This window comes from Castor canadensis, chromosome 9 (genome assembly GCF_047511655.1).
Source record: "Castor canadensis chromosome 9, mCasCan1.hap1v2, whole genome shotgun sequence".
Taxonomy (NCBI): domain Eukaryota; kingdom Metazoa; phylum Chordata; class Mammalia; order Rodentia; family Castoridae; genus Castor; species Castor canadensis.
In genome coordinates, this window is record NC_133394.1 from 79,870,081 (window position 1) to 79,942,169 (window position 72,089).

The window sequence follows — 72,089 nt, forward strand, 5'->3', positions numbered from 1 at the left end:
AATTGAAGTGAAAACTGTTCTAATGATACTCACAAGAGTATTTGTCATATAAGTTTTTCTGGAAGGCATTTGTGGCAGCAAGTATAATAACATCTATGTACATAAATTTGACCTAGTGATTCTATTTCTAGGGTTTTATTCTAAATTAATAACTGAATGTGTCACACTTAAGAGTACTCATGGAAACTTGAAACAATCTCATAAATCATTAGTAATGATTTTGAAATGTACGTAACTGAATAACCATAGAATGATGGACAATTCATTTGTTGATTAACATGCAAGGACATTCAAGTGGAAAGACCATGTTATAGCATATATGTCTTGTTTGAGTATTTTAAAGTATAGAAAAATGTATGGAAAATAATTCTAGCTATTTGTACTGATCATAGTTGAGTTTTCAGGAGTAGAGGTGGATGGTGGGTGAGCAGTTTATTTCAAGTCTTTAAAAAATATTTTTAAAATCTTTTCTTCTTATACTAAGTTCTCAACTTTCCAACACAAAGAAAAATATGGTTATTCAAAAACCTCTATGAAATGATTTTAAATGTAGCTTGTTTTTCAATGGATCTTTGATCACTTTGATCAAAAGAACATGTCCCAAGAATATTAATGATTACAGACATGCTGTATTCCTAGGTGGCAGACCCTTTGCTGCCATCTTCTGGGACCAGTCACTACTGCTGCCCAGGGAGTTAGTGAATGCAAACCAAACTGAGTTTTCACACATGGTATTGAACAATTTATTTTATTCTAATGAACCTACAGTTGGACTCCGTACTTTACTTGAAAATTCATAAGGGACTGATCTTTTACAAAGAAATTCCTAATATATATTGTCTGGGCTTTCTTCAATGCTGGATTTTAATTCCACAAATATTCATAAGCTTTAAAACACAAATATGATAAAGGGATAAACAGTAATATGTAGATTATCATTCCATGTCCTAAAACCAGATTTGTCTTAAAGGAAAAGTGCACAGACAGAAAGGCACAAGTAATTCCAGAAAGAAGATATGTGGGTATTACACACAGGAGGAATGACATATAAAAGTTCCTTATGTAGTATACTTTCTGATATCAATAAAGAAATAAAATACTACATCAACCTCTTACATAAAAATAATACAGTTTTGCAAATATGAAACTGCATTTAAAAAAAAGTAAAGATCCATGAAACTTCATGACATAAGGAAGTCTATATAATCTCAGTCTTGTCTGGTAAGTTTCCAGGAAAGCGTAATATGTTTTTTTAAACCTGTGTGTGTCTCAAGATGTTACTGAACCTCATTATTTCCCTTCACCACTAACTGCTGGAAAGAATATTGGATTCTCTTGCTCTCACTTCCTTATCCCTCACTCACTGTAGGTTTAATACAATCATGTTTTTCCTTCTCATCCAGTTGAGTGCTGGTAAATGGTTGGGGATGGATGACTTGATTTACAGCATTATAGTATTTGCCAGTTTCAAATAATTCTACTATGGCTGGTTTAAACCTATTATCTTAAGGCAGTGAAAACTGAGTTGGGACTGAAAATGCAGAAGGGACTCTCATGAGCAGGTACAAGCTCAGCCTTCCAACATCTGATCCCTCTACTGAATCCCATCTAGTCATGGCCCAGACGCCAGAGACTGAATGACAAATGTAGTTGCTTCTCTATCTCTTGAGTAGAGGCAACATCAGTTACTGTTTAGTTCTCTTTCTATTTCTTTGGCAGTTACTTGCTCTCATGAGCTAAACACCTCTCCTGACAACACCCAGGTTGATACTTCCCAGGGTTCCCTCTGCTGCTTCCTTCTGTATTCTCTCTCATTATCTCAGCTCACACTTACCCATATGTCACAGACATCTCAAACTCAGCAAACCTGAACTCAGCATGTACTGTTCCTCCTTTTCCTCTCTGTGAAAGAAAGGGGAAGGAGGAACTGTTTACACTAATTTTTATAGATTATTTTCTATTTCCAAGGCCGTGTCTGATTTCATGTCCATATCACATCTCTGCTGAGCAAATGCCATTGCATTCTTCTAGATTCTTCTCCCTGACCCCAACTCATCTGTCTAAATTACCTTTCTTTAGGATGGGCCAGTCACAGCATTTCCTAGAACCACCTCCCTTCCCACCATTTTCTCTGTAGACTAAAATATTGAATGTACATGCTATAATGACCTCTGTTTTCTTGTCATGTGTAGCTGATTCCAACAGCAATAAGATATTAATATAAAGTTACATATCTACTTCCTGATTTCCCCATTTTAAGTACTGGAATCCTGAATGAAATGTCAGATAAATGAAAAGACTATATAGTACAGGGCTTGTATTAATTTATTGCTTCCATAGCAAATCATCACAAACATAGTGGCATACGACACTACACATTTATTCTCTTATAAGCCAGGAGATGAGAAGTTTGCAATAGGTAGACAGGGCTGCACTTCTGGAGGCTACAGGGGAGAAGCCATTTGCAAGTCTTTTCCAGCTTCTAAGAGGCTGACCATTCCCTGGTCATGGCTCCACACGTATGCATCCTCTTCTTTCATTATACTCACATCTCTTCTCTGACGCTTACCTTCCAGCACTCCTCTTCTGAGGATCCCTGGAGTTATGCTGGCCTTCCTGGATCACCCAGGGCATGATCTCCATTTTGAGATCATTAATTTAATCACACCTACAAAGCTCTTTTTGACTTATAAGGTCATCCACAAGTTCTGAGGATTAGGTCATGGACTCGTGGGGTACTTCATGGGTGATAAGAATATCGGCTCTTCTTTTTTTCTATCAAAACAGCTAAAATATCTTGGGAGAAATAAGCTTTCTTGAACCTCCATTTTCACACTTATAAAAAATGGATGTAAAAATTACAGATTTCACAAGGTTTGACAAAGACTAAATTAAATACTATGAATACTGCACCCAGTGCAGTTAGCAATGCACATGTGGTAGAAATATTGTCTACCCCGATGACCTGCCTGTCTAGAATAATGTGCATAGAGGCATCTAACCAAGAACCTTACCCTGATAACGAAGATGAGTTGTTCAAAATGACAACTTCTGATTTAGAATGAGGACTTATGTTTCTGTCTAACAATTCAACTATTTCCACATAGCATCCAAAAAGGCACACTTTTATATCTGAGTTGTCAAAATAAATTTTAAAAAATCAAGAGCGATTCTTCAAAGTATAATATTTGTTGGGGAATAGCAGAACACTGTAATGGAAATATGCATGCTCTTGTAAGCTATGGGAATATTCAGAGAAGTTGAAACAAAAGTTTTTAAAGATAAATACGAAGAGGATTTTGATATTTTGAAACAATGATCAGATATTTTGAAACAATAATCATGGTCACAATGATTAATAACAAGTGTGGTGTCATTCTGAGGCTAAACACATAGTTTTGGGCACAAGCCTCTGTTGGCTTGTGGTTCTGGCAGTCTTTTGTCATAGTTACTATCAGAATCCCTCCTTTCATAACTTCCAAGCTAACTTTTCTCTCCCTTCACCATTTTTTAGGTTAGGCTGAAACAAGAAACTCCATTTTGATTCTGATGCCTCTCAAATTTCTTTCAGACTAATGATGCTGTTTTCCCTCACTTGTAAGAAACTACACTTTTAACCAGATAGTTTATCATGGTTGGCTTTCTCATCCCACAAGCTGGCCAGGGTCAGTGTACTTGTACCTGGACTCTTACCCACATTCTTTTCTAACATGGGTGTTCAATGGTTAATATAATATGGTCTTTGTCAACAGACAGCTTTTAGCAGTGCACTTCTTACAGTGCTAGTTAGCTGCTTTATTTATTCCTCCACTGGGGGCTGTGGGCACAAGATCCTATGTCTCTTTCTAATTACATAAAATCTCTAAGATGTACTGCCAGACACGGGACCATAAATAACTGATCTTCTGAGGTGAGAGTAAAGAACTTTTGAGCAAAAGTCACTCCTCAGTTGATCTGTAACTGTGTCGTCTCACCCCTTCCCTTTCCCAATAGGCAGTACAAATTGAGACCCATCACCATCTCTCTAGCACATTGGTGTAAGGCAGGACCAATGCTCAACCTCTGAAAACCCCTGTGAGATACGCTCCATATTCATAGCCCATTTCTAAAAGTGTACTTCTGAGCCTGTTTTAGCTCCTAAACTCCTTAGACAACTCAAACATACTTTGGTGAAAACTTTCAAATGCCCCCTGGGAGGATTCTTTCTTTGTTCTTGTAGTGGACAATCATCTGAATATGTTGTCATAATGTGATTTACTTAATTTTCTGACCAGCTGTAGCATGCAGGAGTCCTAGGCAAGGATCTACTCTTCTTTACCTTGTACTCTCTCAATCTGACCCAGAATACGTTATGTGTATGAGTGTACTAAAGAAATTAATGAGTGGGAGAAGAAGGCAAGGCTCAGAAATGAACAAGGTATTAAACTTAAAGGATTATGGAATTCTTTTTTCTGGATTTTATACTGTTTTATAAAAATTTAGAGAAAATGTGCTGGGCTCATGCCTGTAATCCTAGCTACTCAGGAGGCAGACATCAGGAAGATTGTGGTTTGAAGCCTGCCCAGGCAAATAGTTTGCAAGACCCTATCTGGAAAAACACATCACAGCAACAGGGCTGGTGGAGTGGCTCAAGGTGTAGGCCCTGTGTTCAAACCCCAGTACCACAAAAAAGAAAGAAAGAAAGAAAGAAAATGTGACATAAGGCACTGAGATTTCATGTGTTGCAGTGTCTTTTTAAAATTTTTAAAAGTGAGTATCTGTGAGCTTCTGTTGGAATGCTTTAAAATTATTTTAAATTTAAGTCACCATTTATTAGTAGTCTATTCAATAATTAAATATCTATTGCCAACTATACATAAGATAAAATGATACCATTAATTCAGGCATTATACAATGTTACCATTAACATATACTGAAACTGCTTGAAAATATTAATATAGTACTTAAGATTGTGCAGTCTAAAGTAAGATAATAGTGGAAAGACACTGGGCTGGGGTCCTGTGGAGAAATTAACCATTTCAGTATTTTTTCTTACTGTAGTTTTATGGTTTTATATAATCTATTCATTATTACCATCTATTAATTACTAAGTTGAGAAGAAAAACTTAGTGTGTTCTATGAAAAAAAAAAAAATAGAAGCTTGGGCTGGCAGTATGGTTCCGAGAGAGAAAGAGAGAGAGAATCTTTTCTCAAGAGCTCTTTCATTGACATTTTTGAGTTTTATTTCTTAACTCATGTCTGCATGAAAACATATTAGCCAAATGGATGATAAAAAACGAACACAGCAGATATTTTTGCATGAATGTCAATAGTTCAGCATGAACACATTGCTACTTCATCTATTAGGAAAATGTAGACGCCTGTCCTCACTATAGTTATGCTACTTATAGTTAAGAAGTATAGTTCTTATAGTATAGTTCTTATAGTTAAGTATAGTTCTTATAGTTAAGAACTATACTTGTTGACTAACAACAGAAAAGTTAAGAGTAACTGGTGAGAATGGAAAAATCTTTCTCTTATGCAGAGATTTGGCCAAACTGAGTTTCCCAAACAAGAACAAGTTGAACAACACAAACTGAACATTTTTAAAAGGCACATTGCAAAAATGGTTAAAGCATTGTTTTTTGTTAAATTTCATATTTCTTATTAGGTATATTTAATTTTATAATATGCTGGCTTGTTAAGTCTATATCTAATTGTGATTTCTTTATAAATGTTGAATAAGTAAAATATTGTAGAGATATGTAAAAATACAAAGTACAATTTACACAATTCAAACAGGATTAAGTTTTTCAAGGAAAAAACTGTTAAAGTCCATGTTATTAAAAAAAACCCTCTAAATACATATTTTAGGGATTTCGTATCAAAGTATTATGTATGCTAATTAAATGAGAATGACTTTGGTTCCTTTAGCAACAAACTGTTCTTCAATTTATTGGATCATTGTTGATTAACCTGATTTTAACCAAATTATCCACTAAGTATACACAGCAGAAACTTTACATGAAAGCAAGCTGTGAAACGGGCCCTCAGCTGCGTGCACAGGGGACTACTTTTGACCAGGTCCTAGGGGACTACTTTTGACCAGGTCCTGGGTGACTTAGTTGCAAAAAGCGTGTCTAATACTGGTCCGGTGCAATTCCAGGTCCTCTTCCAAGTATTCCACCTGTATTATTTTATTCAGTACTCACAGCAGCACTTTAAGGTGCTCATTATTATCGTCTCCTTTTTTTCAGAAAAAAAGAAAGTGAAGCACAGAGATGTTAACTTTCACGACATCATCCACGGGTGAAGGAAAGGGAGCCCAGATTCAAAAGAGCAGTTTGACTCTGGGGTCCGAAAACGTCCTTACAGCGCTGTTCTGTCCCCATCCATTGACATCTACTCTTATTCAGGTACCTTCATGTCCTAACTAGCAAAACGATGAATGTGCAATACTCTCAGTGCCCTGGCGGGAGCTGGGCGGGTCCTGTCTCCTAGACAACAGCAGGAGCACGCAGGCGGCCAATACTGCATTGCTCTCTCTGCACCTCGACGGGTGACGTCACTTCCTTGATCAACGCAGTTGCCCCAGCGATGCGTTGGGCCGAAGGGCGGTGTTGGGTACCCAAGAGACCGGGCAGTAGGAAGTCACTTCCTCCCGGGACGCTGTTGCCTAGCAACCGGCTTCCACCTCCATCTTTGGCCCCGCCCCTCGTCTACTCTGGCGCCGGGTTTCTGAGCGCTGCGGCACCGCGGGCGAGACGAGTTCCTGCCAGAGGCCATTGCTCGGGCGTCTGGGTCGCTGGGGACCCGTCGTAGGACTGGCGGGGCGGGTACGGGAAGCGCGGGCGGCGGGGACCCGGGTGGCTGCCGCGGGGGGTGGGCGCGGGCCTGCGCGTGCGGGGCCCTGGGCACCTAGAAGGGCCGGCGGGACGCCGCACCTGGACGGCCTGCAGTGGCACCTCGGCGGCCTGCGGGGACTCCGGCGTCGAAGCGACGCCTCCTTCTTGGTTGTCTGTTGGCACGTTGTGAAAGCCAGAAGTGGCTTGGAGAAATGTCGCTGGTGGTTCGTGGCCAAGCATTATGGTGGTGTTGGCGCCGAACTACTTAGTCTCTATTACACTTGTTTACTCATTCTTCAAATAGCTGCAACACTTTTAGAATTATTTCCATTTGCATTTTATTTTTATTTCTTTGAAAGCAGGTTTGTTGTGAGAGTTTTAAATTTTTTTTTCAAGAATTCTTACGTTTTTAGCTGAAGGTATAGCTCAGTGTTCATGAGACGCTTCCCTTATTTGGTTGGCTTTGCGGGGGGCACCAACTAGTAATAAATATTCTCGAGCTTGAAACAAAGTTCAGTTTATATTTTGTATATTTCAGCCATCATCAGAGGTTGACTGAATCATCCCAATTTTCTATTAGCTATTTTATAAAGGTCAAGACAGGAAGGATATTATGTCTGAAGAAGTTTTCAGCACAACTTTAGCATATACGAAGAGTCCAAAAGTTACCAAAAGAACTACTTTCCAGGTAAAATATTTCAAAGCATTTTTATTTTGAGTGATTTTACCATATAAACCCTGTCTGAGCACCGTGGTACTTAGTCCTTGTGAAGTGCTGAAGCCCATCCTTCATATTCCCTCTCTGGTATCCTCCTCTGTGGCCTTGTGCTTACCAAAGTAGCCTCAAGAGTAGGTACTTAAAAGTTAAAGAGCAACTTTAATTTTCTCTTTTCATGTAAAAATCTTTTTTTTCTATTGTGACATAACATTTACAATTTTTCTATTAGGTTATTACAGTTTTGAACTCATCATCTACATTTGCAGTATTGAGCATAGCTGTTTCTGGGATATGCTTAAAAAGTACCAGTTTGGGTCTAGGGTGTAGTTCAGTGGTAGATTGTATGCTTAGCATCCCCAAGGCTCTGAGTTCAATCTCCAGTGTGCGCACACACACACACACATAGACAGGTGTACCAGTTTCTTCCAAAACGTCAGTTTCTAATAAATTCTATCTATATTGAGCCCTCTCTTGTTTGTTCCTTTTTAGCTCAAATTATTACTTGCAATTAATTTATTTGATATTGTTCATCTCCTCCATTTTAACTGCAGTTCCTGAGGGAGGGCTCTTGTTTGTATGTTCTTCATTGACTCTGATGACTTGGGTGCATTATACAAAGTAAACTTGGAGTGAATGTTTGTTACATGAATGAAACTTAAGTTTGACAGCAGCTATTCATTATTATTTGTTTAAAGAATTCTAAAAATGACCGTGTCATATTTGAATGGAAATTGATTTTATGCTCTTGTTTCAGGATGAACTAATAAGAGCAATTACAGCTCGCTCGGCCAGACAGAGGAGTTCTGAATACTCAGATGATTTTGACAGTGACGAGATTGGTATGTGAGAGTTTAGAAAACTGAACCATTTTTCAGCTTTTCACTTAGTTAGTTACATTTTTGTTACTCCTCTTCCCATATTTTATGTTGAACTAATACCTATGAATTCACTAGTTGTAGATTTCCAACTTCTGAATGAGTCAGAAAACTACTCTTAATGTTGAAGAAGTTTTATACTTGTCCTTGGTTGTTTCTGAATGTATATTGAAAATAAAAATTAATTGAACCAGATTTGTAGTATAGCAATTGCCATCAGCGGTAAGCTACATTGGAGAGGGCAGGTTTATCTGTTAGGTCAATGCTGGAGCCCTAGTACTAGTTAGTAACTAGTGCCCACAAGGCTAAACTTTGGTGCACATCAGAAGCACTTCTGTAGTGTTTGTTGTACACCAGAAATGGGGCTGTAATAGGGGTCGTTTTGAAAAACACAGGTGCTTCACATTGCATATATTGGTGCTATTTTGATTTAATTTGGCTTCTTTTAATTAGGTAAAATAGGTTTTAGGTGTAAGTAGCTAAAATTCTAAAGTTGAAATGAAGTGTTCTTGTGTTTAGATCAGTGAATAGTTCTTAATGTTCTCTCTAACAATATTTTATATTATAGTTAATCCACTGCTTTAAATTAGTATTCTATATTCTTTATTCTTATTCTTTAGTTTGTTAGTGTGATGCAGTCTTTTGGAGTATATGGCATTTTTGTTCCAAAATTATATGGAAAAATGTAGTTAAATTCTTCTGGTTAGAAATATTTTGACTAACGGTTCCCCAGCTTCCTTGTTTCAACATGAGAAGATTCCAGAAAATCCCTATAAACCTTGGGACACTAATTTTGTACCTGTTCATGGTTGTAAATTTATTTCTAGTCCTTTATAATCTTTAAAGTACTCTTTCTTTTATTAACTTCAAAAAGTTTAAAATGTACTATTGAAAACATTTTTCTTTTCCATTTTTCAGTTTCCTTAGGTGATTTTTCTGATACCTCAATAGATGAAAATTCAGTTAGGAAAAAAATGATAGATTTCCATTTATCAGATGATGAGGTGAATTCTCCAAGATTGTCTTTTTTGAAAACCAAGAAATCAAACAGTGACATAGCCGAAGATGAACCAGAATTTGTGATCAAGAACAATGAAGAAATGATGCCTGATGGTTGTGATGATATGGTTGTAAATTCCTTATCCAAGTCTCCAAGTAAAGATCAAGAAGTTGAAAAACATGGAGTTAAAATTAAACCTAGACCCAGAATTCTACCAATCAAAAGCACACCTTCAGGTAATTCGTTAGATTACTGTAAGTACATTTCTTGAAAATTTATTTTAAGATAATTGGTTGCAAAATACCTGTATATGATAGCTAATATATATTTAACAAAACAAGTCAGGAAAACCTTTTCCATTTTGCAGACATAGGTATAATTGAAGGAAGAGACTTTTGTCATTATTATTGTTTATTGAAGGTTCTGTTTTTTTCCTTAAGAAAATAGAATATCACCCTGGTGTGGTGTTTCACACCTGTAATCCCAGTACTTGAAAGCTGAGGCAGGAGGATGGTGAGTTTGAGGGCAACTCAGCCTATGTAGAGAGTTCAAGGCCAGGTTGGGCTACATAGCAAGAACCTATCTCAAAAAACATAAAACAACAAGAAGAAACAAAAAGAAAGAAAGAAAATAACCTTCTATTTGGTCTCTTTCACGTGGAAAAATTCACTATGATTCAGTTTTTTGGAGGAGGTTGCCACTGTGATCTGTGATTTCAGGAGTTCTCCCCAGACATTGAGGAGCAGGGGTGGAGTAGAGCTGAAGTCCCTTGGAAAACCTGCAGAACCATGGGCAGTCAAGGTTAAGGTTTTGGTGTTTGTCTTCTAGTCTTTCTGTTTTATAAAGGAAATATTAGTTGGTGTTAACTTTCATTAAAATCCTTTCCTTTGTATCATTGATTAATGCAGTTCGGGGACAGATTTCATACTTCGCATGTTAGATATAACTGGTAAATGAGACAAAACTTTATTTTAAGCATGTATCGAGGAACTATGTCCCCTCACCCCCAAACACACGCACGCACGCACGCACGCACAATACCATTAACTTAGAAATGAGGTGAAGGGCAAAAGCTTAGCAAACATCACTAGAATAGTGCCTAAGATACAGAAAAAAAAAGCTACCATGCATTAGTTATGTGTAACTATAGCAAATAGGTTAAGGGTCACTGCCCTCACAAAGAGGAGGAAAATAAAACCTGTTCTTCCTGTCCTACACAATTGTTCTGAGAATCTAGTGAAGTGTATCTCATAAACTAAAATGTTATAAAAATGCAAGCGTGAAGAAAAATGAAACAATGCACTTGCTAACATGTACCTTGCCAGTGTAGTGAGTAGAACCAAAAATGGAGAGAAGGGAAGCATAATTGAACTTGGCTATTAAGAAAATATGAACAGGTGGAAATGCAGAGCTACAAACTTATGGTAGATAATTAGCAAAGCAATGATCCACCTATTTAACATTTTCTTTAAAAAAAAGCTATGGTGAATTAAAATGAATAAGGAAATACTATATTTTCACCACAAGGTGGCATCAGGATTCTAAATACTGTACTTAGGTATCTGCAATATTACACTCAGTAAGTGCAACTACACATAATTACTTAAGTAGATAATCTTACGTACTTGATTACAAAACAAAGCATTTTCTCTTTCTGAGAAATTGACAGAAGTAGAATTTTGGCGTAAAATACACAGAAATCATATTTTCAGATTCTTCAGCTTGACGAATACAAATTGAGACTGGTGGTCTTTATATAGTTAGTGCCTGGCCTGTAAAATTCATTAAGTATCTAAGAAAGATTTTTTCCAGTGGTACTAGGGTTTGAACTCATAGCTTTGCACTTGCGAAGCAGACACTCTACCACTTGAGCCACACCTCTAGTCCATTTAAATGAATGTCTGAATGATTCATTTATTAAAGAAGGAATGTGGTTCATGACCTTAACCTTATCTTTCTCTAAATTCTTAGTCTTCTTTTTTATACAGTGTTTGGAATTCACTGTTTAAAATCAGAGATATTATTAGTAGCAAGAAATATTATGATAATATAAGAGCTAGAGCTGGGGTTGTAGCTCAGTGGTTGAACACTTGCCTAACCTGCATCAGGCCCTCGGTTTGATCCCTAGTACTAGAGAATTAAACACACACACACACACACACACACACACACACACACACTAGTTCTTGAAGATTTTTTCTATTCTTTCTTATTCAATAATCAGACTCTTGTTTAATGGAGCAATGTCACATGGATAGTAATTGTAGAAAGTATTTTTTGCTGGTTTTATTTTACTGCCAAAATGACTAAATTTATGAATTTTGGAGTTGCGATGCTGCCAACTTAATCCCAGACCTATAATTTGATGGCTTTTATGACCTTGGGCATAAGACATTTTGTTCCTGGTTTTATTCATCAGTAAAATGAGGATAATAGTTGAGCCATCTCTAGGAATTTGAAATAAGTAAGTTATATAGAATAGTGCTTAGAATAGTGTTGGCATAAATTATGCACTCTTATTGTTTAGCATTTGTTCCTAAGTAGATTATTTATCCATGTAAGTATTGTGAATATATTATGTTACCAGTCCTGTAATGATAAAAAGGAATAGACATTGAAAAGATTTGGTACCAGTCATTCAAGACTTTGCAATTAAGTAGGTAGGTATACAGAAGGTACAGTGAGAATGCAGGAAAGTGGGCATCTAAGTTATGTAAAGACACCAAGAATGACTTCTTAGTGAGGTGGTGATGTTAGTAGTAACAGTAAAAGTAATAGTACCCTAGTCAGGACTCTTGGTTGTAAGCGCCTCAGCTCAAGCAAACTTCAGTGGAAAAGAGAACCTGTAGCCTTATTGATCATCAATGTCAAAAGGTCTTGCTTTAAGTGTGATTAAGTTTAGGGTCTTAGTACTTATAGAAGGTCATCTAGATTCTTTGTTTTCTGCCTTCCCTCCTCAACTTCCTGACTATCTCATTCTTTTTCTACAGCCCAAATACTCCATCACTTGTCCTTATTTTTCTGTTGTTTGCCTTTCCCCCCCCACCTCAGGCTATCCTTCTTCACATGGCAGGAAAAAAGGCCACTAGTAGTCCCCAGTCCACATCCTTCCAGTGTTGTGACAGTAAAGGCAAATCTTCTAACTCCAAATGGAGAACTAGTGGTACACTTACCTGACCTCTGAACCATCTGCTGTGGACAGAAGAATTGAGGTTTCTGTGATAAGGAAGTAGTGATGGTGGTGGAGGGCATTCATCATGAGCCCACCCTTCTCACTTGGTATGGCAGAGATATTTGTTCATCCACCAGAATGACACAGATGGAGTAGGGGAGAATACCACATATCATGCAGAAGTTATTGACAAACTACTAAAAGAAGAAATGTTTACCACAGCTGTTAATATTCATTCAGCACTTAGCATGTATCAGGAACTGTGCTATGCATTTTATATATCATCTTATTCAGGTCCCACAGGCAATGTAGGAATTTTTAATTTGACCAATAGAAAAATCTCCAAGGTATGTGAAGATTAAATAATAGAGCTAATAAGTATCAGAGCCAAGATTGAAATACATCTAAAGTAGTCAAACTCATTGAAATAGAGAGTAGAACTTGGTTGGGGTGGTTGTTGGGCTGGGAGGAGGGAGAGCAGGGAGTGGAGAATTGCTAATAATGAAGAATAAAGTTTACATTAGGCAAGATAGAATAAGTTCTAGAGATCCTCTGTACCACATCATGCCTATGTTCATAATAAATTGTTACTTAACTGTTTTAAGAAGATAAGTCTTATGACAAGGGTTCTTAGCACAATAACAAAAAATGGACTCAGCACCTTCTTTCAGGAATTGGCCAATATTCTCCTTATGCTGAGGCTTGAAACATACACATTTACCAGGAAAAAAAAAAGAGAAGCGAGTATTCTAGACAGAGGGACTGGCTTAAGTAAAGGTGTGGTATCAGGGGCTGTGGCCTGTCTGCCAAACAACCCTTAGCCCAGCCTCTCAGGAACACAGGGTACAAAATGGGTATCAGGAGATAGGTAACACAGGTAGTCAGTGACAGGACCATGAAGACTTTTGATATTGTTACAGGCTGTTGAGCCTTGTATTGGACTGGGTGATAGGGAGCCCTTGTAGAATTTGGTAGAGAGGCGTGATAGGATGTGGCTTTCATTTCATAGGTGTAAATAACTAAGACAGTGACTAGGAAAGAGCAGATAGGAACTAACAGTGGGAATGAACAGAGTGGAATAAATGAGAGATCTGTAGTAAGGATCAACATAGTGATGCTTTGGTTATAGGGAAGAATAGAAGGGAGAATCTACGGCAACTTGTAGACTTGGGGCTGAATGTTTGGCCAGAGATTAGGAATAGCTGAAATTGGCAAGGGGACATGTACAGCGGAACTATTTGACATGGTTATAGAATCATCTAACAGCTTTCATGTGCTACTTTTAGGTAAAAAGGAAGTAGGTACTAATCAGTCTGGTTGTGAAGTTTTAGAGGAATACATTGGAACAAGAGTAGGAAACTGGTTATCTGTTACAGGTAAAATTTAGACAAAAACTGCATAAATGAAAAACTCCTTTATCAATATTTTGAGAGCTAGACGCATACTGATATTAGATTCTTGTTTTAAACTTAGAAAAACTGGAAATATAACTGAAGTTTTAAGTATTTTTACATTGTTGTTTGCTTTTTGATACCAAGGATCGAACCTAGGGGTTCCTGCCTGCTAAGCACATACTCTACCACTGCGCTACCTCTCAGCCCTAAGTGTGAAGTTTTAATAACTGCTAGGGGAATCTCATGGACTTGAACAATGATAACTCACTTACCTAGTTGTGCATTCCTTTCACCAGTGAGTAGTAGAACTTTATCCCATGGGAGCCATCATCATCGTCTTTTTTACTTGTAACAACACTTACTTTGTCATGTAATTTTATTTGTTTAAAATCTTCTCCCTACCTAATCTATAAGGTCCTTGGACAGGGCCGTTGTCACTGAATGACTGAATGACTGGGGCCAGTGTTGTGTACAGGGCCTGGTTTCAGCTACTCAGCAAAGGTTTGATGGATGAACCTCTTTATTGTACAGAAGCAATGTTTTGTTTTATGTTTTGTAAAAATGTTTTGAGTACATTAGGTAAAATCTGATTGTCACTTATTTCTGTCTCACTGGAGCTTATGGAGAAAGATTGTGGGACTTATCTGGACTTTACAGTGGGCACTGGAGTTATGGTGGCATTTGAGGGGGAGTACTGAAGCCATTGTCATTTTTTTTTTTTTGTAAAACATTTTTTTTCTGTCAGAAGAAAATAGCAGCAGCCTTGAAACAGATGACCACTTTAAACCTTTGCCTCGGCCAAGAAGCATGTTAAAAAAGAATGGCCTCACAGAGGAGAAAGAAAGACTAGGTGAAGATAAAGAAACTGCCCTGAGTGAAAACTTAGATTCTGCACCTCCTTCCCTTGCACGGCTGAATGGCAGACAATTGAAAGCTGAGAAAAGAGCATTAGCTGAACACCTTGACCTCAAGGTTGGTGCTACTGCTGAATTGTTGGATTGTGTTGTTGTATTAGGCTTTGCATCTCATTATTAGAAAGAGAGGAATGAATTTATGTCAGTGGTATGTGTGTCCCATATGTTTTCTTTTGCAGTTAGTAAGTGTATAATTTAAGTTTCTTTTTAATATACTGTGTTCCACTGAATCTAAAACTCCATCAATTATATGATGTAACATTATTTTGCATACCACTAAGAAAGAAGAAAACACTTCCAATTATGCTGTAATACACTAGTGATTATAAGAGGCATCCAGTTTCAGAGAAAGTAAAATGTTAAAATATTTTTTCCCTTTTGAATCTATATGATAGGCTTACCTTAAATTATAAAAGCATGTTAATTTATACATCTTTGAATTATATAACTTGTGGCTAAGGACAGTGTAGTTAGTTGTTGTTTTATTTACTTGGTTTTGTTCACTCCAAAAGTGTGTATTGAGTGCTCTTGGCACTGTTCTGTGCTCTTTGGTTTGAACATGACTCTCCACGTTTCCATCAGAAGGTTTACTGTGTGTTGTCATTAAGGGAGAGCATTTGTCCCCTCCATATGCACTATTGGAAACCAGCGTTACCTCATGGTTTAGAAGGGAAATGTATGGGAAAAACATTCTTCCTTCATAGTCTGCTCGGGCAAATCAGAGAAAGGAATAACATGCTACCTGACCAGGCTTCTTTCTTTCTCTTTCTTATCTTCAGCATTGTTATGTAGAGATCTGCTCCTGGTGAAGAGGTACAGAAGGTACTGAGAGGAGCCTCTCTGTACTCTGACTCCCTGGACAAATTCCTCTAACTTAGAGCTGAAGTGTTAGCAAGCACAGCAGAACATTGATTCACATCTTGTTCTGCAGTTAGTTTTACCAGTACATCTAACAATTTGATATACATCTATCTAAATTTTCTGTTCCGTTTTTTAATTTGTTCTAAAAACCAAGATATGAAACCCAAATAATTATTTTACATTCAATATAACTAACTGGTCATTTGAATATTGTATTAATTTTCTGTAGCTGCTATAACAAATTGACACAAAAGGGAAAAACGAGAAATTTATTCTCTTAGTCTGAAAGCTAAAAGTCTGAAATCAAGTCCTAAATTAACAGGGTCATGTTCCCTCTGAAGGCTTGAGGGAAAAATCTCTGCAGCAGTCCTTGGTCTTCACTGCTCCCAGTCTTCATCTCCACATGGCCTTCTTCCTTGTGTCTCTTTTGTGTTTCTGTCTCCCTCATCTTTTTCTAAAAATGACACAATTTGACTCAGGCCCTACCCTTGTCCAGTGTGCGTTAATCTTAACTAATTATATAAGATCTAAATGGGCCTAAAATTTGGAGGGACACTTGATGCTGTTTTCTAGCATTTTTGTGTATCTTTATTAAAAAAATAAGTATTTCTAAAATTTTTAATGCATCATCATACTGTGACCAAAAACTGAATAGAACCTTAATCCCACCACCTAATAGTAATGAAGTTTACTATTCTTACTCCCTTTCCGTTGTTTCCTGTTTTTGCATCATCATATTTGTCATCTTAGTATTCATGATGTTTTGTGATAGGCTTTTTGTTGGTAGGTTGTTGAGTGTTTCCATGGTGCTAGGTGACCTTGAGACCACATTCACATTCTCATAGTGTGAAAGCCAGGCATTTGAAGTCAAGTCTGTAACATCGCCATGATGAAGCATTGTGGTCTTATTGCCAGATACTTCCATTTTTAACAATCTAAATGTTCCTAAGTGCTCATTATGACAGTCTTCCTGACTGTGCTCTGACTCTTGTCAGTCTACTTCTTTGGGTTTCCCATCTAGGTATGACTTTTGGCTCATCTTAGTCCAGTTACAGTGTTCAACTCTACAATTTCTATTGATGATTTTTGTAGTTCCTAGACTTTTAAGAAAACGCCCATCTGTTCAGCCATCATGCATATACTTTCCTTAAAGTGCTTGGACGTATTTATAATGACCACTTAGAAGTCCTCGTTTACTAACTGCAGCAGTGTGTCATCTCTGGGTGACTTTCCTTTGACTGTTGTTGTTTTCCATGAGTATGTTTCACATATTCTGTTTTTTTCATCACTTAGTGACTTTTGACTGGACATTGGATATTATTAATGATCTATTCTGAAAGCCTAGTGCAATCTGTGTGCTTTTCTCACATAAAATACTTGGAAGTGGCTATCTGCCTGGTTTAATAGATTGTTTTCTTTTGGACAACTATTAATATTTGTTTGATAATAAAACTTTTTAGCTACTATTCTTTAATCTTTCCTTGAATACAGAAATGTCAAAAAAATTAAAATCAAATATTTGTCTTAAATGCTTATAAGAGATTTGTTTTTAGAGCATCAGGAGTGTTTAAAATTCCTAAAAATTAATTTAGAGGTAACAGATAATGAGCAAAATAACTTGTTTAGTGACTGCTCTAATGACCAAAATATCAAAGCTTCAAGTGTACTTGTCTCCAGTGACTTAACACTTTTGGCATTTCACCTGCAGGTTCTAATTATGCAGATTTCAAAATCATGAGATAATTTTAATAATGCTGTTGCCACTGCAGATCTTTAGGGCTAAACTTATATAGTGTATACATTTTGTTTTAAACAGGATCCATTGTTAAAAAGTCTGTCATTATCATCTCTTAAAGAAAGTCTTAGAAATTCCTTTTCACCAGGATCTGGGGAAGAAGCATCCATAAAAGGTAGCTATGTATATGTATTGCATAATATTTGAACTCTGTAGTGCTTAGAACCCTGTTTTTAAGAGAAATAATATTTTGCAGAGTTATAGGGAAAATATGTTTGTGGTTGCCTAAGTTTTAATCCCAACTATGCAGGTGCCAACTATGTGAGTTTAGATACAGAATTTAATCTCTCAGTGTCTCAATTTCCCCAAATTATAATACCATCTGTCTCAAAAGATTATTGTGAGAATTAAGTAACAGAATATATTTTAGTCCCTAACCCAGTGCCCAGTCCAAGTGGGTGGTCACCAAAGGTTAGAACACATAATAGTGTGTTTTACTGCACTTGTGTATAGCGTAGCATGATAGTTAGATGGACTTTCAATTCAGGGACAGCTACATGAGAGAAAAAAAAAAAGCCTATATGCTGATCTTTACAGTGCATTCTATATGAGCAATGTACCTCATCAGGTGAGTATAAGAATTAAATGAATTAAGAATATATGTAAAGCACTTAGAATAGTGCCATGGTAAGCACGTAGTAAATGTGAGGTGTGAGTTGTTACTGTATTTCTAGTGCTATAGCATGTAGCTTAATGAGAGCTACAAGGCAGAAGCATTTCTAGGAATGAGATGTATAATTAACATTTATTAAGTACTTATAGGATAGTGTAGTTTTTGTCATTTTACAGATAAGAAAACTGAAGTGCAGAGGCATTAGGAAATATGCCTGGGGCAGCCAGTAAAGGAGCCATGGTTTGACTCTGAAGTCCTTGCTCTTTCCACTAAGTAGATTCAATCATAGCTCCAAAGAACTGAGAAATCATTTGAGCCATGGGTGCTCATGAAATGTGAATATGCAATTGTAATGATAAAGTGGTTATAAGTTTACTTATCTCCAAACAAATTCCAAAAAGAAAAAAAATGACCATGATGAAAACAGCACAATTAAGACAAGTGACAGTAAAGGTACAGGTTTGCCAGGAGGTGGATCCTGGTAGAAATGAAAAGTTGGCTACATCACAGAAAGCACTGATTTCTTTCTGTTGAACGTTCCAAAATGTGGCAGAATCAGAATACTAGAACAATTCTATAAAAGCAAAAACAGTCTTCTCAGGCCAGAGCTTGAGCCTGTCTTGTCATGCACTGAGAAAATAGAGATAACCCTGTGCAAGAGACAGCGTTGCCTTGTGAGGGGACAAAACTAATTGGCTTTATTCTCTGTGTGAAGTGATGTTAGTTCCTGGTTCTCTCTGCATCTATACCATTCATCTGTACTGCTTGTACCTGCAGTGGCATGGTGCCATCACTCACAGTCTGCTTTAAGTAGAGATTCTGCATCTCAGTTGCTTGGTTTGCACATTGCCGTGTTCTTTTGATGTGTCTTTGTTTTGGTGTGGCTATTCCATTCTGATTATTAATCAGAATTTCTAAGTATTATGTTTATGACATGCTTCTAGATTGAATAGCCATTTTTGCTTTTGTAGATCACTTTTGAAAAAAGTTTACTCAAGTTCAATATGATAGTTTTTGTATTTTATTTTGCAAGAAAAAAAGAAACTTTAGACAGTCTTCATTCAAAGGAAAATAAATGAATATGTTATCCATTTTATTAGTTCAGAAGAAGGTTTTAGTGCTATTACTCTGTCTCAAAACAGATCAGGATGAAGACCTTATTGAGCATTGTAGTTCTTTGAAATCAAATGAAAATGAAGAGAGTTCAGTTTTAACAGACTGTGTTATTCCTGAACTTGAAAAACCCAAGGAAAGTGAAGTGGCTGCTAATGACCTTGAAGAAGAAAAGAAGGCTAGACAGAGGTCAAATGATGATTCATTACTATCAAAATCTCAGAGTATCTTAATACTCACTGATGCAATGGAATCTGCAAAGGTATTTCTTTGAGTTTATACCTTTTGTACTACAGCTTAAAACCTGAAATAGAACTTTAAAACAGTTTATATTCTGTCTTATAACTTCTGTATTACTATGAAAAGTCATCTTTTGACAGTGGTATATTGTCAAGCAAGTGTTACTTAATATAATTTTACTTTAAAGATGCTTTGCAGATAGCATAATAAAAATCTGTGTTTCAATAAAAATGATCAGATGTATCTGAATATAATAGACTCCTAATGCCTCAGAAATATATAACCTTAAGTGTATATTTATGTGTATATTTCTATATACACTTATAAGTATGCTACTGAGGAAACAATTTCTGAGGTTCTGACAAAGTGAAATTTTAATATTTTAAAACACTTTAACAATTTTAATGAAAAATTTTAAGAAATGTTTACCAATATCCATATAAGATCATCATCAGGAACATTATTATTACAATATTGAGAAATGGATTTATAGCATGTGGGATTACTTGTTTTATACTAAATTATACTAGAGTACTATACTTTCAATATTTATGACATAGCATTTTTAGTCTTTATTTCTCCTGAATTTAGTCTTTATCTTTTGCAGCTGCAGACAACTATCAGCTATGTTTACCCTCAGTAGGAAGGAAACCAGCTGAAAACTGGTGTTTGAACAGGACTTTAATAGAACAATATACATCTCTTTACTAAAATGTATAGATAAGACTCATTAAGGCATGCACCAGCTATATCATCGTTTGCCCCTTTCCTTAGAAAACATTAGAGCCAAGTTCACATCTGTGCCCTCACTGTACTGCTTGCACTCACCCACCCATCTGTGTGAAACAGAAAGTTATTCCTTACAAGGAGGAGGGGTGTCCTGAGGCGTACACAGGATCTTAGAACTGTCTAGTAGAGATAGTTCTAAACAATTTACGCATAACAAGTAAGATCATATTTCCATTGACTAGACCTTTAGCTTTGTTCTTACACTCTATTGAGTAAACCTTCTTACATTTCAATCTAATCATCCCCTCTTAAAGTCTCTACTGATTTCTTATCATGAGAATAAAATCCAAACTCCTTAGCACCACTTGATGATTTTGCAAGATTCTTCTCTGACCAGTTCACTATGCTTCAATACCACTGGCCTCTTGGTATCTAAGTACTTATGTTTCTTTCTTTCCATGGACTGTCATGGAGGCCTTTCCACTTACCATTCTGAGCTTTGTACCATCCCCTCAGCAAGGCCTCCCCAGATGAGCTTCACTAATGCAGCCCCTCAGCCCTGTCACTCTCCCAGTTCTGTGTCCTTCCTAAGTCACATTTCATGCCATTTTTGTCAATAACCCCCTCTGAAAAATTTAGTGTCCTTGGGGTCATTTAATTCACTGATCTGTCCCCAGTGCCTGCTGTGCTTGACCAATACACAAGATGCTTAAGAAATACTGATTTCAATCTCTTGGTCTAATCGTGAGAGTCATGGTGAATGATCCATCTATGATTTCTTCTGTTTAATAGAAAACAAATGAAGATAGAGAAATGAAGACTAAAAAGTTGACAAGTAATAGAGTATCCAGTGCATCCGGCAGGTAATAAAGTTATCACCGTCTAAACTCATTTAAGTTTAGGTTCCATAAAGTAAATGTCACTGGGATTTTTTCTTTAATTCTTATATTGTGAAGTGGATGGATATACTTCATGATAAAACTTCTCAGTTGATTGCATTCTATTATAACAAGTAATGAATAAAATGACTTAAGTCTATTACCGAAATTAGTGCCTGGAAAGCCCATGTGATACCTTTGTTCTCCAGGATCTTTCCTTAGGGTGTTTTCCTTCTTCCCTGGTGTCACTGCCCACATCCTGGGATAGAGCTCCTTCTCTTTTTGCTGAGACAATAGATATAAGGTGGTATGAACCTGAAGGCCAGCATTAACATATCTTTGTCTAACACATAACAGACTTTTACTTAAAAGTCTTCAAGTTCAATGGACTAGGTGGGCTTAATAAAATAAGAATCAGTATAGCTTCAATATTGTTACTGATGATAACTGTTGCTAACTCTGAAGTGCTAATCTAAATCTTCTAAATCTTTTAAATTATTGTTAATCAAACCTGGAGGGCCAGCCAAATTTTTCTGTAAATGGCTAGTCAGTACTTATTTTAGGCTTTACAGGGTACTATTTGTTCTTTTTTTTTCTTCTTTCTTTTCTTGACTGGGACAGGGAGCAGGGATTGAACTTAGGGCCTTGTGCTTGCTAGGCAGATGCTCTTCCACTTGAGCCACAACCCCAGCCCTTTTTGCCCTGGCTGTCTTTGAGAGAAGGTCTTGCTTTATACCTGGGCTGTCCTGGACCACGATCTTCTTATTTATTCTTCCCATGTAGGTGAAATGACAGGTGTATGCCACTGTGCCTGGCCTTTGGGTTCTGTTCTTTCTAACTTCATTTTTAGAGTGGTTCATGTCAACAAATAATACAAGAACATATTAAAAGGGTGATTAAAACCCATTTGATTAATGTATTTCTGTGTAACTTGAGATATCCATGTTTCTTAAAAAGGCTCTAATTATAAATACCTAAAAAGAGAAATTGCTTTAAATTGCTATATAACTTAAAGCTGTAAAATTTTAATTATGTTGACTAGTATGCTTTGTATACTAAGAAAAGGCTATATCTTACCAATAGCTTCAGTCATCATAATTTAATTAATGAAATTATAATGTAGCTGCATATTCTAACTTCTCTCCTCTATAAATGCAATTTTAATACTCTATCTTGATCCATTTGAAACTTTCCAGATTAATGACCTCTGAGTTTTTAAAGAAACCCAGTTCTGTAAGGAGAACTCCATCGACAACTACCTCTTCTCACTATTTAGGAACTTTGAAAGTGTTGGACCAGAAGCCTTCACAGAAGCAGAGCTCAGAGCCTGACAGGGCAGATCACATAAGGGCAGCTGTCTACCAGGTAAAAGGGAATTAATCATATACATAAAGCTACCTGTTTATTAAAGAATAAAGTGACTGTCAGAAATGATGGTTTAATGCTTACTTTTTTCATTTTTATTTATTATTGTTTTACTGAGGGTACATGGTGACTTTTATAAAAGTTCTTACAATATATCATAGTTAAATTCACCCTCTCCATCAATTCTTCCATCGATTCACCTTTTCTCCCTCTTCCCCCACCCAATTCCTACAATAGTTTCATCAGGTCTCATTTATCCATTTACATACATGTGTACATAATATTTCCACCATATTTACCCTCCTATATACCCTTCCCTTACATCCTCCCTGCTCCCACTGGTACCAACAGGCATGACCTGTTTTGCCTTCCTGTTCTGTTTTTGAAAAAGAAAAAAAAAATGACATTTTTGTTTGTTTAAGATAGCTATACAGGGTGGTTCATTGTGACATTTCCATGTATGTACATACTATAACCCAAGTTGGTTCATCTCTTCTATTTTCTCCTAATTCTTACTTTATCAAGAAATACTTTCCTTACTGTTACATGAGCAATCCAAAGCTATTTTACTAAATTATTTTCCTCCACACTTTGTTTAACTGATCATAGTTGTTTTTTAAGGAAAGCAAAGATGCCATTTATAGAAATAGAGCAAGAACCAAACTGTTGTAAAAATCTATATGTTTTATGCTACTTCTCCTTTAAGTTTGGATTATTCATGAACAGAAAGAGTTTTTTAAGATAATTTTTTCACTATATTTCAAAAATGATCTTTTTATTGTTTTGTTTGTTATACAGAATAATACACATTAGAAAATTACACATGGAATTTCAGTGAAAAATGTTAATTATGTTAAGCATTAAATTAAATCTTCAAAGTATATATTGTTAATACTAACAAAGATAATATACATATAATTTTCTTAAATACTCATTTTTATGTATCAGAATATTATTAGAAACAAAATAATAGGAATTTGAGTAAAATTTATATATTTTTGTCCTTTTTTAATATTTTAATCAAATGTTTCAGGAATAAATAAGAATTCTAATTCATTTGGCGACCTTTATATAACCTTTTCTTATTTTCACAGGAGTGGTTAGAAAAGAAAAATATGTATTTACATGAAATTCACAGAATAAAAAGGATTGAAAGTGAAAACTTAAGAATCCAAAATGAACAGGTATTGTGAAATAAAAAAGTAAATGTTCTAGATTTTTATGTCATTAAAGTATCTCTGAACATTTAGCTTTTCTAAATCATCTGTTTTTTAAAAAATTTTATTTATTTTTTTCTATTGTGCTGGGCACACATTGTAGCATTTGCAAAGGTTCTTACAATGTATCAAACATATCATACTTGAATTACCCCCTCCATTCCTCTCCCCCATTCCCTCTCCCCTGATTCCTGGAGCACTTTGAACAGGTATCATTTTTTCATTTACATACAGGTGTATACATTGTTTGCACCATATTCATCCTCCTACCCCTTTTCCCGCTACATCCCTACTTCCAGTGGTGCCAACCATTCTCACCCTCCCCCACCCCTAACTATCACTGAATGTCAATGGACTCAACTCCTCCATCAAAAGACAACCTTTGGCAAACTGGATTAGAAAGGAGGACCAAACAATCTGTTATTTACAAGAGACCTACCTTATTAACAGAAACAAATGCTGGCTTAGGGTGAAAGGCTGGAAGATTTACCAAGCTGATGGCCCCTGAAAACAGGCAGGAGTAGCAATACTTATATCAGATAAAGTGGGCTTCAAACTTAAATTACTCAAAAGAGATAAAGAAGGTCACTTCATAACTAATAAAAGGAGCAATATATCAAGAGGAAATAACAATTACCAACTTATATGTACCCAATGTCAGTGTACCCAACTTCATTAAACATACACTAAAGGACTTAAAACCATATATAGATCCCCAACACAATGGTAGAAGGAGACTTTATTATCCCTCTATCACCAATAGATAGGTCATTCAAACAAAAAAATCAACAAAGAAATCCTAGAACTAAATGACACCATAGATATAATGGAACTGACAGATGTCTACAGAGTATTTATTCTACACTGCAGTTGCACAATATACATTCTTCTCAGCAGCCCATGGAACTTTCTCCAAAATAGACCATATCTAGGGTACAAGCAAGTCTCATCAAATATAAGAAAATTGAAATAACCCCTGCATACTCTCTGCTCATAAGGCAGTAAAACTAGAACTCAGCAATGAAAGCAGCAGCAGAAAATACTAAGATAATTGGATGCTGAACAACACACTGTTCAAAGATCAGTGGGTCATAGAAGAAATAAGGGAGGATTATTAGATTTGAAACTTAATTTCCCTTTTTTTTTTTGCGGGACTTCGGTTTGAATTCAGTTTGAAAGGCAGACACTTGAGCCACCCTCCTAAATTTAATTTCTGTAAATGATGACTATCTAGGGATTAAAGATAAATACACATTTGTATATGTCTGTCTTCATTCATCTGTTTACATCTGTCTGTTGCATTTCTGAAATAGAAAAGAGCTGCTAAGAGAGAAGAAGCATTAGCATCATTTGAGGCCTGGAAAGCAATGAAAGAAAAGGAAGCAAAGAAAATAGCTGCAAAAAAGAGACTTGAGGAAAAAAGCAAGAAGAAAACTGAAGAAGAAAATGCTGTGAGAAAAGGAGAAGCACTACAAGTATTCTGGAACTTTGAATTTCTTTTTTTTGTGGTGGGACTGGGGTTTAAACTCAGGGTTTCATGCTTGCAAAGCAGGCACTCAACCACTTGTGCCACACCTCCAGTTGAATTCCTTTCTTAGTTATTTTTAAATATCGAAAAGCAGAATTAATGATTAATGGCACTTTTATAATAACTATGAAATCATTCTGAACTTTTTCAGGCTTTTGAAAAATGGAAAGAGAAAAAGATGGAATATCTTAAAGAAAAAAATAAAAAGGAGAAAGAATATGAAAGAGCAAAGAAACAGAGAGAAGAAGAAACTGTTGCTGAGAAAAAGAAAGAGAACTTAAGTGCTATCCAAAAATGGTAATACAAAATAATATCTTGATAGATTTGAACTTAACACATTTGGCTTTTCTAAAATTTATTTAGTTGAAACTTACTAATGCCTCATCTCTTTATTGGGAAAACTGTATTAGGGAACCTTTATTATATACTCTTCTGTAACTCTCCAGTGTTTTATACTATCCTACCTAGGAATGAAAAAAAGGAAGCTTTTTTTAAGCAAAAGGAAAAAGAGAAAATAAATGAGAAGAGAAAGGAAGAACTGAAAAAAGCTGAGAAGAAAGATAAAGATAAGCAAGCCATCAATGAATATGCAAAATGGCTGGTAGGTTTTACGTGTTAATGCATTTGTATTTTTCTAAGCACTTCTCTGTCCCTTTTCTCCCCTAATTGTAGTTCTGTTTGTCCCACATTAGTATTTTTCCTGGAAGAATTCATTCTCTTCTCCTGCATATATTGCATTTTCTTTGATTTGCTCATTTTTATAATGCTTCTACAATTCACAGAAGCACCTAAACTTAAACTTCAGTTATTCCTGTGAGCCTGCATTCCTTCCTCCAGTCCTTTACCAATCCCGTCCATTGTTCCTTAGCAGTGTTCTTGCATCTAAAATCTAGAAAGTATGTGTTTGCTGCTGAGATTATGTCAGAGTATTTTAGGTGAACCTGTCATTCACACAAGAGCATTAAATCTAATGGTGAGAAAGTTACTCCATTTCTTTGGTTCTTTCAATATTTCTGATGACTTCAAGAAGGTCTTGTTTAGGTATACTTTAACGAAAGAGCAAGTTTGAAGTTTGAAAGGAATGTATCTACCTGGACTTTACTACATATTTACAGATGTATTTGGTTTCAAGTTACTTATATTTATGTTACTTTTTGTTGTTGTCAAGCAAAATAGTTTTCTATCTTAAAATATAAGTGATTATTTCATTAATTTTTTATAAATAACACATTTTCATGGAATAACATTTTATGTGAGTAGGTAGCATATTCATATGAATAGTTAACACATTCACCTGATTCAGTAATCAAAAATATAAAATTTCTCCTGTCTATTCACTAGAGTTTCTTAATAGACTTGTTCTTATAATCATTTCAATCTGCTAGCTAAACAATATCATCTAGGGTTTATCTCGTTTACGATTGAGCATGCTTTTATTTGTAAAATGGCCTTTTATATATCTTTTCTGTAAACTGTTGATTTATAGACTTTGCACATTTTTCTATTGGATTGTTAGTCTTTTTCTTAATTGATTTCTGGAAGCTTTTTCATGTACTATGAAAATTAGCCTGTAATTTCTTTCTTTGTTTTTTCTTTATGGAACAGGAGCTTGAACTCAGTGCCTACACCTTGAGCCAGTCTACCAGCCCTTGCTTTGTGTTAGGCATTTTTGAGATAGGGTCTCGCAAACTATTTGCCCAAGTTGGCTTCAAATCATGATCCTCCTGATCTCTGCCTCCTGAGTAGCTAGGATTACAGGCATGAGCCACCAGCGCCTGGCCAAGCCTGTAATTTCTGATATAAGTCTACTTTTGTTGGCTTTCCAACTTTGCTTTTAATTCTTTGTTTGTCAGATTTATCATTTCTTTTCTTTTGGTCCTTCTTACCAAGCATAATTAAAAAAACTTCCATAATTTAAGGTTAATTAAACCTGTCCCATTTTAGTCTTCATATCTTTATGTCTTAATGTTTGCTCTACTTAGAATTTATTCTGACACATGGTGACAATTATGATTGCAACTTTATTTTTTCCAAATGTACCTTTTACAAAATAACCTTTCACTTACCTATTGGCTTGAAGTGCTATCTTTATTATATGATTATTCTCATATTTTTGAGTCTTTTTCTTCACTTTCTGTTTGATTGGTCAATCTCATTAAACATATTCTGGTATCACACTGTTTTGTTTGTAAGCTTATCTGTAAACATCTGTTTGGGTTAACTGTCCATCATAGATCTTCTTTCACAGTATTTCTGACTGTTCTTACTCATTTTTTATATAAACATCAGAATCACCAATTGCTAGAGAGGTCACAAGATCAAAGTGAGCTATTTAAAGATTGAATAAACTAGGTGAAGTAACTCATGCATGTAATCCCAGCTACTCAGGAGGGGGAGATTGGGAGGATCATGATTTGAGGTTAGCCTGGGCAAAAGTTAGTGAGATCCTCATCTTAACCAACAAGCAGGGTGTGGTGGTGCTCACCTGTAATTCTATTGGGCATGAGGCTAGGAGGATCATGATCCAGGCTGGCCCAAACAAAAACATGAGACTCTATCTAAAAAATAACTAAAGCCAGAAGGGCTGGGGTGTGGCTCAAGTGGTAGAGTACTTGCCTGAGTTCAAACCCCAGTACTACCAAAAAATTAATAATTAAAAAATAGATAGGATAAAAGATAAAGTACTTAGGAATAAACAAGAAATATGTAAAGCCAATATGAAGAATACTAGAATTCTCTGAAGAACCCAGATAAAGACTTGAGAAAATGGAATAGGATTTCTCTTGCTCAGAAACACCTTAACCTTATAATGTTATAAATGTATCAGCTCTCCCTGAAGTAATTTAAAGCAATCCTAATTTTATATGTTGTTATATGTTGACTTTTATAATGTATTATGATAATTCTTTGCAGAGAGACAGTAATAAAATTAGATATCAAAATTGGTTTGATGTCTGATGAAAGAGGTGGTATTTCATGAAGATTTATTTAAGTTAAACTCTTAAATAGTGTTTTGTTCTAAAAAAAGTCTTGTATCAAGATGTGTATTAGCTGCTGGCATCACTCAGAGTAACTAAATACAGAAATTTGAGTTTGGGGCTTTGCTGCTACATTTTCTTGAAAATAGAACTTCCATAATGACCACCTCACAGTTAGGTAACAGTATTTTTAACTATAGTATTTTGTCACTTTCTCATTCTCATCCGTTCTTGGGAAAACAAAAACTCATTAAAGAGCCAAGATAAAATAACATGGTTCAATATGTGGCAAATTTTCTACAAATATAGTGCTATGTACAAATAAATGTATAATGTATTACAGACCTATCTTACCCAGTTATTACTGTAAATATTTTCTGGACAGATAGAATAGCCCTATAGTAGTCTACTGCCTTCAATTTTCATATAAAACAACATTTAAAAATTTTGATAAACAACCTTGCTTAGTTTGCAAGCATAGGATGGGAAATTGCTTTAAAGGAAAGTTATAGCCAAAGATTAGGCAGGACTCCTTTCTTCATTCCATTTCCCAGGTTAATTCATAGTTACCTTTAGGAAAATAAAATCAGGCACCTGTGGCTCACTCTTGTAATCCTAGCTAACTTGAGGGGCTGAGATCAGGAGGATAATAGTTGAAGGCCAGCCTGGTCAAAAAGTTTGTGAGACCCAATCTCAACAGAAAAATGCTGAGCTTGCCTGTTATCCCAGCTTTGAAAAGAAATATAAATAAGAGGATTGTGGTCCAGGCTGGCCCAGGAAAAAATGCAAGACCCCATAGAAAATAACTAGAGCAAAAGGGCTTGGAGGCATGACTGAAGCAGTAGAGTCCCTGCCTGGAAAGAGTACAGCCCTGAGTTCAAAACCCAGTACCACCCAGGAGTTGAGGCCAGCCTCGGCAACACAGCACAGCAAAACCCTGACTCCAAAAAAAAAAAAAAGATACTCAGTCTCCCATAGATAACAGTTAAAAGATTTCCTAACAGGTGCTTTTAATTATCAAAGTAACTGTAAGGTACTGCTGAATAAAGACCACACCACGTGAGGAAAAGAAAATTTATTGGGAATCCATACTGCAGGGCTGTCACTCTTGGGTTCAGAGTGAAGTGGCTTGGCTGAATTGGGTAGTGGGCTTTATAGGAGGGGCCAAGCCATGGGGGAGCGAGAGAGTCCCTGGTCTCTGATTATCTGCGATCACCAGATGGAACAGGTCCACATGCCTGGCTAGTTGAGTAACTGGAAGTTCCTGAGTTGTTTTGCAAGCCGAGAAACAGGCAGGGAGAAACAAGTGGTCATAAATCAGGGGGTTTGATTTTGGTGCTAGCCTCAGGACCTTCTGCCCGCCCCAAGAATGCCAGGGACCTAACATTCCAGCTTTTTGTTGGTATTATGGGTGCCAGTCAATCTAACTGCTTCGTGCTGAGTGGAGGCGTTGTTAAAGGGGGTTCAGCTGGAATTTGGAACTTTGTAAGGTTGCCAGGAGTGGAGGCTGATGGTTTTTCCCAGGCTTCATTTGTAGACAAGGCCAGTTGTTGGTAAGATCACCTATAGTAGAAAATTGAGAACCAGATGAGGATTGAGAGCTTATGTAGGAGAGGAAGAGGGAGAGAGTTTTCAGGAGTGGTGTAGCCATGTGGGGCCCAGTGGTATGCAAGAGTATTCATCCTTTGCTGTTATGGAAGAGTCTGAGGTTGGTGGGCAGTGTTTTATCCTTGAAAGGTGCTGCCACTGGGGGATCCTGTTGAGCTTGACAGTGGTGGGCATTGTGAGGACAACCAGATGAGGGCCAGTCCACTGAGGTCCCAGCAGAGAGGGTCAAAGATCCTTGAGGAGAACAAGATCCCCTGGTTTAACAGAAGTTGTAAAAAGTGCCATGGGGGAAGTCTGTGCATTAGCCCTTTTTGCCTCTCTGTCAGCAAAGACATTGCCCTGGAAAGTTTCTGTAGTTTCTGGTTGGTGTCCCTTGCAATGGGTTACTGCTACTTTTGTGGGAAGGTAAGAGGCTTTTAGCAGTTTAAGAATTAGAGACCCATTGGTGATGGGTGTGCCCTTTGTGGTGAGAAAGCCCCTTTCCTCCCAGAGAGCAGCATGATGGTGTGTAATGTGGTGAACATATTTAGAGTCAGTAAAGATGTTGGCTGTCTTTCCCTCAGCTAAGTTAAGGGGTCTGGTTAGAGCGATCAGTTCTGCCTTTTGAGAGGTGGTACCCCATGGAAGAGGACTGGATTCAATAACTGAGGGACACTATGTCATAGCCTGCTCGTCTCCTGCCTCTGGTATCCAGTGAGGAACTGCCATCTATAAACCAAGAAATATCTGGGTTGGGCAGAGGTGAGCTTCACAGGTGGAGTTGACAGTAAGTTAGAGTTTCTAAGGATTCCAGGCAAGGGTGTTCCAGGGGTGTGACATCAGGAAGTAGGGTGGTAGGATTAAGGGGAGGGCAGGCTTGTAAAGTAACATTGGGGTTTTCTATAAAAGTGAAGTGGAAGAGTTGTAGTCTTGAGGGAGACAGGTTGGAAAGGCAGCAGTGAGACGAGGTCAGTCAGCCAGTGGGGGGACAGGACAGTGGTGGGCTCACCAAAAGTGAGTTTGGAGGATTCCTGAGTTAATAGGGCTGCTGCAGCCAAGGCACACAGACAAGGCTGCCAGCCCTTGACAACAGGGTCAAGCTGTTTGGATAAGTAGGCCTCTCATGTGTCCTAACACGCCCAATGCCATTCCTCCTCTCTCAGTGACATATAGCTTGAAAGGGTCAACTAAGTTTGGGAGAGAGAGCAGGGGCCTGAAGGTGGGCTTGTTGAAGTTTAAGAAAGGGAGTTTTAATGGGTTTGGCTGGGCCAAGGGTTCAGTTAGAGCCCCTGCAGCCTCATGGAGAGGCTGGGCCAAGAGCAAAGATGGGAATCCACGTCCTGAGACAGCAGCCAGTCCAGGAAGGAAGGTCCTTCCCCTTCAGTAGAGGGGACCACTAATGACCTGATGTGGGCCTTCCGGTCTACTGTAATCTGCCTGGAGGTCAGTGTTAGAAGTTATTTAACCTGTGGTGAGGAAAGCTGAGCCTTGGAAGGTGATAGCCCTTCTGTGCTAGAAAGTTGAGTAGTAAGGCAGTGTGGTCTTGAGAGCAGGTAATGGTGTGGCTACAGAGAAGGAGATCATCACCATACTGGAGCAGAGTGCTGGGTTGAAGGTCAAGAGAGGATAAGTCCTGTGTCAGAGCCTGGCCAAAGAAGTGGGAGCTATCCCTGAAGCCCTGGGGAAGGACTGTCCAGGTGAGCTGTTGTGCTAGCCCCGAGGCTGGGTCCTCCCACATAAATGCAAAGAGACTGTGACAATCAGGGTGAAGGGGGATAGTGAAGAAAGCATCCTTAAGATCAGGGACAGAAAAATAGAAGGTGTCTGAAGGAATGCGAGATAATAGTGCATATGGGTTCGGTACCACAGGATAGATAGGAAGAACAGCCGAGTTAACAACTCTCAGGTCCTGAACCAGTCTGTATGAGCCATCAGGTTTTAGGACAAGTAGAATGGGGGTGTTACATGGGGAGTGGGTGGGTTTAAGAATCTTCTTGGCTAGGAGTTTGTCAATGACGGGCTTTAGTCCCCACCTGTGTTTTAGGGAGATGGGATATTGTGGCCTGTTTGGGTGAGATTTAGGGTCTTTTAGATATATTTTAATTGGTGAGTGGTGGGAAGAGACAGAAGGGGAGGAGATATCCCAGACTATTGGATTTACTATATGAGGAGTCAGAGGGAGAGAGTTTGGAGCTGATGAGGGAGGAAAATTAGTAAGTACCATTAGGAAAAGGACATGGGACTGATCTTGAGTAGTGGATAAGGTTGTAAAGGAGAAGGTGAAATGAAGTTTAGAGAGAAGATCCCTTCCCAACAGTGGAGTGGGGCAAGAGGGCAGGATAAGGAATGAGTGTGTAAAGGGTACACCTGATAAGTAGCAAGAAAGTGGCCCGGTAGTTTTTCACTGGTGGAGGACACCGTCTACTCCCACTACGGAGATCTGCGAAGGATAAAGCTTACCCGGAAAGTTGGGTCGCTCCAAATTACTGGCCCCTATGTCCAGCAGGAATGAGATTGGCCTACCTGCTACTTGGATGGTTACCCTGGGCTCCTCCGAAGTGATCTTGATGGGGGCCAAGGTCCCAGGGCCTCATCAGTCTTCTGCCACCAGGCCCGAGAGGTCCATGAGGCCTTCACTCTGTTGAGAGTGGGAATGGGAGACTGACCTACCTTGCAGAGACAAAGAGGGGCAGTCGATCCTCCAGTGTCTATTCCGGCCACATCGTGGACAGGGTCCTAGCAGCAGGCAAGGTGAAGGACAGTGTTTTGCCCAGTGTCCCGTCTGGTTGCACTTGAAGCAGCCCCTGGAGGCGTGCGTTGTTGTCTGGCCCATCTCGAAGTTGGAGGAGGTGGCCTCCGGGCAGCCACCAACAGCTGGGCCTTTCGCTGGTCTCGGGCCTCATCTCGGCTATTAAATACCTTAAGTGCCATTTTCACAAGATCTCCTTGGGGGGTTTGAGGGCCATTCTCTGCCTGTTTAAGTTTTCTTCGAATATCAGGGAAGGATTGGGAAATAAAATGAGAGTATGAGAGTTGAGAATAATTATTCCATCCTTGGAAGATGGGTCTAGCTTAGTATAGCGGGTTAAAGTTTCAGTAAAGCACCCTAAAAAGTCAGCGGGGTTTTCAGTTGGGCGTTGGATAATTTCTCTAAGTTTGTCAAAATTGACTCCCCTATAGGAGGCAGTCTGTAGGCCCACAAGGAGGCAGGTGAGCATATAATTTCAGGTGGCTAGCAATGGTGGGGTCCTGATAATCCCAATGTGGGTTATTACGTGGCACAGCCGTGGATCCCACCGGGAGAGTGAGATCTGTGCGGTGGACGTCATCGGCATGTGCCTGGGCTACTAACCAAAATCTTTCTTTTTCATCCGGAGTTAAAGTGGAGGAAAGAATAACATATATATCATGCCAGGTCATATCATATGTTTGGGTTAGGTATTTAAATTGTTTAATAGAGAAGGCTGAGTCATTAGAGAAGGAGCCAAGTCTTTTTCAATTTGGGAGAGGTCAGTCATGGAAAAGGGCACATGGACTCTGGTAATGCCGTCAGCTCCTGCCACCTCCCGGAGTGGGTAGAGATGGGCTGAGCATGCTTGGGAGGAGGTATGGGAGCAGGTATGGGACATGGATGGGGAGGAGAGGGTGATAAAGCAGGGGCTGAGGGTAAGGCTGGCGGTGTTGATTCCTGAGGAGCTGATGGCCCAGGGTCAATTGTAACTACTGTAGAAGGGGAATAGGGTGGCGACTGTTTGGGAGAGCCAGCAGAGGTGGAAGGAGGAGGGCCTGAGTAATGGGAGGATGGGGTGGGAGAAGAGATTAAAGTAGAGGACTGGTGGGAGGAGTTGGGAGGTGGGCAGACAGAGCCCGTGAGGTCACAAGTAAGAGAAGAGTCTTCAGGAGAGGGGGCAGGAGGAGTTTGGGACTTTGCGGGGGGGTGGTGGTTGTCGGATTTGAACAGTATTACAGGATTAGAGCAGGGAGGATCGAGAGCGGAGAGAAAAGCTTGAATGTATGGAATCTCAGACCACTTGCCATTGCGATGGCAGAAATTGTCAAGATCTAGAAGTGTTTGAAAATCAAAAGTACCGTTTTCAGTCCATTGCGATTGATTGTCTAGCTTGTACCAAGGCCAAATGGTGTTGCAATAATAGATCAGTTGCTTAGGTTTTATATTGTCTTAGAGACCGAGGTTCCCTAGGGAGCGGAGAAGGCATCCCGGGGGCGTGGATGCATCTAATTTAGAGTGTGTGGTCCCCATAATGTAGAAGAAAAGGAGAGAGAGAGAGGGAGAGAGAGAGAGGCAGGTGCCTTTGTGAGTTTACTCTTCAGGCCAATATAGATCTAGGTCAAGATCTAGCCTCCCTTATGTGGCTCAGGCAAGGAAAGCAGAATCGTCTGGTTGCCGTTTGGTCAAAGTAAGCTGGAGGGGCTGTCGAGCTCTCACCTTAGGCAGAGGAAAGGAAAACGGGGAGGGAGAGCAAGAGAGAGAGAGAGAGAGAGAGAGAGAAATGTCACCTGAACGGGTTCCCAAGTGCAGGCGTCCCTGGCCTGGGTTGCCGTCCGACAGAGAATGCCCAACCGGTTAGCCAGGAGTCCCCGTGCTAAGCGGTGGGCGCCCCAAGCAGGGGTAGAAGGTGTGCCTGGCACGGTGCCTGCGACTTCTGAGACCAGAGAGCAGGCAGCCTCGAGGAGGGTGACACTTACCGAGTCTGAGGAGTAGGTCAGGTGGAGAGCAGTGGAAGAGAGAGGCTAATGATGGATGGGAAAGCCAGCAAGGCAGTAAGGTCCAAAATCCACAGTCCGGAGGCACATGGGGTCAATTCAGCAGTCTGGGTTCAGGAGAGGGCAGGGCATAAAGGCCAAGGGACCAGCCCTGGGCCGGAGCGTCCTGCTAACCTCTCCCGGGTTTCGGTACCAGATGTAAGATCCTGCTGAATAAAACCCATGCCACTTGTGAAAAAGAAAGATTTATTGGGAATCCAGACCTCAGGGCTGTCACTCTCAGGTTCACAGTGAAACAGCTTGGCTGAATTGGGTAGTGGGCTTTATAGGAGGGGCTAAGCCATGGGGGAGGGAGAGAGTCTCTGGTCTCTGATTATCTGTGATCACCAGATGGAACAGGTCGATATGCCTGAGTTGGTTTGCAAGCAGAGAAACAATCAGGCAGGGAGAAGCAAGCAGTCATAAATCAGGGGGTCTGGTTTCAGTGCTAGCTTCTGGACCTTCCACCCACACCAAGAATGCCAGGGACCTAACAGTAACATTATTGATTCCTGTTAATACAAGGCTAGTGATTGCTTATTTTCTGCGCTGGCTTTTTAGCATCCTACTAGTATAATCAAACTTGTTTTAAGTTGTTTTCTCTCTCCCTGTGCTGAGTAGATTGAACAAAAAAGCTTGTTCAGTCAATTTCTGTGGGTACATCATGGTTACTGCTTTTCTCCTACCCAGGTGAATGTTCTGCCTCTCTTTAAAAAATTAAAATGATTGATGATGATCATTAAAACGTTTCTTTTCTCAATTAAAATTCCGTAAAAATTCCTTCTTTGCTTTAATAGGAATAGCAAGCATGCATACATTCTTGTGACAAGGACAAGGATGTTAATACAGGGGAAAAAAACTCACCGTACCTCTCTGCGCTTGTTTGGGTGTATGTGAACAGTTGTCTGCAAATGCAAATCTTGCATCACCATATTGTTCTTGTGATATTTCTTAGTCCATATATGTATTGGTAAATGATACATAGACACCCAGTGATTTACCTCAGTGTCTCCTCCCAAGCCATCAGCCTGCAGAGGCAGCATTGTCTAAAGGGTTTTTTGATACTGTTGCTTTTGGAGGAGTATGAGTAAATCACCAGTAAGAGGAAACACCAAGCTTTAAAGTTTTAGCAGAAACTCAAAGAAATAGAAACACAATCCAGGTTGCAGGACGCAATGACCAAGTGCTATTAAGATATCATGTGTACCTAGGTAAATGTTCAGATTTCATGCCAAGCCCCTGATAGTCATTTCTTTGAAGGGCCTATGTGCAGAAAAGTGAAATAGTTCCAAAATTCATGTGTTATAAAAATGTAAAAATGTAAGTGATAATATTTTTAAAATGATATGAGTGAAACAAGACTATTCCTCTCTCAAGCAATGAAGTACAAATTTACCACTCCACTCCTTTGTGAAGCATCATTCTTTCTACCCTCTTGAATGATTCCCATCATGTGCCAAAATAAAAATAAAATAAACTCTCTTGATTCAGCATTTCCTTCTAGCTATGTTTCTACATTTTATGCTTTTCTTTATAGCTGAATGTCTAGAAATTTTGTTGACATTTCATCATTTTTCATTACCTTTCCAACCTCCTCCACTCCAGTCTCGTCTCTGTTTCCAAAACTACACTTTGTCCCCATTTTCTAGACCTCTCAGCATTCTACAGTCAGATTCCTCCCCTTCTTGCAACTGTCTCCTCCCTTGGCTATCAGGTTTCCCTAGTTTTCCTCCCCAGTCTCTCTGCCTTCCTCTGCATATCACTTGTTAGATTCTTTTACATAAAATCTAAATATTAACCTGACCTTCAAAGCCCCATGTGATGTTATCATCTCCCTTTTTATTCTCATCTGAGACTCCCACCAAATTTTGCTCATGCTGGCTCTCGTTTCCTCCTACCTCCTAAGTTTCTTCCCACTTATCTAAGGTCTTTCTGCTTGAAATTCTTTGCCCAATACATGTACAATTAAAAAGTATTAAGAAATGCACTGCAATGTTAACAAGCATCAAGTTCAGAGTAGTGGTCACTTTAGTGGATTGGAAAGGGAGAAAGATGGTGAGCAAGTGGGCATAGGGAGCTTGAATTGGTCATGTTTTCTTTTTTATCCCCTTATGACAGGTAATGGGTACTCAGGTTCTGATTATTATTTTTATTTTTATTTCATTTTTGAATTAGCATACATTAATAATATGAGGAGGTTTCATTCTTAAAATTCCATACATGCAAACAGTATACTTTGAACAAGTTTACCCCCTCCATTATATTTCCATTCCCTCCTTCCTCCTCCCTTTTATAAACACTGTTCACTGGCTTTCATTATGCTGTCTTCATGTGTGTATGTGTCATGCTTCCATCCTCTTCACCCCTCAGCATCCTTTCCTTTCCACCTCTGGCTGATTCCTCTCCCAAATAGTCCCCATTTGTATTCATGCCCCATTATTACCATCATTTTAGGTGTAGGTTCTATAAATGATCAGGAAAATATTACTATTTAAACAGTTTTCTGTGGCAAAATACTTCTTAAGTTTAAGGAGTAAAACAGGTAATATAAATAAAATGCTTGATATAAAGGCAATATTAATATTTCCTATTTGAAAATACACAATTGCTAAGAATTAAAAGCACCAATTCTGTATAGATAAATGCCCCAAATAATTGAGCAGAAAATTTACAAAAAGACTATAAAAAAAGATTTAAGATGTGCTCAAGCACAATAACAAGCACAGAAACTAAGGGAATTTTCAACTGTTTGTAAAAAATGTGGAGCATCTCATTCTGCCATGGCATAGTCAGACTTGCACTTGGTAAATTCACTTTGGAGAAACTTGTGCCAGAAAGTTATCACCAACTTCTCATTACTGTCTTTGACTTATAGAATTGTAGATGTTTTTTTTTTTTTTTGCTATTTTACTTAATTTTTAATTAAAAATGCTGTGGCACTAATATTTATTAACAATACACATACAAGTTAGCAGTATTCCCTAGCTGCTAAGTCTTTTAAACCAATTAAACTAAGAAATAGTTTCAATATCTTATCATGGATTATTTTGCTCTTCGGGAAGCAACTTGATTTTAAAATGATGTTTGTATGAGAATATATATGAATTTATAGTTTTCTATTTTTTCTTTAGGAAAAGAAAGAAAGGCAGGAAAGAGTCGAACGAAAACAGAAGAAACAGCATTCCTTTCTTGAAAATGAGGCACTTCCTCCATGGAGCCCTCCACGCAGAACTATGCTTTCAAAAGTGTTTTGATAATTCTAATTCTTACATTATTTGTCAGTTCACCAACTTTAGCTGTGGATTTAAAACCATTCATTCAATTATTTATAGTTAGAGGAATCTATTTCAATTAAATGCCAGACACTTCTGCTGACAGTGAGAAAGATACTTTGGTATTTAATCAGTGCAAACATATTTTGAACCATAGATAAACTGCCTGAAATGAAAAGTTTTCATTAGTTCACTCTTCACATTAAAATGCATAAAGCTTTATCATGTCCTGATAATTCTTAAAGTGGAATGATTCATGATCACTTTCACTAAGCTCTGCATATTAATTATTACTAATCCCAATAATTAAATGCAAACCATTTAGGTACAATAATTAGAAATAATTTGTGGATGCTTGTGCATCTAGATTCAGGTTTTTAAATGACCACTGGGAAGTATACATGTTACTTTTTTTTTGAGACTGATCTTTAGCTCTAAGCAGTTAGATCTGTACTGTGTAAGGTAGAATCTTGTCAACTGAGGCAATAGTTCAGCAGAACTCTAATGAACATGATATTTTATTTAGACTGTGGCCTTATGTTTTAATGTGAGTGCTTTATCTGTTCAGGCTTATGTGGCAATCATAAGCACTTTACAATGAGCTCACCTCTGAAATTTCTTTTTAAATTCTGATGCTTGCTTTATTTACCATTTCAGTGATGCCAAAAGACATCAGTTTCATGGTAGTGATATGCTTACACATTACCCATGGAAATTCCACAAGAATGGAATTGTGTCTAGACTAATAGTCATTATTTCTAGACTAAAGCCATGAAGGTGATAAAGGCAAATTTTGTCTTCTTAACTAATCCGAGTTTGTATTTACAAAGCAGAAAATGGGAAAGCAAATTTGTAGAAATAGTCAAAAGAACTTTTATTTATTTATTTGATTTCTGCATATCTTCATGTTATCTGGTCTCATTATTGACCAGGTCATTTATTTTAAGACATACCAGTTTTCTGCTCTCAAGAGGTGAAATGCTGCTTGGTCAATAATGTAATTCAGAGATGATGGATGAAAAGAAACAGTTACTATTTATTAGACATTTCAGTCATCTCTTCTGAAATGTCATTTACAAGTGTCATTGACAAGTGTCATTTGTCATCTTTATCACAACTATTCAGGGTAGGTGTTATTACCTTCATTTTGAGATAAAAACACTGAGTCTCAAAGAAACCAAAAACTTGCCATGCCTCTGTCAAGTCAGGGCCATAGCTGATCCTGGCTGTGTGAGTCAGGTCCTGGCTGAGTGGTGCACCTCTCTCTAGAGCCCTTGTGCTCTTGTCACACTCCCATGTGTCCTCACAGATTGCAGGTTCTGTCAACACTCTGTACGAATTAATCTTGTGAACATTTTAACCCTCAGAGCCTAAAATCATGTTTTGTTTTCTAGAGATTATCTGACCCTGAAGAAATATCTGCTAGTTATTAGATGGCAGACCTCATTAAGGCTATAAAATGAAATATGAATTCATAAGATTTATGGAGGTACTCAAACATCTGTCAGAAAACTCAGTACGTTATGCAGTGAAGGCTTTGAGATTTCAAAAGGAATTTCAGAAGATTGCAATTGTTGAGAACTTTCCTGCAGTGTGTGTTTTAGATAAGATGTGATGGATCACTTTGTAAAATTACACCACATAAATAAAAGAAACTTCTAGATCAAACTTGAAGCTTTTTATACTGTCAGAACTAGAAGAATACTTGAAATTGAAATGATTACCAGCCATGTGTATTATCAGCATAGGGTTCAGGACCTCTCTTACCAGCGTGTCCCCATGATACTGAGTGCAATGCTACTAGAATGGACTGGTATTTCTTGTACTGAATTAGATATTCAGAGCTAAAAAAAAATCTGCAAATTGCAAGGAACTAAAAGGAAAAACAGAAAAAGGTACAGACCATACATTTTGCATTAAATATTTACTTAAACATGATCATTTTCTTCACATTTTCTATTTAGTGTCTTTTTATCATCTCAAGTTGTGAGAGCTGAATGAAATTAATAAATTACTATAAAGTACTTGGCAGGTAACAAGGTAAGTAAATATTCAGTCATCGTTTATTTACCCCCATGATCCCTATGTTTTCCCATGTCATGACATAGATAGTGTTTGCAGTGATGATTTGGCATTGTACATTTTTAGCATCCAGGAAGAACTCTGCCTTTCTGGCTAGTCTAGGCTGTACCACTGAACAGGAAATAATGCCTAGTAGTAGAGCATCTTAAAAAGAAAATGAAATAGTGATTTCTTAGGGCTCCTTTTGAAGTAGATGTGTGAAAGTTCCAGCCAGTCATTTCCTTAATTGTGATTGGAGATTTTTGTCTTACTATGATAATATATTTTTGCCTCTTTATAGTAACCTGTATTCAGCCTTTGCTAAATTTATCTAGTTGAATAAAATCACTCTTCTGTAGCAGAAATAAAGCTAGTTTTGGGGAGGTGGGTAAAAATGCAATACTGTATTGTTTATTTTCTAAGATCCAAATGGAGAGACTCAAACCTGGTAATGTTCTCTTGAATATATTGATCTATTTAGGTGATATGATTTTTTTCAGATTTCCTTAGAAAGTATCAAATATCAATACAGATATCTACTCACTAAGTTTTGAAAATTTACTATATGAGAGAATATTTAATTCAACTTATGGATACTACAATGTTACAGACATTCATATTAAGCCTCTAGTTTTGTAAATTGCATTGGTCACTTGAAGGATGCTGAGATTTCAAAAGAAAATAGGAATTTTATGAGTAATTTAAAATGTTACTGAAAATAAATTGCCTTTGAATGTGCATTTATGGATAAGTTTAAATGTTAATATTAGAAATAAACTTACATAAAATTTAAGTCCCATAATAACTAAGAAAATGGTAATGTTAGATTTAAAAGAAACAATATGGCACTTTTGATCAGAGAGAGGTTATTACCTTCTTAAGGAAAGAAAACGAGAACTATTCACGGAGTACCAGTATTCCAATGGTTTGTGAACAACACATTGTGAAAATGTTTCTTGTTTTAAATTGTAATGAACTCATATTATTCACTCTTGCCAAAGAAGTACCTGATAGAAGTTTGGTGTCCTTGTTTGGTTTCCTTAGAGCAATGTGACTGTGCATCAGATTTTAGTAAATTAATAAATCTACCCAGACTCTTTATTTCTGAGTTGATTAAACTGATTTCCATGAGGTCATCTTCTCCAGTATCCCATGTCTAGTGTTGTCACTCAGGTTTCCCCATTGTCCTCTGCCCATCATTCTGTAATTTTGATAGTCTGATAAAATGTTCACACTAAATTTGATTATTTAGCTTATTGCCAATGTAGTTTAATTATTGCTCTCTCATCTTTTTCCTTTTTCCTACCCTTCCTTCTCTATAACTTGTCCTCAGGTCAAAGCTGTTAAAATGTGGGAAATAGTGAAGTTTCTTAAAATCCTGAGACATGCACTAAGATACAATATGGAGAAGGGATTTCACAAGCTGGAAGAATATGAATGTTAGTCAAAATCACTCTCAAAATAAACTTAGATTTCCCTAAGTTAATCTTGGTTTATACTTTCATAGTGTTAAATTAAAAGGTATTTAAACTCATATGCTTCCATTCTACACAAAAAATAGCAAATATATCATCTAGCTTACAGAATAATAAAATGCGGTATAAATGCTAAACTGGAAGCTTCTCTGAGTTCTTTTACTATAAAATGTCATGTCTGCTACTATTCTGTGTATGTGTGCTACATGTAATTGTATGATGCTCATCTGGGTAGACAAAACTCATGGTGTTGAGTGTAGGATGTTTTAGGATTTATTGGGGGAGTTGTATTTAATGTCTGCTTCTTTGTAGCATATTTTCATGTAATAATTTATTAAGGTTAACCATTTAATATTAATTTTGAGTGATATTACTAATTGACTCTCTGATAAAATGTATTAAATGTGTTGTGAGTTTTATTTGTGAACCAAAGATAAAAATAAATGATATGTTGATATATCTTTCATTAGAAATGGCTAAAAATTTGAACATAAAATAATCTTTTTTTACTTAAAATTTGAATATGTAACTGATTTTTACTGCACAAATTACAAAGGTAATATAATTACTAAATTATTAGGAAAATGCAAATCAACAAAAGTCACCCTGCTCCCATTTCCCAATTTAGCTGACTTTTTATACCTCTCCAATTTTCAGTTTCTGGTGCCTTTTCTCCTGTAGCTGAAATTAAGCTGGTTATGAAGAAGGCTCTGAATTTCTTACTCTGTCTCTATCTGCCTGTTTTTCTCTCCTGTTTCTCCTGTGCTATTTATGTATAAACTTTTATGTGTATGTGCATACATAATATATAAAATACAAACACTAATGTGCATACAAGATGTATTCAAACACATATTTTATTCTTTAAAAATGATCAAACTAAATACTTGGTAATCAGACTTTTCCATTCAACAGTATATCATGGACATACTTCCATGCTAATAGAACCTTCTAATAATTTTTGATGCTGCAACTATGACTTGTTTAACCTATTATGGGGTTATTTGTTTTCTTATAAGAGTTTACTATAGTAAATAAATGTAGCAGTGGTCATTATCCTTGTAGCCAACAGCCTTGTAGCCTCTATCCTTGTAGAAATGGATAACCTCATTAAATCTATAAAATTAAGAATCATCATCATATTGAAGGAGCTACTCATCTTTTATTTAGTATTAGAATGTCATAAAACACTGAGTTTTGTAACAAAAGTTTGAAATAGGTGGTTTTATGCATAAGGCTATCCTTGCTGCAGCACATGAACAAAATTTAAAAATTCCATGGGTACTTTTTAAGGTTATCAGTGCTAATAAAAACCTCATTAGTAAGGCTAGAAGCTTGTTTTTCCTTGGCAGTGCTGGGGTTTGAACTCAGGGCATACATGCTTGCCAGGCAGATGTCCTACCACTTTAGTTGGGCCCCAGCTCTGGTTATTTGGGATCACTTTTGGCCCAGGTAGGCCTGGACTGTGATCCTCCTATTTTACACTTTCCAGCATCACTGAGATGATAGGTGCACACAACAGCCAGCTTTTTTAAAAAAAAATTTTTTTTCTTTTATTCATATGCACATACAATGTTTGAGTCATTTCTCCCCCCTTCCCCCTGCACCCTCCCTTACCTCCATGCCCCCTCTGTCTCCCCCCACACCCCCTGGCTACCAGGTAGAAACTATTTGGCCCTTATCTCTAATTTTGTTGAAGAGAGTATAAGCAATATTAGGAAGGACCAAGGGTTTTTGTTTTGCTAGTTGAAATAAGGACAGCTATACAGGCAGTTGACTTACATTGATTTCCTGTGCATGTGTGTTACCTTCTAAATTAATTCTTCTCGAACTAACCTTTCCTCTAGTTCCTAGTCCCCTTCTCCTATTGGCCTCAGTTGCTTTAAAGTATCTGCTTTAGTTTCTCTGCACTGAGGGCAACAAATGCTATCTAGTTTTTTGGATGTCTTACCTATCCTCATACCTTCCTAGTGTGCTCTTGCTTTATCATGTGATAAAAGTCCAATCCCCTGGTTGTGTTTGCCCTTGATCTAATGTCCGCATATCGGGGAGAACATACGAATTTTGGTCTTTTGGGCCAGGCTAACCTCATTCAGGATTATGTTCTCCAGTTCCATCCACTTACTTGCGAATGATAAGATTTCATTCTTCTTCATAGCTGCATAAAATTCTATTGTGTATAAACACCACATTTTCTTTTTTTTTAATTATTTATTATATATGAATACAATGCTTGGGTCATTTCTCCCCCTGTCCCCACTCCCTCCCTTGCCACCCACCCCACCCCCTCCCTCTCCCCCCAACCCCCTCCATACCCGGCAGAAACTATTTTGCCCTTATCTCTAATTTTGTTGAAGAGAGAGTATAAGCAATAATAGGAAGGAACAAGGGTTTTTACTAGTTGAGATAAGGATAGCTATACAGGGAGTTGACTCACATTGATTTCCTGTGCATATGTGTTACCTTAGGTTAATTCTTCTTGATCTAACCTTTTCTCTAGTTCCTGGTCCCCTTCTCCTATTGGCCTCAGTTGCTTTTAAGGTATCTGCTTTAATTTCTCTGCGTTAAGGGCAACAAATGCTAACTAATTTTTTAGGTGTCTTACCTATCCTCACCCCTTCCTTGTGTGCTCTTGCTTTTATCATGTGCTCTAAGTCCAATCCCCTTGTTGTGTTTGCCCTTGATCTAATGTCCACATATGAGGGAGAAAATATGATTTTTGGACTTTTGGGCCAGGCTAACCTCACTCAGAATGATGTTCTCCAATTCCATCCATTTACCAGCAAATGATAACATTTCATTCTTCTTCATACCTGCATAAAATTCCATTGTGTATAGATACCACATTTTCTTGATCCATTCATCAGCAGTGGGGCATCTTGGCTGTTCCCATAACTTGGCTGTTTCCATAACTTGGCTATTGTGAATAGTATTGCAATAAACAAGGGTGTGCAGGTGCCTCTGGAGTAACCTGTATCACAGTCTTTTGGGTATATCCCCAAGAGTAAATACCACATTTTCTTAATCCATTTGTCAGTAGTGGGGCATCTTGGCTGTTTCTATAACTTGGCTATTGTGAATAGTGCTGCAATAAACATGGGTGTGCAAGTGCCTCTGGAGTAACCTGTGTCACATTCTTTTGGGTATATCCCCAAGAATGGTAATGCTGGATCATATGGTAGATCTATGTTTAGATTTTTAAGAAGCCTCCAAATTTTTTTCTAGAGTGGTTGTACTAGTTTGCATTCCCACCAGCAGTGTAAAAGGGTTCTGTTTTCCCCACATCCTCGCCAACACCTGTTGTTAGTGGTGTTGCTAATGATGGCTATTCTACCAGGGGTGAGGTGGAATCTTAGTGTGGTCTTTAATTTGCATTTCCTTTATTGCTAGAGATGGTGAGCATTTTTTTCATGTGTTTTTGGCCATTTGAATTTCTTTTGAGAAAGCTCTGTTTAGTTCACTTGCCCATTTCTTTATTGGTTCATTGATTTTGGGAGAATTTAGTTTTTTGAGTTCCCTATATATTCTGATTATCAGTCCTTTGTCTGATGTGTATCTGGCAAACATTTTCTCCCACTCTGTGGGTGGTCTCTTTCATTTAGACACCATTTGTTTTGTTGAGCAGAAGCTTTTTAGTTTTATGAAGTCCCATTTATCTATGCTATCTCTTAGTTGCTGAGCTGCTGGGGTTCCATTGAGAAAGTTCTTTCCTATACCTATTAGTTCCAAAGTATTTCCTATACTTTCCTGTACCAACTTTAGAGTTTGTGGTCTGATACTAAGATCCTTGATCCAAAAGCTTCTGCTCAACAAAAGAAATGGTCTCTAAACTGAAGAGAACACCCACAGAGTGGAAGAAAATATTGCTAGCTACACATCAGACAAAGGACTGATAACCAGAATATATAGAGAACTTAAAAAACTAAATTCTCCCAAAATTAATGAACCAATAAAGAAATGGGCAAGTGAACTAAACAGAACTTTCTCAAAGGAAGAAATTCAAATGGACAAAAAACACATGAAAAAATGCTCACCATCTCTAGCAATAAAGGAAATGCAAATTAAAACCACACTAAGATTCCACCTCACCCCTGTTAGAGTAGCCATCATTAGCAACACCACTAACAACAGGTGTTGGCGAGGATTCGGGGAAAAAGGAACCCTCTTACACTGCTGGTGGGAATGCAAACTAGTAAAACCACTCTGGAAAAAAATTTGGAGGCTACTTAAAAAGCTAAACATTGATCTACCATTTGATCCAGCAATACCACTCTTGGGGATACACCCAAAAGAATGTGACACAGGTTACTCCAGAGGCACCTGCACACCCATGTTTATTGCAGCACTATTCACAATAGCCAAGTTATGGAAACAGCCAAGATGCCCCACTACTGATGAATGGATTAAGAAAATGTATTTATACACAATGGAATTTTATGCAGCCATGAAGAAGAACTAAATGTTATCATTCGCTGGTAAATGGATGGAATTGGAGAACATCATTCTCAGTGAAGTTAGCCTGGCCCAAAAGATCAAAAATCGTATGTTCTCCCTCATATGCAGACATTAGATCAAGGGCAAACACAACAAAGGGATTGGACTTTGAGCACATGATAAAAGCGAGAGCACACAAGGGAGGTATGAGGATAGGTAAGGCACCTAAAAATCCAGATAGCATTTGTTGTCCTCAATGCAGAGAAACTAAAGCAGATACTTTAAAGCAACTGAGGCCAATAGTAGAAGGGGACCAAGAACTAGAGAAAAGGTTAGATCAAAAAGAATTAACCTAGAAGGTAACACCATGCACAGGAAATCAATGTGAGTCAACTCCCTGTATTGCTTATCCTTAACTAGTAAAACCCCTTGGTCCTTCCTATTATTGCTTATACTCTCTCTACAACAAAATTAGAGATAAGGGCAAAATAGTTTCTGCCAGGTAGCGAGGGGGTAGGGGGGAAGAGAAAGGGAGTGGTGGGGGGGGGTAGGGGGAGGGGGGAGAAATGACCCAAGCATTGTATGCACATATGAATAAAAAAAAAAAGATCTTTGATCCATTTTGAGTTAATCTTGGTATATGGTGATAATCATGGATCTAGTTTCAGTTTTTTGCAGACTGCTAACCAGTTTTCCCAGCAGTTTTTGTTGAAGAGGTGGTCTTTTCTCCATCATGTATTTTTAGCACCTTTGTCAAAGATAAATTGGTTATAGTTGTGTGGCTTCATATCTGGGTTCTCTATTCTGTTCCATTGGTATTCATGTCTATTTTTGTGCCAGTACCATGCTGTTTTTATTGCTATTGCTTTGTAATGTAGCTTGAAGTTGGGTATTGTGATACCTCCAGTGTTGTTTTTTTTACTGAGTATTGCCTTGGCTATTCGTGGCCTCTTATGTTTCCATATAAATTTAATGGTAGATTTTTCAATCTCTTTGATGAATGTCATTGGGATTTTGATGGGAATTGCATTAAACATGTAGATTACTTTTGGGAGTATAGACATTTTTACTATGTTGATTCTACCAATCCATGAGCATGGGAGATTGCTCTACTTTCTATAGTCTTCCTCAATCTCTTTCTTCAGGAGTTTATAGCTTTCCTTGTAGAGGTCATTCACATCCTTTGTTAAGTTTGTACCTAGGTATTTGATTTTTTTTGTGGCTATTGTAAATGGGATTGTTTTCATATATTCTTTCTCAGTTAGTTCATTATTAGTGTATAGAAATGCTAATGATTTTTTATGTTGATTTTATATCCTGCTACCTTGCTCTAGCTGTTGATGGTGTCTAAGAGTTTTTGAGTAGAGTTTTTTGGGTCTTTAAGGTATAGGATCATATTGTCTGCAAATAGGGATATTTTGACAGTTTCTTTCCCTATTTGTAATCCTTTTATTCCTTCTTTTAATTGATCTGGCTAGGAATTCCAGTATTATATTGAATAGGAGTGGAGATAGTGGGCATCCTTGTCTCGTACCTGATTTTAGAGGGAATGGTTTCAGTTTTTCACCATTAAGTATAATGTTGAACAGCCAGCTTTCTTCCTTGAGATAAGATCTCATAAATTTCTTTGTTCAGACTGGCCTGAAACTGTCATCCTCTTAATCTCAGCCTCCCATGTAGCTAGGATTACAGGCATGAGCCACCTGCCCCATTACTAGAAGCCTTTCACAATGCCAGAACTACAAGCCATTGGAGGTCACTTGTTTAATTCCTATAGATTTGCATTCTTTACAGGACAAAGTTGGTTTTTGTTTGTTTGTTTGTTTTGGTTTTTGTTGTTTTTGTTTTGCTTTACCAGGGCTTGAATTCAGGGCCTACACCTTGAACCACTCCACCAGCCCTTTTTCTGTTGGGTATTTTCAAGATAGGGTCTGTGAACTATTTGCCCATTCTGGCTTCAAACTGCAATCCTCCTGATCTCTGCTTCCTGAGTAGCTAGGATTACATGTTTGAGCCACTGACACCAGCTCAAGACAAAGTTTTAAAAAAGTGCACAGTAGGATTGCTTTAAAGACAAAGTTTTAAAAGTGTACAGCCAGGATTTAGGACAGTCCAACTGTAGTGCTTATGGCTATGGATGATTTTGTTCTTTGCTTTATGTATTTGTTTCCTGTAATGCACATGTTAACTTAATAAAGGTTATTTTAAAAACCTGAAAACAAAAAAAGTGTACAGCAAGACTGGTGGCTCAAGTGGTAGAACACTTTCCTAGCAAATGTGAGGCCCTGAGTTCAAACCACATATTAAAAACAAATGCACAGCAAAAAATAATATGATTGTTCATCCATGGGAAAGATATATAGGAAACCTCTCCTTAATTATAAAATAGGTTCCTTTTGGTCTGACCAGACCAACTTGTTCATCCCCATTGACTCATCAGTTACCCAATCATGGTTGCGAGGAGGAGCTCATGTGCTCTTGGGCTGAAACCTAGAGTACATGTTGAGTAGAAGGCAGCACTTCAACAAAATCTCTAGTAACTCTTCCCATCAGATGTTTTTCTAAGATAATTCTTATTCATCTAATTTTTGACATTTGCATTGGGGTTCTTTTCAAGCTTTTAAAAATAAATCAAATTATGATTCTTGAGAGAATTGCAGTAACCAGATACAATAATAAAATCATTTGGCTTGAAATAGATAAGATGAAATCAATCTGGGGGTTGATTTATGTTATATTTTTATATGCATGGCCATTTTCTTTTATTAACCCTGTGCTGACCACAGATCCTCTTTGAGAACTCTTCTGTGACCTTTGTCCACTCTCACATCCAGTGACAGTCTATTCTCTATGCTGCTTTCCAACCTAGATAACCATGAGTGTGAAGGCATAACCTTTGTGAGGGGATGGATCTTATTCTCAACATTTAAGCCCTCATTTAAGAGGGCTTTAAGGGCTGGCAAGTTGCTCAAGTGGTAGAGCACCTGCCTAGCAAGTGTGAGACCCTGAGTTCAAACCCCAGTACTGCCAAAAATTTTTTTAAAAGGGCTTTAGGAGAACAGGAACTGCATTTTTGTACATCTTGACATTTCTACTTTATCAACTTTATCCTGGAGGGTGGCTTACTAGAATAATTAATGTTCTAGTAAGTTAAATAAAATACAAAACAGTGCATGAGTATTTGGAATAAATATATATTGTGTATATAAATAAAAACTGTAGTATGAAATCATAAAAATTAAGTATTAAAATGGCTTTATAAATTATAAGTACTATAATAACTTAAATTATAGTTAAATTTTAAAATAGTTTAAAATTTTATTTGGTATTACATCATTTTTTGTTTTAACAAAAATAATTTTTAAGTGGAAAACAAATGGTGTGTCTATGTGATTGTATTAACTTGAGAAAGAAAATAAACTACATATATTCTAATATTCACAATTAAATAGACTGAGCCCTATCCAGAAAGTTCTTTTCTTTCTTTCTAAATATGCTTCTTACTTTGGCAACATTAGAGACAGAGGGAGAGAGGTGGAGGTAGGGGAAGGGAGAGGAGAAGAGAGGAAAAAAAGAAGAACCCTAGGGCTAATTGGCTTACTAGGTCTAAATGATGGATCCTAAGCAGAAGGATCTTTTAACTAAAACTGAAATTCAGATACGCCCAGGTGTGGATGCAGAAGCCAGACTCTGTAGCAATATTTCAATCCTGGAGGGTGGCTGCTGTGTGACTACTTTCATGTATTGCTAGATCCAGAATCCAGAGTTACATCTTTAAAGCTTGTGAATGTGATTCCCATGATACTACCAGCTGGTGATTACTCCATATCAAGTTCAGAAATCAGTGAACAGTATACCACATGCCTTATCTCCTGTGGACCTAAGGGATATGGCAATAGACTCACCTAGGCCCTGTCCTCACAGAATTTGTTTGGGTCAAGAAGAAACCAACAAAAGCCATGTAAACAAATATATAAAAAATAACTTTACTTCCTGATAAATCCAATAAAAGACATGAAGTAATATGGCATGACCAGGATGTGGAAGATGGCTCTTGTAGCAATACGATCAGAGATGCCTCGCTGAAGAGAGAATGTTTGAGTTGTAACCTGAGATAAGAAGGCAGCTGAGCCACTTTTGGGAAGAACAGTCCCAGAAAAAGGCAGATTTGTGTGCCAAGGCTTTGAGGATTGAGAAGCCAACAGGGGCTGGTGATAAACAATGGAGAAGAGAAGGAGGAGAAGAGGTTAGAGAGGTAAGTAGCTCTACATCATGTAAATTGCTGGAAACCACATTTTATACCAGTAGGATGGAGGGTTTCAGTTGGGAACTGAGGTGATCTGAAACCTACAGTCTCTCAGATGACTGAGAGGTATGGATTATGGGGAGGCTTTTTTATTTGTCCAGCTGACGACTGATGGTACACTGGATGAGAATTGCAGGAGTGGCAATGCCAAGTGTCTGTGTTTGAGTTACACTTGGGAAACAGAACAAATAGATTTTCCTAATGGGTTAAGTAGGAACTACAAAGGAAAGAGAAAAATCAACTGTGACTTCAAGGTTTTGTATCCCAAGTGAATAAATGGACAGTGACTTTTTTTTTCTGATGATAAGTTTGAAGGGAACAGAATTAAGGGCAAGCCTGGGAGGGTCATAGACTTGAGGGAATTGGTCCTAGAAGTCTCTGTGCATAGTGAAGCACATAGGGAAGACAATGCTGACTCTCCTCAGCCTATGTCTAACCCTGAATACTCCTAAAATGACACCACACAGAGCCTTACAGCACATTCACAATTATGGCATGCTTAGGTCAAGGGACACTTCAACATGGGTCATAATCTTTACCTAGGTGCTGTTATATCCCAGGATGCCCATGCCTGGTGCTGGATCCAATCACTGCTTCCCTTGCAGTGTTGTATGTCTTACCTCTTCTTCCCACCATAGTCAATAGAGGCATTTCAGCACAATGTAACAACAGGTGACAAAAGAGATGGCCCTGTCTGTTCACCTCTGGGAAGTGGTTTGCCTTTGTGCCAGTTTTCACACTTTTTCTAGCAACTGTAGATTCACTAAGTACCAAATTAACAAGGGATAAAGGTGTATTAAGTAACAAATGACTCTCTTTCCTGCTCCCAGCCACCTAAGTCCCTTCTAAGAAGACAACCATTATTACCAGTTGCTGTAGTTTGGATATTAAATATCCCCAAAGGCCCATGTATTGAAGGATTGGTACCCAGGTTGGTGCTAGTGGGAGGCAGTGAAACCTTTAGGAGGTGAAGACCAGTCATTGAGGACATGCCTTCAAGGGGATTGTGCCACCCTTGTCTCTTTTTTTACTCACTGTTCCCAGCCATTAGGTGAATACCTTTACTTCACTGCACACTCCCACCATGATGTGCTGTCTCACCACAGGCCCAAAAGCAATGGAGCCAACTGATTGTGGACAGAAACCTCTAAAACTGTGAGCCAAAGTAAACCTTTCAAAAATCCATACAAGTTGATTGTCTTGGGTATTTGTTTTAGTGATGGAAAGCTGACTAACACATCAGACTTTTGTTTGTCCTATCACAGATATTTTGTATATTAAAACATATAGCTATTTGTTCTTTTCATCTCCATAAATTATAATATTCTATACCTACTGTCTGCATATGTCTTGGAAAACTTTCCATAATGATGCATTTAGAACTAGTTCCTTATAGCTATATACTATTACATATATGTTTGGTGCTTTATTTGACCATTCTTTCTATTAAGAAAATTTTATTATTTTTAATTATTCAGTATAGTAATTGATAATCAATCAGACATAAACATTAACATGAGCATGTTACTTTATTTGTGAACAAAGGAAAACAATCAGTTGATTGAATTCATCTAAAAATAAGAGGAAGGAGCCAGACTGCAGTGACTCATGCCTGTTATCCTAGCTACTTGGGAGGCTAAGATAGGGAGGACAATGGTTCCAGGAAATCCTGGGCAAAAGAGTTTGTAAGACCCAAAGGACAGAAGCTGGGCATGATGATGCATGCCTGTTATCCTGGCTACCATGGGAAGTGTAAAAAAGGAGGATCAGGGTCCAATCCAGCCAGGGCAGAAAGCAAGAACTTATCCCCAAAATAACCAAAGCAAAAAGGGCTGGAGTTGTGGCTCAAGTGGTAGAACACCTTCCTAGTAAGTGTGAGACCCTGAGTTCTAACCCCAGTACCACTAATGATGATGATGATGATGATAAAAATGAGAAGAAGGAAAAACAACATAACTATATGAGAGGAAAAGGAAAAGGGAAGAAGAAAAAGAGAAAAAGCAGCAACCATGGGAACTTGACTGTTTTCTCTGCTTGGGGAAGCTGCTGGTTACTGGGCAACTCCAGAGGCCACTGGGGAGTTCTGCCTTCCACCTGGGTTGGTCATTAGAGGAAACCATGTAAGCCATGTTGGAGTCTTTGACAAGCCTCACAATATTAATGGTGATGTGGACCTAACTGGCTGTCCCTGGAAAATCACTGTCCGTCTCTGGCTAACACTTCTATTGTCACCAGACTCGGGCTGCACTGTCCCCACTGGGATTGCTCATGGTTAAGGATGGAAAGACTAATCTTCTACCTACCGTTTTACATATAAAAAACATAACTGCACAATCAGTGCTAACAATGGGATTGCCTTATCTTTAGTATCAGGTGTGATGGTACACACCTGCAATCCCAGCACTCAGGAAGAGAGAGGATCTGAGGCAGCACTGAGGCAGGAAGATCTTGAGTTCAAGGTCAACCTGGCTACGCAGTAAGACCCTGTATCAAAATGCCAAAAAATTTAAAAATTAAAAAAGATAGGTACATTTTAACATGGAGAAAATTTGCTCTCCACAGAAGTTGTACCAACAAAATAGAGGTAGCACCTTTGCCTACGCAATGTATCACCATGCCTTTCCTCTTTACATCTAAATTACATTTAATTCTATTCTCTCAATACACTCCACCGCTAGTTCACCTTACTTTGGAACACATTGGAGTATTTTCACTTCCACCAAGAAATAGGACAGCTTTCATTTTTCTTTATACGTGAATTTGTCTCTATCACAAGATTTCACATTATAGCAGAATTGTTTGGGTTTCTTTTTGACACCACCATAAGAAAAATAACTTTAAGCATGTGAATGATTGCACCACCACAAGATCACAAGACTGAGGGGGCGGATGAGGTGAGGAGGATGAACTGAGGCACAGAGCCTAGCTCTTCTTCAGCAACTTCCTTGGCAGAATTTCTATTTTGAAATATCAATAACCATATTAGCCAAAAAGAAGTCTAAAATTGACACTGGGAGTTTCAAATGAATGAGCTTTACAAGTCTTCCTGTTTGTTTGCTTTCTCAGAAATTTCCAATGCATGTGCCTAATACACATGGATGAGGCAGAGCCCACTTCTGGCCCATAGATGCCCAAGGCTTGCTCCTGTCAGGGGACAGACCCGCCCCCCCAATGGAGTCAGTCACCTCTGGCTGAAAATTGCCAGGATGCCACAGTGACCTTCGTTGGCTGTTTTGCCACTCTGCACCTGCAGGTTACTACAAAGTGAGCGATATGTGGAGTGCTTGCTGAGCCTCAGCCATAATGATCCTCAGCAACACGGAATCCATTTCAGAGCCAGCTGCATTGGAGGCCACTTTGCATGAATGGGGACTGTGCGATGCTGGAGGAGCTAATTTCACAAACGCCCAAGAACCACATCTATGGGGGAGCCGCCTAAGGTAGGACCAATGGAAGTTGGGTGATGGAGTGTCCTGGAGGGTATGATTCTCTGTCATCAAGTACATGCTGCCTTTCGTAGCGCCTGTGAAGTGCTATTGGCATCAGGTCAGCTGCAGGATGTCTACATGAGCCTTTTCAGTCATTCTGCAAACGAGAGTCTCATGAGTACTTTGACTTACTCTGAGAAAAAATAACCAATGATTTAAGTTCATTGTCACAAGAAATTTTAGTACTTTAACTGCTAATGAAATAAAAGGTCATTTGCTTCTTTAAATATAAATTCCGATCTAAGATTTTCATGACACAAAATACATTTTCAAAAACACTTTTATTGGATTATATAAAAATAAAAAGATTCTACACAGAAAAGGAGACAATCAACAGAGTGAAGAGACAACCTACAGAATGAAAAATATGTTTGCAAACTGTTCATCTGATAAGGGGCTAATATACAGTATATATAAGGAACTCAAAAACTCAGTAGCAACTCTCCCAAAAAAATCTACTAAAAGTGGGCAATGGATCTAAATAGACTTTTCCAAAAAGAAAACAAAAAATGACCAAAAGGTATGTGAAAAAAATGCTCAACTTCACTAACTCTCAGAGAAATGAAATCAATCACAGAGAAGTATCATCTCATTCCAGTAAGAATGGCTATTACTAAAAAGACTAGTGAGTAATGGATGGATAAAGAAAATGTGGCATATATACACACAATGGAATATTCTTCAGTCATAAAGAGGAATGAAATTATGTCATTTGCAGGAAAAGGGATAGAATTGGAAATCACCATGTTAAGCAAAATAAGCCAGTCTGAGAAAGGCAAATTTACATGTATGAAAGCATGTAATCTAATCCTTAAAAATGAATGATAGGAATATAAAACTGGTTCTTTTTCAGAGTGGGTACCTGCCAGAGGAGGAGGATAAAGGAAAATGGGGTGAATGGGGGGGAGGGTAAACACGGTGGAAGTATGTTTCAGATACATGTATGAAATGAGATCAACAAAACCTTTCGAAATTGTTTTAAGAAGGGAGAAAGAGGAATGAACAGGAAGAGAGGGTGAATTTGATTGGGGTACATTGTATTCATATATGGAATCATCACAATGAAACCCCTTTCTATAAGTAAGAGTGTGCAAATAAAACCCCTTTGTACAAATAAGAATGGGAAAAAAGACTAGTAAGAACAAGTCTGAGCTGTACATTTCAGAAAGATAGAATGAAGGATTTTTAATGTTTGCATTGTAAATAAATAATAAATATTTGAGGAGATAGATATGATTCCCTGCTTTAAATATTATATGCATTTATGGAATATGTGTATACATATATTTAACCTCACATGGAAGCCCATTAATATGTACATTTTAATGTTTTTATGTAATAGCTAAAAATAATTTTAAAATATCTTAGCATGTGAATCAGATAATGCTATTATGAGTAAAGTTAGATGCATTGTTCTAAAACATGAAAAAGAGTTTTTTCATTTAGTCTAAACAAAACCACAATCTCTTCTGTTTTCCTCTCTAGTACACTTCATACTCACTTTTTTCAATAGAAACAGCAAATAGAATATATGACATAAAAGCTTTGTTGTCATTCATTTATACAAAACATCTTGTCTACAGGAATAATCCAGAGTTTTATTAGATTGTCTTTCAATGTTTTGATCAGGGTAATATGTAGACTTCTCAAGTAATAAAAATTGGTATGAAAAAGTTATACCCACAGAACCAAATGTAGGGCTCTTATTATGCTCTTCAAAGCACATTATTTTGAACATTTTTTGTAAGTTCATAATCATTTGACCTTTTTCTTTTATAATAGGCAAATGCAATTAATTCAGTCATCAACAAGCACATTTTCTCTGATGTCATATGGCAAATCTTGGAAAGCACAATTCCCTTTCTCTCTCTAGATGTCAGATACCCTGTGTCTCAGAAGTACATAGCCAAAGCTGCGACTCTTCCAGGAGGAGAGAGGAACTTCCAGGTTGATTTGTTTGTCCATGCTAATTCTTGAAAAGGATGGCAAATTTTTGAATACTTTCTTTTTTTAAGGGAAAATATTTAATTTCACAGGGTAGTTAGATTAACTTAAACATTCCAAAAAGAGGAAAAAGTTACATTGTTGCGAGGCATGGGACTGATGTGACGGCACTAATGATTCTATGCTGTAATGGAAGCCACTTAAGTAGATTAAGAGGGGTCAAGTTCTAGTCTAGGCAATGAGACCCCTGAAAGTATAAAGCAAAACTCTTGCACTAATGTAGCTTGTGCTCTAATAGGGAACAGTAACTCTGACCAGATAACATGTACATACATAATGTATAGTCTACTGGTTGAAAATATGATAACCTCTAAATAGGGAAAAAGATAGGGGAGCAACTGTTATGTAGGATTATTAGAAGTCACCCTGAACAAGAGAAGAATTCTGAACAAAAACCAGAAAGGAGTGAATGATCAAACTGTAAATACCTAGAGGAGTAGCATCCGGACCTGTAGAACCTCACCAGGCCTCATGAAGGCTTTGGTTTTACATTGTGTTGTGGAGACTTAATAGCAGGGGCCCCATGGTATCTTACAATACAGAAAGTGTCATTTGACTGCTGAGTGGACAATTACCATTAGAAGGCAAAAGCATAAAGTTAGGGAGCTCTTGAGGCTATTAAGGAGATAGAATGATAGTGTTTTTAGAAGGTGCCATGCCATCAAATTCCATGTGCTGTAGTACTGGAGTTTAAACTCAGTGCCTCACACTTACTAGGCAGGCACTCTACCACTTGAGCCATGTCCTAGCCCTTGTTGGTTGCTCTTGTTACTGGGGTTTGAACTCAAGATCTCACACTTGCCATGCAGGCACTCTTACCCCTTGAGCCACTCTACAAGCTCCCCCTAACCCTTTTTTGTGTTGAGTGTTTTTGAGATAGGCTCTTTTTGCCTGGGCTGGCCAGGATCTGTGATCCTTTTGATTGCTATTTCCCAAGAAGCAGGGATTATAGGCCTGAATCACCAGTGCCCAACTTCCACATGTGTTTTGAGGCAGAAACTACAGGATTTACTGATACTGTATGAGAGTGTGGAAAAAATAGAAGAATCAAGATTGCACTGACAAACTGAGTGAATAGTAGGGCCATTTGCTGAAATGGTAAGCACTGGGAAAAAAAAATCAGGATTGAAGGGGAAAACAGAATTCTCTTCTGAAAATGTCAATTCCAAAAAAAAGGTAACATGTAGCTATATCTAGTTCAGATAATCAAATTGAAGGAGAGAAACTCCCCCATATAAGTTTAGGAGTCATCCACATGCAGCTGTACAAAGTCCTGGGTTTGATGGGATTACCTAACCAGTGAGTACAAACAAAGAAGAAAAGAGAGTCCCAGATAAAACCTTATGGCAGCCCAACACTTAGAGGTCAGAGAGAGAAAGGACCCAGTGTATAAGATAAAAAGACCAGCCAGTATAGTGAGAAAAGGTCCGGGAGAGATAGATTCACTGGAGATTAATGAGATAAAGTTTCAAGAAGAAAAACCAAAAGGGTCAAATATTTCTGATAAATCAGGTAATCAGGAGTCTGATGATTGACCTACTTGCAATGTGGAGGACAGTGATGTCCTAAGAAAATAAGATTTCATCAGAGTGATGGAGATGAATACCTCATTATAGTGTGTCCAAGAGAAGGAGGGAAAAGAAAAAATTGGATTAGATGTTCAGGTACTCTGTCAATGTGCTTTGCTAATAAGGAATAGAGAAATGGTAATGGGAGACAGAGCTGAAGAGTAGATAGGGTCAAGGTTCAGTGCATTTATTTTTAAGATGGGAGAATTAGTACTTTGTGATTATTATTGAACAAAAATGAAATAGAATGAATTATGCTTTTTGTGCTTTTATTGGAAGTACATATTTTAGCATTTCAGAATTCAACTAATTTAAATGAAAATTACCTGTGCTAGTCTGACATTAATATTTGTATTTTCTTCTTTTAGCAAGCACAATCTAATAAAGAAAGCTATCTTAAGGAATAAAATTTAAATTCAATGCTGTATACCCAAGTTCTTTCAAGTCAATGCTACACATTTCTTCCCTTGCTAAAAATTATTTTGACCAGCCACAAAAGTTAGCAATAGTGAACATTTATTTGGAATATTTACAGACAAGAAAACCCTATGACTTTTGAGAAGCTTAGACTTCCCAAAGTAACAAATAGGCATATGTAGAAATTCATTTAAATAACTAAAATTAACAGACAATGTATTATGTATAAATATCCATGCATGATTATTCTTATGTTGATAGAAACACTTGCAAGGAAAATAAATAGAGCCCATTAAGTACTGCAGTTACATATATAGTTCATCAAAATTGACAGCAGCCACTGAACATCTCAGCTTAAATGACCCTTATACTGAAAAAAAGAAAAAGTCATCTTTCCAATAAATGATAATTATTATTATCCATGAGTTATGGCAGCAAGTAAAATCCGTCACAAATATAACCTATGAAAGCTGTTTCCAAATTCTTTTTTACTAGGCAGAAGTATATGTTTTATTTATGATTATATGGCAGATTTGCTTAATTAGAAACTCCTGGTAAAATAAATCAGAAAAGAACTCAATGTATTCTTCATTGCAATCACAGAATCAACTAAATAAGAAGATTATTACCTGATTAATTAAGTTTAAAATGAAATTACATTGAAATGCAAAATTTTGTCTAAATATACCAGTACATGTGAGACTTTGTCTAACCAGATGATTTTATGTGTATTTTCCCCTTGTTTACTCCATGATTTTACAAGGTATTCCACAGGTGTTACATATTTTTATATACTCATCCTACCTTTAAAAAATAGTTTGTATTGGGAATATAGTTTACATAAAGTTAAATCTTACATCTTAAGAATGCTAGCCAGGCAGTGGGAGAATATATACCCTCCTCCTGATATTACATGGAGCATCTCCACGTCCCAGAGTTCCGTTCCCTTCCTACAGCAGCCTATCCACCCTCATCAGCTCTCTGTCATCTCTGGCTTAGTGTTGTCCATTCCAGAATTACATATCCATGGAAATATATAGTTTTCATTTTTGTCATTTTTTGCTTCTTTCATTGAACTTTACATTTTTGAGATCCGTCTACATCACTACATTTCTCACCCATTAGTTTATTGCTTTTTACTACTAATAAAACACTACTGAGTATTGTAGTATATAAAAGTATAGCACCTGTCTATTGTCAGTCTTTGCTGACTATGACTCCAGCTGCTGTAAACACTCTTCCTCAGGTCTTTCTGTGGACATATGTTTTCATTTCTATTGAGCAAGTACCTGTGATTGGTCATGGACAAATGTTTGTCTAACTGATTAAAAAACTGTCAGCAAATTTTCCAAAGTGATTTGCCTTTTATACTTCATTTGCTCTCTAAGTTACCCACCTACAAGGGCTGTCATTTGGAAATCTTATAGCTGATGTTTTTCTAGCAAGAGAGTTCTAAGAAATCTTTTTTATATCCACAGAGTTTCTCCCAAAGTAAGTATGGATGAGCTTGAATTCTGTCACAAATAATCATATTTAAACCAATTAGCTAACTCACTTACTGTTAACCTGTCATTTCATAGATAGCTTTGCCTGTAGTTGTCATGAGCAAGATACTACAAGCTGTGAATAATACTGTCTAAGAGGTCGTGAAGCAATCAAGATTAACACAGAATATAATGCAACATCATAATACACTTTGATTTTTGCTTTTTTGCCTAGTGGCAGATAATTTCAAACTGAGTTTTTGGCATTAGTGAAGACAGCTGGTCCTTTAATGTGTAGGATCATTTAATAATATATTCTAATGTCACCAATAAATTAGCCAGAGATAATGATACTTGGTTTCAAGAAAAAATATGAGTTGTGAGTTTTGCAAATGTTCTTACTAGTGCTATTTATTAAGAAAATAAAAGTAAGATCATTTGGGGGACTTTTTCTATAGTCAGAGTTTTCTACTTAACACTTCTTTCAATGTCAATCAATTCACTTTACAGCATTAAAAAAGATAAGCATTTTAAATAAATAATGATTTCACAAATCTTATGGAAATGTGTAACTACATAGGTGAGTGTTCTATCCAAAATTGGCATGCAATCTATGAATTTTTCAATTTATAATTTTAGTCAAAATTGGTCATAAATTATAAATGGCATAAAAGAAAATAAGAGCTTGGCCTGTTGATGCACTTCTATATCCCAGCACTCAGGAAGCAGAGGCAGAAGTATCTCAAGTTCCAGGCTATGTAGCCTGGGCTACTATCAAGACACTGTGCCAAGAAAAAAAAAAGAAAGAAAGAAGAGAGGAGAGAAGAGATGAGAGAAAAAGAGAGAAATGAGGAAGAAGAAGAAAGAGAGAAGATGAAGGAGAAGAAGAAGGAGGAGGAGAAAAGGGAAGAAGAAGAAGAAAGACAACAAAGGAGGAAGAGGGGGAGGAGGAGGAAAGCAGCAAGAGAGGGAGGGATGGAGAGAAAAAGGGAGGAAGGAAGGATGGAAAATGACATTGGAAATAATGAAAAAATAGGCTCAATCTTTAACCAAAAGCAGTGGTGAGAGGAGACTTGAAGTTTAATAAGGAAAAAAGTAGAAAATCGTGTTTATATAAGTATTAACATTTTAATTATTTTTATCCATTTTAACTGTTCCAGAAAGAATTTAAACGAGCTAAGAGCCAGAGATTTATGTAACTCCTTAAAACTTGGAACTTTTTATATGAGTCAGAAATGTGCCCAATCTTTTGTCTAAGAACAAAATTGCTTAGATATTTCAATTGTGTTACTTCAATCCCGTGAGATCACATTATAAATATTTAATCTGCTAGTATTTTCAGTGTTATTTTATTGGTGGTGACTTTTTCTTTCACCAGAAGATTATAGTTTTCATCATCTTATACCTTATCTCCCATTTTCCTCCCCAATTATATTAGAACTATATTAGAATTATTTTAAACACTTATGTTTGCTCTATGTTTATAATAAGCCCAGTTTTAGCATCAATCCTGGATTAAATGCATTCAGAAGTCCTTTGTCATATTTTATCCATTCATTGCCTGGTTTTTCCATTGTCCTGTGTACCTGTGTACAAAAAACATGTTGACAATATCTGTACATTCTAAGTTCTTATATGTATAAAATGATGTAAGATTGTTACCCTCGTACTTGAATGACAATTTTGCTAGGTATAAAGTTATTGAGTTTTTCTTTCCTTTCTTGAGACCTTTTTATCATGACTCATTTTCTTCTGGTGCTAGATGAAATCTACAAAGAGGTGTGAGGCTGGGAAAGAGTTTTCCTCCCATAGAGGTTACTGTTATGGACTGAATGCTTATGTTGCTCCAAATCCATATGTTGAGACTACCCTGCAAAATGATGTTATTTGGAGATAGGATGTTTGAGAGATAATTTAGATGAGGTCATGAGGGTAGGGCCCTCAGAATGGAGTTGGTGTCAGTTCTAAGATAAAGAGGAGACCAGCGTTTACTTGCTCTCTGCCATGTGAGGACTTAGTGAGATGGTGTCTGTCTGCAAGCAAGGAAGAGAGTCCTTAACAAAGCCCAACCATGCTAACACCCTGATCATAGAGTTCTAGCCTTCGTAACCATGAAAAAATAAATTTATGTTGTTTTAGCCAACCACTTACTGTACTGTAAGAAGTAGAATTGTTTGTAAACTGTGGTGATTATTTTCATTTATTATTATCAATTTTGAATGATCTGAATCAATCCTGGTTTGGTTATTTTAGGAAATTTATGTATAGAAAGTATCGAACGAGGCAAAACTAGCAGAATTTTAGATACTCACATGAATCTTTTTATTTTATAAGGTTGTGTATATGTGTATAAATTTACTAGTATATTATTCTCACCTCCTATAAGAGATTGGTATCTGTAATCTGCTCATGATGCAGTTTCTCTGTGCTTTTCTGTGCTATCAGCATACTTCATGTAAGCTGACATTTTCATGTTTTCTCTCTTAAATCCAATTCTCCTTTTACTTTACAGAGCCACTTGGTCTTCAGAGATAATCTTGCTATTAACATGCACCATGTTCTCTTTGATTCCTTTATTCCAAAAAATAAAGGAATTCTGCCCTTCATGTAGACCATTTCTGTTGGACAATGATGGACAACTTATTTAGACTCTAAAGCAGCAGGTACACGAGTGGTGTGGAGAGAATTCTATGTCTTCTTCTACCCCCAGGTGATCTTTTTTTGGTGCTTTTCCTCATATATTGCCACAGATGCATCCTCATTTCATCAAAGATGGATTTCACAATTTTTAGATAGGGTATTATGTAAGTTGTTTTCCACAAGAAGTGTTTTTGCAATGATGTCTTACACTTCAAAAACAAACATGCCTTTGATTTTGCTGATGTTTTCATCCCTTTCTCAACACCTCTATAAGTATGTAAGACAGAGTGAGAGTGGATTCTAACATTCATCACTTGCAGAAATTTTAAGAGGCCTAAGATATTTCCAGATCTATCACTTTTATTGGCCCCACACCAATTCCTAAGTCAGGAAGATTGTAGGGGACTTTGGAGACTATGTTTAGGTTTTGAGGTATGAGAATTACATTACAGTATTAAAGAGGAGAGAGAGGGTTGGAGATGTAGCTGAGCAACAGAGTGCTTGCTTGCTTAGAAAGTATGACCCTTGGTTCAATCCCAGCACACATACAAAAGCAGAAACAAAAAAAGAAAAAAAGAAAAAGAAAGAAAGAAAGAAAGAAACGTGAAAGAAAAGAAATCACAGGCACCAGTGGCTCAACCCTGTAATCCTGACTACTCAGGAGGCAGAGATTAGGAAGATTGAGGTTCAAAGCCAGCTTGGTTCTTGAGACTCTATCTTCAAAAAACTCCTATCACAGGAAAGAGCTGATGGAGTGGCTTAAGGTGTAGGCCCTAAGTTCAAACCCTATGTACCTAAAAAACAAAAAAGAAATCATAATTGAGCTGGGCAGGTGGTATATACCTGTAATACCAGTACTCAGGAGACTGAGACAGAAGGATTCCAGGCTCAAGGCCAACCTGGGCTACATAGCGAGACCCTGTCTCAAAAGAAAAATATGTCCTAAAAAATAGGTCTGGAGAAACAAATGCCTCCAAGAATACTGAGAACAGATTTTATAGCTTCTTTTCTAAGGTGAAAGCTAAAGGAAATGGATCTACCTTGAACATAGGACCAGAGTTTTAGGGCATGGTCTTGGAACAAAGTACATTAGCACCACACAAAGTCTTTCCCTGGTCACTCCTGGAGGCCAGGCTTTCTTGCAAAGATTATGAGTAAGCATTGCATACCTAGACCAGCTCCTCTCCAGGGAGTGATATTATAGTCTCAACAACTCTGGGTGAGAGTTTGAGTCAAGTAACACTCTCATTGTAACCATAGCTGTGGATTTCCTCTCTAATCATACGAACTGGAAAAATGAATTACAAATGTCCCCATGACCTTTAATGAGAAACTTGCAGTTGAATCATGACCTTGACCCTTGTAGAGTTATCAGACCATGATATCAAGTCATATAACTAGCATTAAGGCACTAGCTTCCTGACAGTGTTTGTAATGTCATTTTAAACACTAAGCATTGCTCTAACATGTAAGAGAGCACTGTTCTACACAATGAATGAGATCTTCAAGTTACAGTTAGCATTGAGTGGACCAAAGAATGATGAGATTATCTGAGTAAAGTGATCTCTCTCTCTCTCTCTCTTCCTCTTTCTCTCTCTCTCTCTCCCTCGCTTTCTGCTTTTGCATGGAGTCAATCACTGCAGTGCCTGGATGCTAACACAAATACATTGGGCTAAATTAGTTACCCAGGTGTTCAGGGAGGCCCGCTTTTTCCTTTGTGTACTAAATCATAGGAAAACAGTTCTTTCATTTTCCAGATGCATTGTGTGAAGAATTGGAAAAGGGAGTGAGTAGAAACTCTAGAAGCAGAGTTCTTCCTTTCTCCTGAAAACTGATATCTGTGTTCAGTCATGCAGATGAGTGATGACTTTTCTGTCACCACAGAAGCTGTCCTCTAAAAGTGGCCCTCCTGTCCTGTTTTTCTGTCTCTCCCCTGGGACACAGAATATATGCATGAGACAAAATCTAATCAAATCATAAATCATGCACTTGGGAGAAAATAGAAGAGGTTTTAATCTATAAGAGTGTGCATGTGGTTAGGTTTCACCCAGACTATTATGACCAAAGTTACCATTTAGGGGTTATTTGTTGTCCTTTAAAAATTTCTTAGAGTACATTGCACCCACCAGTTCACCATCTAGTTAAATTTGAGTTTTAGATCTACCTTAGAAATATTTATGAAGTTTTCTGATCAAGGAGACTCTGGAGCCATACAGAGAAAGTTATGGTTACCATATATTCCAGAGAAATCGGCATGTCAACTATCATCTCTGAGTGATTATTAAGTGGCTCTGAAATTCCACAATGATTGTACTATGTGGTCTTTTATTGTCACTTCTCCCCATAAGGCACTATACTTCTATTATGCCAACTTTGATTCCTGAATGAACCCACAGTTCAGCTTTTTAAATATACCCATCTCTTAAGACAGGAAGTCTTATACTTTCCCTCTAACTGGCCCCATGATGGAGAATCCTACTTCTGTGTGGCAGTGCCATAAGATGAGAATCTCATATCTGTCACCTCCCATGTGATTAGGAACAAGTCACTGACAATGGGAAGGATTCACAACCTAGTAGGCTCATCTCAGCAGCAGGACAGAGTGTCACCAGAAATCCAGCAGCTGCAGCCTCCTCTCCATGAGTGCACCTTGAATGAACCTATGTCTATTCAGGTATTTGGGGTTTAGTCTTGCAAACCTCACTCTTCTATAGAAAATTTAATCTGAATTTCATGAAATAGTCAAACTAAGACAAGGCAGGGAATACAAATTCAATGAGGGAAGGCTTAATTTTTCAAAGGGCCCTAAACAAAGAATTAGAATCAGTTTGTGGTACAGGTGAGTATCCCTTATTTAAATTGTTTGAAAATAAGTCGGACGCTGGTAGCTTATGTCTAAAATTCTGGCTACTTGAGAAGCTGACATGGGGAGGATTACAGTTCAAAATCAAGGCAAAATCTCTGTGATTCCCCAAGTCAGTTAACAGCTGGGCACAGTGGCACATCTCCATCTCAAAGGTATAAAGCTGTAGGAAGCAGTACACACCTGTCACCCTAGAGACTGTAAGAAGAAAAATAGGATGATTGTGGTCTAGGCCAGCCTGGGCAAAAAGTGAGACCCTATCTTCAGAGTAACCAAAGCAAAAATGACTGGAGGACTGACTGAAGTAGTACAGTGCCTGCAAAGCAAGCACAAAGTCCTGAGTTCAAACCCCAGTATTGCCAAGAAAGAAAAATGTTTGAGAACAGAAGTGCTTTGGATCTGTTTTTTTTACATTTTTGTAGTACTTGCATAAGCAAAATATTTTGATACAAGGACCAAATCTTAACACAAAATTCGATGATGCCTCCTTTATACATTATACATATAACTTGATGGTAATTTTATACAATATGCTAATAATTTTGTACCTGAAGCAAAAATCCACAGAGCATCATCATGTCAGTGTTCAGAAAATTCTAGATTATGGAGCATTTGGAATTTCAAATTTTTAGGTTAAGTATGCTCAACCTGAGTAAGTACACAAAAGAGAAAAGGGAGAGATGAAGGTTAAAGCAATAGGGAAGGAAAATTTATTGCTGCATTTTAAACTATAATTCTTTAATAAGAAAAAGCTCTTTAGCAAACAAAGTAAAATAGTTAATATTCTGCAAAGTAATTGGAATTTCCCCTGTAGCATTCTGGTTTTGCAGCATTCTTATCTCCAAAGAGAACAAAACAGATTGAGTTATAAAACCACAAGGGGAAATAATAAGCCAGTAAAATTGTTCCTCTTAATGTTAAAACAAAAATGAATAATCAGCACCATTTAGGCTTTCTCCTAATGATTTATTTCTGAAAAGAATATTTGAATAGAAAACTTTAATCTAATAATCATTGAACACCCATGAAAAATGCTCCATAAGACCAGAGTGATATTTTTCATATGCTTCATTCTAATATCACTACAGATACCTTTGTTTTCTAAGAAAAAAATTCAAAGACATAGTATTTAGATTTTACTTCCCTATCCCCAGGAGTACAACTTGATTGGTAATAACATGCAGTAATGGAAATAAAAACTGGAAAGAACAGAGTCTTTGAAATTAGAATGACTTTGATTTGCATGTTCTCTCTCCTGCTGAATACTTACACGGCTTGAACAAAAATCTCTTAAGCCCCAGACTTCTTATCTATGACATGTAGAGCCTTTGTAGCATTTTTGTGAAAAGCCAAACATAATCTGAGTAGTATAATGAAATATAGTTGCCCTGCTAGAGATTAAACTTGCTTTGTAGGGAGCTGTTTCGCCTAATTTAACTTGAGAGATGGGTGATTAAAAAAAACAACAAAGAAAGATTGCCCAAGGAGAGGTTGTAGGGGCATCTCTGTTCAAGGTGCTAACAAATGGCCACTTTTATTGGGCATGGCATAAATAATGCTATTATTTAGAAAATAGAGTGCCTGAACTATTTTTATTTAGGTATATTAGCCAAATAATTCAGACTTCAAAGAAGTGGGGCTGAGAGGGCTGGTGTTACCTAGGAGGCTCTCCCTCAGGAGAATACAAGAATAGCCATTTCATCTAAGATTCAGTTACAATCAGGTCTTTAGGTTAGAAGAATTACAAATTTGGGGAAGGGAGAAGACTGGTGGCAATAATGACACTGATAGGTTTCAGTTCTTACTGCACCCTTAAGCTTCTGTTTTCCAGGGTCACGGTCCTGCCGCCCAGGGTCACAGTCTTGCCTCAAGTCTAGCTTGAATCCTCCTTCTGCCCCAACCTCCAATCAGCATGAACCATAAGATCCTAACCAATCAGATCATGCCAAGTCTCACTGAGGGGTATTTAAGCCCCTACCTCTCTCTCTTTCTCTCTCTCTGTCTCTCTGTCTCAGGTTTCTCTGCTCTCTCCCTCTCCCACCTGGCAATAAAGAATCTCTTGGCCAGATCACTCCTCTCCATGTGGTCACTTTTGGGGCCTATATTTCCTTACAAAGACAATCAGGGTGGTTGATAGCAACCTTATTTTTTAGGCACCAAAGGGCCTAAAATTAACAACATGTCTTGGGAACAATAGCTAAAAAAGCCTCCGAGATCAGAGATCAGCCAGAAGACCCAACCTAGCAACAGATTTTCTAGTAAAGATGAGGTCAGTAGTTATTTTGCTATTGTAAGGAGATGTTTTTCTTAATTCCAACTAGTTGCTTCTTAAGTCAGAGCCTAATATCTCTATTCTACATTTAAACTAGGACTGATCATAAAAATCAGGTAATATGGCTTCTCCCCCACTCAGTACCTGTATCCTGCTGATTTGACATTTACTATACATCTCTGGCTCTTTCCTTGCCACAGTGGCCTCGGTGTTCTCTTTAGCCTGACTAAACCTTAGACAGTTTTTGTTTGTTGTTGTTGTTTGTTTGTTTGCTGACTATGGGTGCCTGATGTCCCTTTTCTTAAAGCAACTATTTTAGAAAATCTGTAATTATAAATTCTTCTTTGGCTCTTTGAAATGTAAATCTTCTTCCAGTCAGTTAAACAATTCAGGAGTCTTTTGCTCAAGGACAGACAGCTATTCCTTTGTAAGGATATTGTCAGGAAAGACAGCACCTCTATCTCCTAAGTTCTGGGGAATGCTAATTCAGTAAGTGCCATCTAGCAGATGGAAGTGACCTGATCACATCGACGCCATAATGTCCTTCACTACTTTTCCACATGGTGATCATCTCAGGACTTGGCAACTCTCCAGTCTTTCATTTTAAGAGAGCTGAGTTCAGTTTCTCTTTAAAAAAAAAAAAAAATCTCCTTTGCCTAGTTAACTTTTCTGGTACAGTTTTTCTTTGATGCTCATAGAAATTTAAGCCTCATGAGGCCAAGAGGGCCACTCTGTTTTCTGAATGTAAAATTATTTATGCCATCTCCAAAGAACACAGTGGTCACTTCAGCACCATGGACGGAACTCAGATAGCTTCCCTCCTTCCCCCACAACACACACACACTACTCTTCAGGCAATTGAGACTTTTTTTTTTTTTTTTTTTTAAAACAGTCCTTTCCCTAGCTAAAACAGACAAAACAAGGGGCTACAAAGCAAGCATAATCTCCAGCAGGTTTCCTCTACACCATTATCTCACCCCCATGTTTTTTACATCCTTACAAAATGTAATAAAGGCTCTACATTCCATAGATAAGGAGTCTGGGGTTTAGAGATACTGCAAACTGATACCATTCTAATTTCAAAGCCTCTGTTCTTAGCAGTTTTTGTTTCCATTAATGCATTTGCAACTAATCAAGTTGTATTCCTAGAGATAGGAAAGTATGTAATTAGGAAGCCAGTTTTAACTCAGACTTATTGTGGAAATAAGGGATAGATGACAGGGGGATACACAAGACACAGGCTAGAGAGATGTAGGCCTTTGCAAAGAAATACAGGAAGACATGGGCTACTTTTCATAGCAGAGGTTAAGTTATCCCTGTGGCAATGAGCAGGCAGCAGATGGGTTTTGAAGGACACCCATAAATATGTATCTGTGTGTACAGTGACAGTAGAAAAAAGGTTTCTGGAAAAGCATAAAGAGATCTACCTGAAATGGGAATGGAAGCGCTGATCATTTCTATCACTGATTCACTACTAAGAATATAAGATATTATATCTAGAGACTCAAGATGACTAGAACAAATGTGTCTTGGAGCTATGGTTAGCAGATGGTGGGTCACTCATTTCTAACAATTCCCTGTATATGTGTATTTGGGGAAAGACAAGGACAGGAGTGTTGAGAATTAGTACAAGGAAAATGCTGCATAGTGGTGATGTTTGTGTATATACTTTATTCTTAAGTCTTTAGTAAATTATGTGTGGTTTCATTTGGTTGTATAGTTTTACCCATTTTCAATTTATCACTTTATTTCCTTTACACAAGTAAATGCACTTCCCCAGAGATTTACATACACCAGTAGCCAGACCAAGCCGATGCCAGATGCCCATGTTGGCTTAGATGATAATGACTACAGAACTAACCTTTATAGTCCTTCCCACTTGGGACAAAGCGTTTTCATCCCCACTCCAAAATTCCAGATTCTCCTTGAGCTTTATCATAAAGGAAAGTAAACTAGCTAATCAGGAATGGAGACAGGAGGAATGTGATTTGATGCCAATCGGGGCAAAAATCTTAGCAAGACCCTATCTCAATAGCAAGCATGGTGGCACATGCCTGTGGTTCCAGTTACTTGAGAGATGGAGGTAGAAGGATGGAGGTTTGATAGAAGCCCAGGAGAAGGTAGCATAAGAACCTATCTGCAGAAAAAGCAAAACGACTAAAGACATAGCTCAAGAGGTAGAGTGGTTACCTAGCAAGAACAAGGCCCCGAGTTTAATCTCCAGTACCACAAAAAGAAGTGGTGGGAGGAAAAGCCAAGGTCATGAAAGTTTGGCTATTCCCAGGATACATCCGCAGTTCTTCACCCACTTCACTTAGTGCTCTCCTCTTTTGGGAGCTCACTTGAGCCAAAGAACCCACCTCCTATTTAATTTTGATGCCTAATACATAGCACACATCCATCTTTTGATCTGAAGACCCACACAAGCTCCTATGCTGTATGGGTTCAGAGCTCTCCCTTCCCTCCCAAGTCCTCACATTAACATTTGTGTGAGAAATGGAATGAGATTTAATACGCAGTTGTTAGATATGCCAGTTCTTCATTCTGAGAAAATTCTGAAAATCCACCATGTAATTTATAAATTATTTTTATTTTGATACCACAAATAAAACTTCATAACATTCTACCTTATTTACTGAGATGTAGGACTTACACAATTCATATAAAAATCTCATTTTATGGTTTCATCTTATTCTCCCACTTTGTTTTAGATCATTTTTGTCTTTCACTCATTCATTTATTCAACAAATATTCCTTTAATGCCTCCTATGTGCCAGGTGCTTGTACTAGTTGTTTGAAACATATCAGGAGCAAAACAGACAAAAATTCCTGCTACCATGTAGTTTGCATTCTGGTACCTCTGAAAAGCTAACAGAAAAATAAAAACAGAACAAACAAAACCAGCTGTGAGGTTAGCCACTGAGTCAGCAACTGTCTCACAGAATCAACACAGAGATGTGAAGATTCCAAATACATACTCCCATTTTTTTGTAAGTTCAGGTTGACACAGTCATCCTAAGAGTTTGATTGGTTAATATAATAAAATATTTTGTGCAAGTGCCCAATAACGAATTGGTTAGTATGTCTTGCTCTTTCTTATGCAAGTGCTTAACAGTGCTTGTTACTTTCTTTGGTAGCTTTATTCCACATGGTGATTCTTTGACCAAGTTCCTCCCTTGTGTTTTTGCCCTGTTCTCTGGTATTTTAGTATCTCCTCCAGTGAACAGATGAAGAAAGAGTGTAGAGGAAGATCACCTTCAGCACAGCATGGTGGTTCATACCTGTAATTCCAGCTCTGTGGGAGGCATAGGTTGGAGGATAGAAGTCTGGAACAAAAACACAAGACCCTATCTGAAAAATAACTAAAGCAAAAAGAGCTACAGAATTGGCTTAAGTGGTAGAGTAGAGTGCTTGCCTACAAAGCATGATGCCCTGAGTTCAAATGCCAGTACTATAAAAAAAAACAAAATTAAAAGATAATCATCTCCTTTATAGTTTTAGCCTAACACTAACATTTATTCTGCACATATTCTGTATTAGTAGATTAGTCAGATGATCCCACTAAAGGCAAGGAGTGGTCCCTGGAGAGGCAGCTTCTCCTAAAGGAAGCACATATTTTGGCGCAGAGTGAGCAGTTTCTACTGCAAACACACATTATGTTTCTAAAATCGTGCATTTCCATGCATGGTAAGCACAGAAGCTGTGTTAAAGAAAATAGAAGAAAGGTTGTGGTTGCTATGAACAAATATTGCAACATGCAGCAGTATGTGAGACTATCTCAGGACATATTCAAGACTCAGTGTTGTGTTCTCTGCAGTGATCTAGGATGCATTTATCCTATCACAATGAATACCTACTTCGATGGCTAATTTCAGGGTCAACTCAACTGGGCTATTGCTACAGACTGAATGCTTGTATCTTTCTGAAAGTTACATGTAGGAACCTGATCCCCATATTAGGACATGGGGCCTTTGAAGGTGATTAGATCATGAGTTCATTCTGTCCCTAATGAATGGGATTAGTATTCTTATGAAAAAGGTGAAGATGCAGAGAGAAGAGCAACATCTGTGAGCTAGGAAGCAGGCCCTCAGTAGATAACTAATCTACTGGATCCTCAAATTCCATAACCGTGAAAAATAAATTTGTGTTGTTTATAATCCACCCAGTTTATGATATTTGTTACAACAGCTCAAATTGACAAAGACAGTTTTGATCTGCAGCTGTTTGGACAAATATCATTCTAATTGTTGCTGAATAAGTATTTTGTAGATTTAATTAACATTTACAATCATTTGACTTTAGATGTATCCTTGATAATGTGGGTGTGCATTTTCTAATCATTTGTAGGCCTTTACAGAAAAACAAGTTTCCGGAAGGAAAAATTCTGTCTCAAGCATGCAACACCAACTGCTACCAGTTTCCAACATGCCAGAATGCTTCCACAAATTTAACACTTTCTAGTCCCCCATATCCTGTGAATAAATTCCTTCTCTTCCTCTCTCCTCTCCTGACCTCTCTCTTTCTCCCTTATTTCTGTCTCTCACATTGTTTCTGTTCTCTGGAGAAACCTGACTGATGCACCTAGGAATGTGACTTTCTTCCATATCGGCTAACATAGATGCCCACATAGTAGGAGAGAAATCTTTATATAAATGACTCCTGTAGCATCCTGACATGTGATTGTTAAGAAGATTAAGAGTTCATTTAAAAAATTAAAACTAAGTAGATTCAGTATAAAATAAAGTTTTTCAAATCATTGGGTACAGCATTATAAATACATAGAAACATACATGGGAGAAAATGTTTATCCATGTTTAGCAAACATATTCATAAGCACATACTAACATGCTACACTGCTAACACCACAGCAAACACTCCTAGTCTCATCGGTGTGAAAGAAGACAGTCCCCTCCCACAGGGTGCTTCCTGAGTGAATATGGTTATCCAGAGCATTCAAAATGATTACATTTAAATTCTAGCTCTATCACTCTGTGGGTATAAACTTGAACACATTTAAAAATGTGTAGAGAGGTAAAGAGAATAATAATGAAATACATGGCATCTGTATATGAAAATAATGCTATGAAGTGTATTGAAAGCTGTTGAATGATAAAGGGGCAGGGCAATAGAGAAAAAGTAAATAATAGAAGAAGTTAATCTGATTAAAGTAGAATATATACATGCGTGAAATATCAGATGAAACCCCGTAGAACGATCAATATACACTTAAAAATGAAGGA

General features: G+C 37.6%; 1 protein-coding gene across 3 annotated transcripts; it reads left to right on the forward strand.

The window, feature by feature from the left end:
• The first annotated feature begins 6,577 nt into the window (after positions 1-6,577).
• Positions 6,578-38,369, forward strand: Map9 (microtubule associated protein 9). 3 transcript variants are annotated; one of them, XM_074041771.1, is made up of 14 exons: positions 6,578-6,815; positions 7,363-7,512; positions 8,297-8,381; positions 9,336-9,653; positions 14,729-14,955; positions 17,575-17,668; positions 19,309-19,541; positions 21,041-21,111; positions 22,323-22,491; positions 23,586-23,675; positions 25,022-25,183; positions 25,388-25,533; positions 25,705-25,837; positions 37,697-38,369. In XM_074041771.1, exons 2-14 carry the CDS (start codon positions 7,438-7,440, stop codon positions 37,817-37,819), a joined length of 1,926 nt encoding a protein of 641 aa, XP_073897872.1. In that variant the 5' UTR covers positions 6,578-6,815; positions 7,363-7,437; the 3' UTR covers positions 37,820-38,369. The 3 variants fall into 3 exon arrangements, with proteins under 3 accessions (XP_073897872.1, XP_073897874.1, XP_073897873.1); XM_074041773.1 differs by having other exon boundaries at positions 14,732-14,955; XM_074041772.1 differs by having other exon boundaries at positions 7,405-7,512.
• The last annotated feature ends 33,720 nt before the right edge of the window (positions 38,370-72,089 follow it).

Excerpts from the sequence above, each read along its gene's own strand:
- Map9 (XM_074041771.1), top strand. The coding sequence starts at position 7,438 with ATGTCTGAAGAAGTTTTCAGCACAACTTTAGCATATACGAAGAGTCCA. Across the intron at positions 9,654-14,728 it reads AATCAAAAGCACACCTTCAG|AAGAAAATAGCAGCAGCCTT; the intron begins GTAATTCGTTAG and ends TTTTTCTGTCAG. Across the intron at positions 25,184-25,387 it reads GAAAAGGAGAAGCACTACAA|GCTTTTGAAAAATGGAAAGA; the intron begins GTATTCTGGAAC and ends GAACTTTTTCAG.